Source organism: Cervus canadensis, chromosome 2, assembly GCF_019320065.1.
Source record: "Cervus canadensis isolate Bull #8, Minnesota chromosome 2, ASM1932006v1, whole genome shotgun sequence".
Taxonomy (NCBI): domain Eukaryota; kingdom Metazoa; phylum Chordata; class Mammalia; order Artiodactyla; family Cervidae; genus Cervus; species Cervus canadensis.
Window position 1 is genome coordinate 8,458,819 of NC_057387.1, and position 72,089 is coordinate 8,530,907.

A 72,089-nucleotide genomic window follows, 5' to 3' on the forward strand; every position below is an offset into this window, starting at 1 on the left:
TCATGTCAATGTATGGCAAAACCAATACAATGTTGTAAAGTAAAAAAAAAAATAAATTAAAAAAAATTTTTTTAATTATTAAAATTTTAAATAGTTTTAATAGTACTAGTTAAATCAGGAACTATGGCAACAGAAGGGGAAAAACTGTAAAAAAAAAAAGAAGAAGGAAAAGAAAAAATACAGAAGCAACTACAGAACAAGTCAAAACATAAGAATAATAAATGTTTTTCTTGAATTTCTGCTGTCAGCATCCTTTCTCTTGCTGTGAGTCACAGTCCACTTTACCTGCCTAGGGTACCCTTCGATACTGGGTTGGTCTCTATAGACTCTAGTCTGGTCCTCCTCCTGTGTGTTGTTGCCTCCAATGTCCACAGTTGTCAGAACTAGTGCATTTTCTTTTGTGGGGACTCCCATTGTCCTTTTATATATTCTAGGCAGACTGAGAGTCTGCTTAGTTGATTGTGTAGATTTAATCTGAAGCTTGTACAGCTGGTGGGAAGGTTTTAGGTCCTCTTCCTTAGCCACACAGCCCCTGGGTTTCAACTGTGGTTTTATCTCCACCTCTCCATATAAGAGATCCACAGGGGCTTGCTGCTGAGGCTGCTCTGGAAGACTTGGGTCTGCCCCAGTGAGGAACAAGTGTGGAGGTGGCACAGCTGTTTGGATTGCAGGGAACCTGGCAGCATCAGGTACTCAGGGGAGCTGGCAGCTAGGGCAGCAGGAAATATGGTGTTCTTAGGGTTTTTTCTAGCCTCTGACAACTCTGTCCCAGTGGGGTTTGAGCATGGAGGTGGCACAGTTGCTTGGATCACAGGGACCCTGACAATGTCAGCTACACAAGGGTGCTTGCAACTATTGTCACAGAAGATATGGCACTCTTAGGGCTTGTTCTAGCCTCTGGCAACTCTGCCCCAGTGAAAATTGAGTGTGAATGTGGCACAGCTGTTTGGATCATGGGGACCCAAGTGTGCCGGGACACCAACTGCCTCAGTCACAAGAGATATGGCCCTATCAGAGTCTTTCTAGCCTCTGGAAACTGGTGATCAGCAAGTCTCTTTGGCTGGTCCTTCTCTGTTGCTTGGCACGTCAGGAGCTTAAAAGGCCAGTCTCTCTGGGGTCTTTCTCTATTGTTGGTCTTTCTCTGTTGTTCAGCTGTCATTGCTGGTGTGTGGGGAGAGAGAGAGCAATGTGATGGCTGCACACCCTACATGTGACTCAGCAGTATCACCTTGCCTCCATGGTTGCCTGGTTTTCTTCCACAGCCTTTTCCCACAGTGATCTCCTCCCTCATGTCTCCTCGGGCTGTATCCCTGCCATCAAAAGCATGGGACTGCACTCCAGTCCCTATGCTTCAGCTCCCAGCTGTTGTGCTTTCTAGGGGACTCGCATCACTGTCTGGGGTACGTATGGCTGCAGTAAGGATTGTCTATGTGATTTTCATTCCATTTAGACTGTCACGGATCAGCTGCTTCACTCTCAGCCTCAAATGTTTCTCCTCTGTCCCAAACAATTGCCTTGATGTGGAGATTAGACCCCTGCTTCAGTTCCCCCACCCACCAAGGCAAGGTCCAATCCCGCTTACTCTCCTCTTTCCCCCCCTACTTCCTTCATCCTACTGAATTTTGCATGGTTCTATGTATTCTTTTCCAGTGGTCAGGTACTCCTGCCTGCTCTCAGTTGGTGTTCTGCAAGATCTTCTGTGTCTGAAGGTGAATTCCTGATGTATCCATGGAGAGAGAGGTACTCCACATCCACCTACTCCTCTGCCATCTTGAGAACTAACATCTTAACAACGTTGAATATTCCAACACATCAATAGGCATTCCTTCCCATTTATTTCTAGTCTCCAGTGCCTTTGTCAGATTTATCCTCACACTTTCATTAGATTTATCTGTAAATATTTCATGCTTTTGATCACCTCTTTACTTCAGTTTGAAGACTTTTTGTTATTTTGACATTCACTGACCCTTTCTTCGACAGTGTCTATTCTGATATTTATTAAGTCCATCAACTTAACTTTTGTTTCACATATTGTATTTTTACATTTTAGAATTTCCAGTTGGTTCTTCATTTGAGTTTTCATTTCTCTCTAGAACCAGCCCATCTTTTCAAATTTTCAACAACTTTTCCTATAAATTCTTAAAAATATTTACAATTGTTGTTTTAGTCTTTATCTATTTCCAAAAGCTGCTCATCTATAGTTTGTTTCTATTAACTGAGCTTTCTCTTGATTATGTATCATGTCTCCTTGTTTCTTAACAATTCTCATAATTTTGATTGTATTCTAATAGTTGTATAAAAATAGTATATTTTTAAATATAATACTTTTTGTTTTGGTTTACTTTTTTTCATGGAAATGCAATCCCTTCCCTCTCCCTGGCATTTTGAGTGAGAATTTGATTATTAATATTTTCCTTAGAATTAAACTGAGCTGGGATATAGTCATAGCTTTAGTTAGATTGAGTTTGCTTGCAATCAGCCTAATCCCCAACATCGTTCCCCACCCTTGCCTCTTAGATCATATCATATTTTAAGTGGAAAGGGGTTGGGCTGTAGTTTTATTATTTTTGGTTCACTTTTATATTAAAATTCCAACTATATATGTCACACAATCTGCCTTTGTTTTTCAGATCCTTGTCAATGCCACTTTCCCAGAAAAATTCTGGAGGGCATGGTAATTGTTGCAAAAAAAAAAAAAAAAAAGTTTTAGCATTGAAGGCTTTTCCAGATTCCAGCCTATCCTGCCAACCCACAGTGTCACCTAATTTTATCTAATTTGTCCTTCTCAAAGTTTCTGTCTATAGCAGTCTCTCTCTTCTAGTGGTCTGTACCCCAGACCAGATTCCTGTCCCAGATCTCAAGTTATTTGGCACTCTGCTCAACTACAAAGGGCACATCAAGGGAAGTCTCAAAAGCTAGAATCTTTTTTTTTTCCAAAGGAATCAGTCTTTTTTATTTTACTCCAGTGTTTTAGGGCATAATAAAAAGTAAAGTTTAAGCATGTTGAAATTAGTTTCAAGGCAGTAGAAATTGTCACATGGCAGAAAGAGTAATCAAATAATTGTCACTGTTCCATTATCTAGTGAATTATCCTTCCCTTTTCTTTGTTCCAGGTAATCAACAGGAGGTACCAGAAGAAAAGCAATACATAGGTATGTGACATAGGTATGTGCCTTTTGAAGAAAAAGCAAAAAAAAGGGGGTTGATAGTTGAGTTGCCATATAGTGTAGTGACTAATAAATACCATTTCTAAAATTCTTTGTCTGTATTTTAACAAGAAGATAAAAATATGCTCTTAAGATGAATATTATAGAATTTAAGAAGCCTGAAAGAAGAAAAAGTGCACTGTGAACTGAAATCAGAAAAGGCAGGTCTCTTACTGATTCTTCACTCTTGGAATCTCATTAACTATCAGATGAAACTTGATGGCTACCAGCCATTCAATATTTTCCCCACTCTAGACTGTTTAATTGCCCAAAACCACCACATACAGATTAGTTCAAAATGTACTTATTGTTCCTGCTGGAGGTGTTTTAAAAATGAACAAAAGCTAGTATCTTCTTTTTTCAATTTACTTATTTTTAATTGAAGGATAATTACTCTACTGTATTGTGTTGGTTTCTGCCAAACATCAGTATGAATCAGCCATAGGTATAATATGTCCCTTCCTTCTTGAAACTCCCACCCACCTCCCTCCCATCCCACCCCTCTAAGTTGCTACAGAGCCCTGATTTGAGTTCCTTGAGTCATGTAGCAAATTCCCATTAGCTATCTTTTTATATATGGTAATGTATGTTTCCATGTTATTCTTGCCATATCTCCCATCTTCTCCTTCCTCCTCACCACCACCTCCGTGTCCATAAGGCTGTTCTCTATGTCTGTGCATCCATTGCTGTCCTGCAAATAATTTCATCAGTATCATCTTTCTAGATTCCATATATATATATACATATATATATATATATAGAGAGAGAGAGAGAGAGGAAAGAAATAGCAACCCACTCCAATATTCTTGCCTGGAGAATTCCATGGACTGAGGAGTCTGGCAGGCTATAGTCCATGGAGTCACAGAGAGTCAGACATGACTGAGTGGCTCTCACTACACTATATATATATGTATATATACATTAGTATACAATATTTGTTTTTCTCTTTCTGACTTACTTCACTCTGTATATAGGCTTTAGGTTCACCCACCTCATTAGAACTGACTGAACTGTTTCTTTTTTATGGCTGAGTAGTATTCCATTGTATATATGTACCACAGCTTCTTTATCTATTCATCTGTTGATGGACATCTAGGTTGCTTCCATGGCCTAGCTCTTGTCAATGGTGCTGCAATGAACACTGGTGTACATGTGTCTTTTTCAGTTTTGGTTTCCTCAGGATTTGTGCCTAGTAGTGAGATTGTTGGGTCATATGGTGGTTTGTTTCTAGGTTTTAAAAGAATCTCCATACTATCTTCCATAGCGGCCATATCAATTTACATTCCTACCAACAGTGCAAGAAGGTTTCTTTTCTACACACCCTCTCCAGCTTTTATTGTTTGTACATTTTTTTGATGATGGCCATTCTGACTGGTGTGAAGTGGTATCTCATTATAGTTTTGATTTGCATTTCTCTAATTAAGGCACCGATGAAAGAAATTGAAGACAACAAACAGATGGAGAGATATTCCATATTCCTTGGTTGGAAGACTCAATATTGTGAAAATGACTATACCATCAAATGCAATCTACAGATTCAATGCAATCCCTAACAAATTACCAATGACATTTTCCACAGAACTAGAATAAAAAATTTCACAATTCATGTGGAAACACAAAAAACCCTGAACATCCAAAGCAGTCTTAAGAAAGAAGAATGGAGCTGGAGGAATCAACCTTCCTGACTTCAGACTATATTACAAAGCTACAGTCATCAAGAAAGTATGGTACTGCCACAAACACAGAAATATAGACCAATGGAACAAGATAGATAGTCCAGAGGTAAACCCATACACCTATGGGTATCTTATTTTTGACAAAGGGGCCAAGAATATACAATAGGACAAAGACAGTCACTTCAATAAGTGGTGCTGGAAAAACTGGACATTTTCGTGTAAAAGAGTGAAATTAGAACATTTCCTAACGCCACATACAAAGATAAACTCAAAATGGATTATGTATATCTAAATCTAAGGCCAGAAACTATAAAACTCTTAGAGGAAACCATAGGGAGAACACTCGATGACATAAATCACAGCAAGATCCTCTATGACCCACCTCCTAGAGTAATAGAAATAAAAACAAAAATAAACAAGTGGGACCTAATTAAACTTAAAAGCTTTTGAACAGCAAAGGAAACTATAAACAATGTGAAGAGACAACCCTCAGAATGGGTGAAAATAATGGCAAATGAAACAGCTGACAAAGGGTTAATTTTCAATATATAAAAGCACCAGTTCATACAAGTAAATACCAGAAAAAAAAACAACCCAATCAAAAGTGGGGAAAAGGCCTAAACAGACTTTTCTGCAAAGATATACAGACAGCTAATAAACACATGAAAAGATCCTCAACAAAAGCTAGTACCTTCTTAATTAAAAAAAAAAAAAAAAATACATCGCTTGTTTGACAGCTTAAGGCTGAATTACAGAGAAAAGACAGTGGTCCAAGCATAAGAGCAGATAAGTCCTTGAGTAAAACACCAACACGGGCTTCCCTGGTGGCAGTAAAGAATCCGCCTGCAATGCAGGAGCTGCAGGAGACGCGAGTTGGATCCCTGGGTCAGAAAGATCCCTTGGAGGAGGGCATGACAACCCATTCCAGTATTCTTGCCTGGAGAATCCCATGGACAGAGGTGCCTGTCAGGCTACAGTCTATAGGGTCACAAAGAGTCAAATGTGACGGAAGCTTCTTAGCACGCACGTGCAAGATACCAATACAAACGTTCTAAAGACATACACATGAGACCAAGCAAGAGTTTTAAACGCAAGAGAAGAAGGAACATTCCTTCAGGGAATAAAGAGGATACAAAGTTAGGTTTTCAGCAGCTCTTGGCAACTTCATAGTCTTTCTCCCTTCTCTGTACAACTAACACAAGATAGATGTGTGGTTGTGCAAATGTACTAATTACATATTTCAGGGAGATATGTTTGTTAAAACTGTGAAAGTAATATGGTTTAATTTTATGAAAGGATATAATTTGGAAAACTTTATTTTAATCATTCTTTGGTCCCAGCTTCCCAATTCACTATATCTCAAAAAGGCACTCAACTGTTCAACACTGAATAAGTATATATGGGAAATGATGAGAAGGATTGCTCAGAGAATGACTCCAAATGCTCAGAATCCCTGGAAATGAGCTAGCTGGTTGAGTAGTCCTTTTAGTGGGAAAGGCTACATACAGTCTTACTTCTCCAGGTCTCAGGGCCTATTTTCTCAGTTTTCCCAGCACTCCACTGGACTTCCCAGGTGGTGCTAATGGTAAAGAATCTGTCTGCCAATGCAGGAGACACAAAAGAGACTCGGGTTCAATTTCTGAGTCGGAAAGATTCCCTGGAGTAGGAAATGACAACCCACTCCAATATTCTTGCCTGGAAAATGCCATGGGCAGAGGAGCCTGATGGGCTCAGCCCACGGGGTGCAAAGTGTTGGACACAAGTGAGCAACTGGACCAGCACCACCACCCAGTGCTCCCCAAAACAGCTGGGTCCAAGTTCAAACTGCTTGGTATCTGGTCCTAAATTTTACTCCCATTACCACTCTCCATCACCCAGGCAAGGCCCTTGTTATACTTCTAACAGGGACTGGGGAGGCTTCTATAAGAGAACAGTCCTGAGTCATGTCTAGTTCAATCATAATTATACAAATTATATTATATATTATATACACTATGTATATGCATACATAGTAATACAATACACTACAATCTATCACAATTTTATAATTATATATAACCATATTATATCTGATAATATACATTATCAGATAATATCTGATATCTGATAATATCTATATATTATATATAGTTGTATATATAATTAAACTTATATATTAAACTTACATATATATAACTATATATTATTATCAGATAATACCTCCATATCTGATAATATGCATTATATTATTATTATATACATGATTATAATTATCATATAGTACAAATAATTATACAGTTATATACACTTGTATAATAAATTATACATGATTATTATTGTGTATGCTAATATTAATAATCATGCAATATTAGTTGCTCTCACTTATTAAACTCTTACAGAGTTAACACATTCTTCCCATTGCCTGATCCCTATCACCTTTCTCCTAATAATGCTAACTTACTCTTCAGATTTGGCTCAGCTTGGTCATCAGTTCCTTCAGTTCCTCCCTGACACTGTCCTAGCCTGGGTTAGATGTTCCCACTGCCCTCCTAGTTCTCCTTATTTTCTCTTTTTAAACACATATCACACTACACTGCCTGTTGATGTTGATCTCCATAACAAGAATATGAGCTCCATGAAGGGAGAGAAATCAAATTGCTCTGTTGCTCTTTACACTGCCTGTGCCAGCATAGTGCCTGGCACACAGCAGGCATTCAATAAATATTTGTTGCTAGGCACTCTATACAACAGGAAAAAACTAGTATGTCCTTCATCAGTTCACTTCCTTTTCTTCAGTGGGGCTATAAAAAGGCAAACTGAAGTGAAACTGATTCTCCACTGAAAGAATGCCATGCTGTGTGCAGAAGTTTATAGTGAAAAAGATGGCTCGTCACCACCTATGGATCTTGCTCTTTTGCCTACAAACCTGTGAGTTCTGACCCTTGCTGATACCCTCCTGATTTTCTATTAAATTTTGGAAATTGCCCTAAAGAGGCTATTGAAATGTCCTTTTGGCCTGCTTTAATAGAAACACCCTGGGTCTCAAAAGGGATCCTCCTGACTGGGAAGAGACTTAAAATCCAAACCTAAGTGTTTTTCAACTTTAGAGTTTATATATCTGAATTTTATCTGTACTCAGCCTGTAAACATCTGAGAAAAACTCTTCTGCTCAGAAGCGTCAGCTCATGGTAGATCTGCCCAGAAAACCAACAAAGGAATAGATAGTCCAAAACTTTGAAAAACTTAGAAGCAATTTTTTGGGGCATTAGAATGTGTTATACAAACTTTAACAAAGATATGACTTAATTATTTCATTGCTCCAGCAGATTAAAGTGATGCATGACTATAATTATCATTGTAAAAACTTCATCTCTTTAAGTTCCCATGATTTTCAAAGCACATTAAAAGCTATTACTCTGCTTCTGTCTTCCAAAAACTCTAAAATTAATGGAGAAGAGAGTATTATCCCTGTTTTATAAATAAATTAGTTCTCAAAAAAGAAATGGAGAAGTTAAACTAAAAATCCTGTTTTTGTTACTTAAGGCTTAATGGTAAAGTATAATGGTCAAATGAATATTGCTTGTTGTTAGTACAAAGGAAACTATATAACATTAACATAGCTTTGGGAGTGTTTTGTCATTGCATATATTATCTCAGTGAATCCGAACAATTGCCTTGTTTATGTAAAAACTGTCATTTCTAAAAATACTTATAGTGTCTCTTATCAGTTTTGGAAATGCACTAGCAAATTCCTGGCATGAGTTAGAATACAGAGAATCTAGTGGGTTAGGATTTCTGGAAAAGGTAGAATTGGTGCACTTTGGTATCTCCGATTCCCTTGACCACTTAAGGCTATGACTCCTTCAATGTGAGCTTCCTTGAGATTGTATCCACTGGGCAGGTCAAATTTTTAGAGCCTGTCCTAGTCACCCTGACAGACAAGTAGAAAATGCAAGTAGATGGGGGAAAATATTGGATAGAACCTAAGTGGAAATCTAGGGATGTCCCCAGTCTTTCAAAGAAGGGCTGACCAGGGAGGCATTTGATACAACTTAACTAACAAAGCATTCACAATTTTTATGTACACACTCTTATGTGATACACACTCAGATCACTGAAATAAGAAAGATAAATGTCTTAATTTCATTATGCAAAAAAAAAAAAAGTAGAATCTAAGACTTGAGTTAAAGAATTCACCTAAAATTTCACAGCCTGAAATTGGTAGAGCTGAAAATGGACATTTGTTCTGTTAATCCCAGGGCTCTAGTTCTTTCTGCTCCACACTTTTTTGACCTTTCACTCATTCAGTTTTCAAGTCCCTGATGCTCTTCAAAGTGCTACTGTACACTACATGAAAGGCAGCTCTAAGATACACTTGCCTCATCTGCTGCTGCTGCTGCTGGTAAGTCGCTTCAGTTGTGTCCAACTCTGTGCGACCCCATAGACGGCAGCCCACCAGGCTCCTCCGTCCATGGGATTTTCCAGGCAAGAGTACTGGAGTGGGGTGCCATTGCCTTCTCTGGCCTCATCTACTGAAATGGAAATCAAAGTTATTGAACCAGCTAGCAATGAATCATTCATCCATCAACTTTAGAACTTTGGGAAAGTTATATAAAATCCACCTGTTGTCAGAAAGGGGAATATTTCCCTCTTCCTCCTCTTGAGTTCTGTGGCTGGACTAATAACAAAACTGACATAACACCCAAATTCTGTAAAGCAGTTATCCTTCAATTAAAAAATAAATAAATTTTAAAAAACTGACACGGAATAGATTGCAGAAGAAAAGAAATTTTTTTTTTAATTTTTTCAACTTTTTATTTTATATTGGAGTATAGCTGATTAGGGACTTCCCTGGAAGCTCAGAGGTAAAGGAATCTGCCTGACAATGCAGGCGTCACCAGAGACACTGTTTTGATCCCTGAATGGGAAGATCCCCTGGAGTAGGAAATGACAACCCTTTCTTGCCTGGAAAATTCTGTGGACAGAGGAGCCTGGCAGGCTGCAGTCCATGGGGTCTCTAAGAGTCAGACATGACTGAGAATGCGTGCGTATGCACACACACAACCGCCTCCCCCCCCACACACACACACAGCCAATTAACAATGTTGTGATAGTTTCAGGTGAACGGCAAAGGGACCCAGCCATATGTATACATGTGTCCATTCTCCCCCAAACTCCCTTCCCATCCAGGCTGTCACACAACATCCCTGTGCTATACAGTAGGTCTTCGCTGGTTATCCATTTTAAATACAGCAGTGTGTACATGTCCATCCCAAACTCCCTAACTATCCTGCCCCCCCCCCCGCCCCCCGCCATCCTTCCCTCCTGGCAACCATAAGTTCGTTCTCTAAGTTTGTGAAACTGAGAAACACATTTTAATTTGTGCACACAGAGGTCTCTAGAAATGGAAACTAAGAAGTGGCCAAAACAAACAGCTTTTACTTTTTAGACGAAGAAACAATAAATTTGTGAAGAATCAACAGGACAAAGAAATTCAGGCTTTTGGTGCTCAGTTAGTGAAGAATGTAAACAGACTTGGGGCTTGAAGTGGTAGATTAAAATAACAAGGTTTGTTCTTATAAGTTTCTTGCCCCCAAATTCCCTGTCTTTGTTGATAAGGATGTCCTTATACCTCCAGATGCTGTGAGATTTATTTTCTGCTTTCAGGGGGACAGAGAAGAATCAGAGTTTTCCTCTTTCACTGACTTCTTCTCAATCAACTTTTATTCAAAATAATCAATATGGAGAGTCTCCTGGTGACCAAATAGTTATGATTCTGGGCTTTCACTGCCATGGCCTGGGTTCAATCCCTGGTCTGAGAACTGAGATTCCCACAAATGGTGCAGCCAAAAAAAGAAAAAATCATATGTCATTGTGACATATTTGGGGGCAATCCATCCTGGGCTGGGTTGGGTTCAGCCAACTGAACTGTTAGTACAATAAGATTGTTTTGAGAATCAAAATGATAACCCATGTACAACAGTTGGCACAGTATCTGAATATAGTAAGTGCTTACCAAATACTAGCTAACGCTGTCATTTCTCACACCTGCTTTTCATATGGTATTAGGAAAGGGCCAGGGCATTCTTACACAGAGATCCTGGCCAAGATTCCTCTGTTTAGGGTGATCCAAGGAACATGAGCAGGTGAAAAGATGGTAGGAATTTGAACTTAGGTGTGGGCTTTTGAAATTCCTGAAGAGAAAACCAGGGATGAAATATTCCCTTTGTCAATGGCCCATTAATGAGAGGTGGGAGTTTGTTTTTATAGCAGTAAAACCAGAAGTACTTTCATGTACCATTTGGCTTTATTGAATGGATATGTTTGCCTCTTAAAGATTATTCTACCAAAATTTCCTGAGTGCAAAAATGTACCCCAAATCCCTCTTGCTGCTATTCCTGACAAAGATGGTCCCTGATATTTAGCACTGAGCTTAGATGGCAACTCTGACTGTACTTACTTCCCTGAAATGAATTCTGAGCAATTTAAGCAGCTGAGATGCAATGGGAAAAGGGAATTAGAAATCCCATTCTTCCCTGGAAAGCACTGAAATAAGAGGAGTCTGAGTGTGCAAGCTCATGACCACTCCATGTTGGAAAAATTTTCTTGAAGAGCCAAGACTCACAGTCTTATGTTTGTGATCTCAGCTTCCTCATCATGACCTGTGAATACTGTTACTCTAACTGTGCTTCCAAGTATTCTACTAGCTGCCGACCATTTGGGGGAAAAAACAAGAGCGCACCGCTTTTGCTCCATACTCACTTTCTTCTATGTATTCTCTCTCACACTCCTTTAATTCTTCCTTTTCTTCATACATTTCTTGCTTCTCTTTCTTCAACCCCTCCCCTTGCTGCCTTCTCCTCTCTCATCAATGATAGTAATAATTAACCACTTATGGAGCAATCACTACATATCTGTCATTACTCTAAGTAGTCTGCATATGTTATTTTGTCTAATCCTCATAACACCCTTTGACATAGGTATATTAATATTACAGAAGAAAATAGAGATCATTTAGCCAAAAAGTGGAGGAAGTAGGATTTGAACTCCTGTCTATAGACTTAACCACTGAGTCAGTGCTGCCTTCACCACTTTGATGATGAAATAGAATAGCATATTATCCCTGAGACTGATGGTTATCACACTTTGGGATTTATCATGAGTGGTGATTATTCAGCAGAGACTGGGTCTATCTCTGTACCCACCTACAGAGGAGGATGGAGGTTGGTAGGCAGGCCTTTGCCAATAACAGAAGTCTAGGTGGACCAGCAAGGTAGAATATCCAAAGAAATTACCATATCGAGACAAGGTTCAAGTACCATTCACATGAGCATGGTTATAGAATGATTGGAATTTGCTTTTTCAAAACAAACAAAGATCCAGTATCAACAAGATCTCAGTGTTCTGCTGAATGTAGAGCACAGCCATGAGGCATTCCAGCAGCTGACACAAAAAATAGGGGGGAAAAAAGAATGAAAAAATAAATAAATCCAGGAAAGGTGAGTGGACCCCTCTAGATATCTGTTTATGGATAAATAGGCCCCAACCATCATCCTAGGATGTTGGAGACAAGATTTCTTGCCTGAAGAAGAGTCCTGGTAAGTGTCAATTTGCCATTAGTCCAAAGTCCTATTAGAGAGGGGCCTTCAGCTTCCTTCATAGCTCAGTTGGTAAAGAATCCACCTGCAATGCAGGAGACCTCAGTTTGATTCTTGGGTCAGGAAGATCCGCTGGAGAAGAGGTAGGCTACCCACTCCAGTATTCTTGGGCTTCCCTTGTGGCTCAGCTTGTAAAGAATCCATCTGCAATGCAGGAGACCTGGGTTTGATCCCTGGGTTGAGAAGATCGCCTGGAGAAGGGAAAGGCTACCCACTCCAGTATTCTGGCCTGGAGAATTCCATGGAGTATATAGTCAATGGAGTTGCAAAGAGTTGGACACAACTGAGCGACTTTCAGTTTCAAGATAAAGACAGAGCCTCTGTTCTAGAAAGAGATTTGAGCAGACTACTGCCATAGACCTTCCAGAATGGCTTAAAAACAAAAGCCCAGTTACAGAAATGGAAGAATATATCATATCTGGGGAACACTAGGTATCAGGACATTAGCTTTAAAATCCAGTCTCCAAGAGACACTTGAGGCTGCATCCTTGTAACAGCATGAAACTCCAGTAGGGGGATAGTGACCCCCCTCATCAATCCAAAATGCCAGAGCAGCCCTGGAGATCAGTGTGACCCCAGAGCAGCCAGAGTGCTTCCACAACAGGAGCCCAAAGGTCAATGCTAGGTCACTTGGGCTACTCGAGTAATTCCCAAATCAGACTGTTGTTCTCTTTAACTTAAGAGAAGGATGAATCTGTAGATTTGGGGGTAACTAGATTCAACTATGTGGAAGCCAGAAAAGAAACAGTTCTGAGCAGACAATTGGGTAACTGATGCTAGTGGATGTACATACCTACTACACGTTTCCTTCATTATACTCAATTTTTTATTATATGCTTAGAGTGCTCTTGTTATTGTTCAGTCACTGAGTTGTGTCTGACTCTGCGATCCCATGGACTGCCGCTCACCAGGCTTCCTGTCCTTCACTGTCTCCCAGAATTTGCTCAGATTCATGTCCATAAAGTGCTGAGTAATGATAAAATGATGAGTGACAGGATCTCATCTTTGAGAATCTATGTATGCGTGTGTGTGTGTGTGTGTGTGTGTGTGTGTTTCTTTTGCAGAAGATGATTCATGTCAACCCAAATCTTGATAAAGATTATATAAAGTAAAGGAAAAAAAATCCAGCAGAAAATAGTATGCTATTGTATGGGGGTGGTAGTTTCCTTGTTTTAAAATCCTGGTAACCAAGGAGTTTCCATTCTCATGGAGAATGACACAAAACTTCTGGCTGCTAACCCTTTGCTTCCTCCTTGTCCTTCTTTCCCTTCACTCAGAGTAACCAGTTACAACCATCTCTCTTCTGGGTGCTGCTACCTCTGGTAACTCTTCCAGACCTGCAGTACTCAGGGAAGCAGTGGATGGGAGGAGACAAGGGGAAATTTAGCTATGGCTGAAGAAATATCAAGAAATGCTGATTTATGACACCACCCTTATGGCAGAAAGTGAAAGAGGAGAGTGAAAAAGTTGGCTTAAAGCTTAACATTCGGAAAGCTAAGATCATGGCATCTGGTCCCATCACCTCATGGGAAATAGATGGGGAGACAGTGGAAACAGTGTCAGACTTTATTTTTTGGGGCTCCAAAATCACTGCAGATGGTGACTACAGCCATGAAATTAAAAGACGCTTACTCTTTGGAAGGAAAGTTATGACCAACCTAGACAGCATATTAAAAAGCAGAGACATTACTTTGCCAACAAAGGTCCATCTGGTCAAGACTATGGTTTTTCCAGTGGTCATGTATGGATGTGAGAGCTGGACTGTGAAGAAAGCTGAGCGCCGAAAAATTGATGCTTTTGAACTGTGGTGTTGGAGAAGACTCTTGAGAGTCCCTTGGACTGCAAGGAGATCCAACCAGTCCATCCTGAAGGAGATCAGTCCTGGGTGTTCATTGGAAGGACTGATGCTGAAGCTGAAACTCCAGTACTTTGGCCACCTCATGCGAAGATTTGACTCACTGGAAAAGACCCTGATGCTGGGAGGGACTGGGGGCAGGAGGAGAAGGGGACGACAGAGGATGAGATGGCTGGATGGCATCACCAACTCGATGGGCATGAGTTTGAGTAAACTCCGGGAGTTGGTGTTGGACAGGGAGGCCTGGCGTGCTGCAATTCATGGGGTCGCAAAGAGTCAGACACGACTGAGCGACTGAACAGAATTGAACTGAACTGAAAGATGTGAGGGTGTTCGAGTAGCTATTAAGCAACAATGCACACTTCCTTATTCCATTCCCATGCAAACCTTCATGCTGGCCTTTTGTAACATTTCCATAATCCTCCAGGTCTCCTTTTTTCCATAAGAGTTGTCTGGGAGTATTATTTTAATCTCTGTAACAATGTTTTCTTATTTTGCATAACAAGCACTTATGGTGCCTAGTATATGCCAAGTACTTTTCTAATAGGTTTACAAATGTTCACTCATTTAATATAACACTTCTATGAAGTGCTCCTGTTAGTCTATTTAGAAGCTGATAAAACCGAGGCACAGAGAGGTTAGCAGAGAGATTAACTTTCCCAAGGTCTCATGGTTAGAACCTGGCAGGAGCAGGATTCAAGCTCAGGCAGTCTAGGTTTTCCTCACCAAGTCATGGTGCCTGACACAGGGGCAGAAAGAGAGTGCCCCTCAGGGCAACTCCCCCTGTGGGGTTTCTAGTTTCTTCTCTATTGCTGTATATACCTGAGAGCAGTGTCACGTCAACTAATTTTCATACTTCCTCAAAAGTAGTAGAGAAATTTTATTTCGTTTACCAATAGAATCCTGTGATTTAGCAGGTAATTGGCTTAGTCATGGTCATTTAGCTAATTGGCAATAGAACCTTGGCTCAAACTTGTTTCTTGACCTTTTACTCACTATGCTATGAATCCCTAGCCTGTGGACCTATGCGAATTTCTGTTAACAATATGAGAATATTGGAGTGCAAAGAATCTACTGTTAGCCAACTGCTCTTTCTTATTAATCAGTTTACCCTCTGAACCTTCCTTACCAAGGTCCAGAGACCTATAGAGTTATTTCTTGCCCTCACTGTTTCTCTTACTCTAAGTTTTCTATCTTGCTTTTTATTGCTAGAAAAAGGGAAAGTGGGTCAGTTGCCAAAAATGTGTTTATTCTTTTAACAAATATTTAATAATCATCCACTAATTGGAAGGACTGATGCTGAAGCTGAAACTCCAGTACTTTGGCCGCCTCATGCAAAGAGCTGAGTCATTGGAAAAGACCCTGATGCTGGGAGGGATTGGGGGCAGGAGGAGAAGGGGATGACAGAGGATGAGATGGCTGGATGGCATCACCAACTCGATGGGCATGAGTTTGAGTAAACTCCGGGAGTTTGTGATGGACAGGGAGGCCTGGCGTGCTGCGATTCACGGGTTCGCAAAGAGTTGGACAGGACTGAGTGACTGAACTGAACAGAACTGAATTGTAAGGGAAATACTAGTGACCAAAACAGAAAAAGACTACATGGCAATTATATTCTCATGGGGGTTCAAGGTGGGGAAGACAATAAGTAAATATGCACATGCAATGCTTTAGTAGTCATAACTGCTGTGAAGAAAAATAAACAAGGCAAGGCAATAGGGAGTGATGGGAAAGAGACAGCTACTTAAACATGGTGAAGCTCTCTCTGAAGATATGACACTGGAACAGTTTCACAGTGAAGGAGTGCTGGAAAGGGTGTTGTAAAAAAGGATGACAGCAAATATTTAATTAAAAAAAAAAAAGGTTCTAAAGTGTTCTTACCCAATTTGAAGAATGAGAAAGTCAGTGTGGTTGGAGTGGGCAGGGGAGAGAAGGATATGAGATCATGTGGGAGGAGAGGGGTCAGAACAGATAGGATCTAGGAGACTAGGGAGTCCCTTGAAACCCCAAATGTACACTGTCTTTGTTTTCAATAGACTCTAAGGAGAACTATGAAGTTTAGGTCTAAATGCCCTCTCTGTTGCCATCAATACTTATTTTGTAATCTCTTTGGGTTTCGCCCAACTTCTCAGTAAATTTATTTCTCAGTAAGTTTCCCTTACTCAGGTCTGAAGAATTTCCTTCTAGCCAGTTAACCTCCTCCTACCCCATCAATATTTCTAACCCAGATGAAGTTTCCGATTCTTTATTATTTCCAAACACATTTCTTATTCTCATATTCTCTATTTCCTTCTTTCAATCAGTGATTTTGGGCAGTTACTTTATCATGAAATGTACATTTGTAAAGTTCACCCATTCACATGGCTTCATCCAGGGACACAGGAGTTATCTAAAACACAAAAGATATATAAGGCTGAGAAAGATGTTCAGCTTCCCTTCCAGGAGGGGAAATCCAGCTCCAGTGAATAGCCTGTCCATGGTGTTCTCTGTTCAAGCTGGTGTCATCCTGACCTTCTGGTTACCTCTTCACCATAGTTACCTAGAGATCTTGGGGAACCTATTTTTCCATCCAAGCCCACATCACGGAGTTCAAGCCTTTTCTTGCCTTTGCTTCTCTTCTAGAAGTATTGCCTTTCTCCCACCCTATCCTGCTGTGATCTGGCTATGGGAATCAGGAAATCACACTCATTCAGTTTAGTCATTCAGTCGTGTCTGACTCTTTGCAACCCCATGGACTGCAGCACACCAGGCTTCCCTATCCATCACCAACTCCTGGAGCTTGTTCAGACTCATGTCCATCGAGTCAGTGATGCCATCCAACCATCTTATCTTCTGTCGTCCCCTTCTCCTCCTGCCTTCAATCTTTCCCAGCATCAGAGTCTTTTCCAATGAGTCAGTTTGCACCAGGTAGCCAAAGTATTGGAGTTTCAGCTTCAGCATCAGTCCTTCCAATGAATATTCAGGATTGATTTCCTTTAGGACTGACTGGTTGGATTCCCTTGCAGTCCAAGGGACTCTCAAGAGTCTTCTCCAGCACCACAGTTCAAAAGCATCAATTCTTTGGCGCTCAGCTTTCTTTATAGTCCAGCTCTCACATCACGTACATAGTTTTGACTTATACGGACCTTAGTTGGCAAAGTAATGTCTCTGTTTTTCAATATGCTGTCTAGGTTGGTCATAGCTTTTCTTCCAAGGAGCAAGCATCTTTTAATTTTATGGCTGCAGTCACCATTTGCAGTGATTTGGGAGCCCAAGAAAATATAGTATCTCACTGTTTCCATTATTTCCCCATCTATTTGCCATGAAGTGATGGGACCAGAGGCAATGATCTTAGTTTTTTGAATGTTGAGTTTTAAGCCAAATTTTTCACTCTCCTCTTTCACTTTCATCAAAAAGCTCTTTAATTCTTCACTTTCTTCACACTCATTAGGAGATATTATAAATGTGGGTCACCTCTTTTTCATTGGGCCTCAAGCCTGCTCACCAGTCCCTTCATCCCCTCAGTCAACCTGTTAACTCCCTGGGGGTGTTCCCTAGAGTAACATTTCCTCAAAAATTTTACATTCATCAAAGTGATAATAGCAACTACCATTTTTATGTGCCAGGAATTTGTGCTGTATTCTTTCTTCATAATTGCATTTAATAATTACCTATATTTTAAAGGTAAGGAACCTAAGAATCAGAGAATTTCAATTGTTTTCCCCAAATAACATATCTAGGTTCAAATATACCTAGATTCAAGACCTGTGCCCCTAACTTTATACTTCTTAAGTAGTCCCACTCCTGCCTCCTCTTGCTTCCTACATTACTGAAGATATGAAGGTCATGAAGCATGACTAGCTACCATTTTATCTTCTCTAATCCAAAATGTCCACTACATATTAAGCAACATCTATGTGTCCTCCCAACAATTTCATGAGGTACACCTTAATGGCAACCCACTCCAGTGTTCTTGCCTGGAGAATCCCAGGGACAGTGGAGCCTGGTGGGCTGCCCTCCATGGGGTCACGCAGAGTCGGACATGACTGAAGCGACTTAGCAGCAGCAGCAGCTGCTAAGTAAGATAAGGGCCTCCGTAACTGTCAGGAATTGAACACAGGCCCATCTGACTCAAACCATGTGCTTCTTCCATCCTGCCAAGCAAATTTTCTTCTGTCCTTACTCCCAACAAGACCTCAAAATATCAGTATCCTTTCACTCATCCTTTCCTTTTTTCCTTCCACTTCAGGTGAAGGCATGACCCTCCTTTGACTGAAAACATATATCTTTCTCTGCACACCATTTCCCTTCCATTTTTTGTTCCACACAAGCCTTAGTGGCCTGTGTATACTTCACTGTACTTGGTGCTTGGGATTTTAAGACAAGATTCCTGAATTCAAGTGACTCAGTGTCCAGAAACAGACAGGTGGATTCATGACTACCACCCAGTGTGGCAAGTATTATGAGATAGAAACAAAAAACTCCATGTGTAGGGACATCTATTCTAGAGTAGTCATGATCAGGGAAGTCTCTATCTTCTTTTTCTCCTTAACCACACTTCGCCCCTCAATACCTTCTATTTTAAAACAAAATCAAATAAATTAGTTTTGTTTGGCCCTCTAGCTAGCTATTTGTTCTATTTTATAACCTTTCTTTCACTATGAAGCTTCTCCACTTCTTTACCACTTTTTCTATCCTCAATCCTCTACATTCTGGCTTCCATTTGAATCATCCTAACTTGAACTACATTCTCAAAGGCCATAAATAACCTCCTAATGGACAAATCTAGGGGTCATGTTCAGTCTTTAACTCACTTGAAGACTCTGGATCACTAGACGTCAGTGACAGTTACCTTCTTGAGATTCTTTCTCCTCCTGGGTTTCATGATTCTGTCTGCTATTGGTGCCTTTCTTGCCACTGTATCACTTGATCTATTCAGTTTCTTTTGATAGTGCCTCTTCTATAACTGTAAGCACTTATCACAAGGTTCAGCCTTGGACTTCAGCCTACTCTTCCTGAGTGAGCCTTTCCTTCAAGCACTTCCTCTCCATAGATGATCCCTAAACCACTTGGATTTCAGTCTGATGGCAAGTGACAGAGACTCAAAAATAAGAATTCCTTAAAGAAGAAAGAAATTTATTTCTTGTTAGTGTAAAATGGCTGGAGTTGGCAGTTCAGTTGGTAGAATAGTTCACAAGGTCATCAGGGATCCACACTTTTTGAGTCTTCCTGCTCATGACTCTCAGTACTTGGCTTCCTCTTCTTGATCCAAAATGTCCAAGATCCACTGTCATGGCATTCCAGCCTATAAGAAGCAAGGAAGAGATGAAGAAAGCAAGCGCCCTCTTCTTTTCTTTTCTTTTTTTAACTTATTTTAATTGGAGGCTAATTACTTTACAATATTGTATTGGTTTTGCCATACATTGACATGAATCCGCCACGGGTGTACATGTGTTCCCTATCCTGAACCCCCAAGTGCCCTCTTCTTAATGACATAAAAGTCAATACAGTACTTGCACTTTCGTCCCATGGACCTGAACTTCATCACATGACCAAACTGAGATTGCAGAAGGCTGGGCGATATAATCTTTATTCTGGGTGACCATACACCTTGCTAAAAATTAGGGATCCTGTTACTAAGAATGAAGCAGAAAACAGCCAGCAGATTCTGCCACAGCCCCCAAACAATGCTTTGAATACATTAACTTTTCTTATCTTCCATTCTTCTAATTTCTTGTTTAGTGGTGCACCATCATCTCACATTCGGTGTTTCTGACTCTAAACTTGTCTTCTCCTTTTGACTTCTTTCAAGCGTGAACTTCATCAAATTCCAGTAGCTATTAGTTTTCCACTCTCATGAAGTAGACACCCAATATACTGTTGAATTTTATGACGTGCCTCTTCATTCCTTGCCTTTCTTTGTGCTATCTCTCAAATTCATCCCTTCCTTTCCATTCCCATTATCTCCCCTCGATTCAGGCCCAGATGGCTACAGCAGCCTCTGAAATGGTCTTTCAAGCCCAGCTCTTCTTTCCTCTTATTCCTCCTATACATTATTACCATGTGACTCTAACCCTAAAGCATTATTAGTCTTTGTTCTCAAAAACTTTAATAGCTTCCCCTGCCTGTGGTGTAGACTTCAAACTCAGGTCTGTCCTAAATCTAAATCTCATTTATATTTCTAGCCTGATTGCTCTCTACTTTGTTAAGCAAATCTATACTTATTCAACCTACATCACACATTCTTCTCTTTCTAAACCTTTATTCAGAACATGAAGACCTGAGACACTAATCCTTCCCCTTTCTATCCAGTAACATTATTTTCACTCTTCAAGGTCCTCTTCAACTTCTATTTCCTCCAAGAAGTTTTCTCTAACCACTGCAGATCAAAGTGATCTATCCTTCTTCAAATTCCCATTGTAATTACTGTCTCTACCATTCATTTGAATTTATCATTTACCAGTTCATATTGCAAAGGTGAGTTATGAGTGTGTGTGTGTGTGTGTGTGTGTGTGTCTTATTTCCCGAACCATATATGAAATTTTAAAAAAGACAGAGAACTTGTCTTGGTCATAAACTTGCATAGGGCTTTTCGTAGTAAGTCCTTAAGGCATTTTTGTGCCACAAATTCTCTCTGAAATTGGGTTTTCTTAAGGTTGCCTCCAACATTAATATAGTGTTTCAGTCCCCTCAGCACCTAGAAAAATAAACATTAGCATTGGTTGATATGGAGATTCTTAAAACACCAAAGTCTTTAAGAGAAGACTAAAGGCCACCGAGTGCAATGGTACTGAAAACTGTCCCTCCGTGCTTTACCTGAATTAGCCCTTAATAATGGTTCTTCATACACTCTTCAGTATGGTCTTGGTGTTACCAAGGTCATCATAGAGGTGGACTAGGGAAGTCCTAAAGGACATATCCTCATTGTTAAGATGAGGATGAGAATGAGAATCAGAAATAACTAGCATTTGTTTTGCCTTGATGGTCAACAAAGAATTTCCACTTACATATGATTTTTCTGATCACTGATTAGGTAGGCAAATTTTACAGTTACTATTTCCATTCTGTGGATGAAGAAACTGAGACTGAGACAAGCCTTGTGACTTTGTTAAGGTTGACCAGCTCACATGTAGAAGTAGCAGCTATGGCTACTCATAGCACCTGTGACTTCATCCTCCCTTCTTTCCTTCATGTGCTGCTGTTTTGTGGCTGCCTCAGACCTCCATTGGGTGTTCAAGGTCATATTATGCTTGTGCAAGCCCTACACTTTTTCTCAGAAAGCCCAGGAGTCTCACCAACAGCACCACAGAACAAAATAGTAAAAGGACTTCCTCTAGCTTAGCTATCTGCCGCCCTCATTGCCTTACCCTTTGATACCCCAGCACCACTTCCTGAGTGACTCGTGAGAGGAGACAAGATATACTTCAAAAAGCAACACCACCCGCCAACCATCCTGTGACTCCACAGCTGCCCTCCTACTAAGATCTCAGCCTTAGCAAGCTGCCCACCATTTCCTGGGGTTTGATGAGAAAACACACCAGAATTATGAGTCTATGGAACCCCCACCTTTTCCATCTTCTTACACTGAACCTGAATCTAAAGAGTGAAATGGAAATTAGGCACAAGGACTTGATATCAAAAAAAAGAAAAAAAACTTGTGAGATCTGGCACCAGGGCCAGCTGTACACTTTGTGGAACCCAGTAGAATATGAAAATATAGGGTCCTTTTACAAATAATATTAAGAAGTTCATGACAACACAACAGCATTAAATCAAGTTCAGGTCTTTCTGAGCTCAAGGCTCTGTACCCTGCCCAGGTCACATGTCCAGTCGGGGACATTCAAGGATTCAGGCTGGGACACTACCAGATCTCATCAACACAGTGGCAGAGATTATCTGGGGAGAATTAATCTTCAAGGAATGGATTTTGATAAACTCTGACTCCTGCCACCAATGACAAGCTTAGTCTCTTTCTGTTCCCCCAGTAGTTGGGTTCCTATTGCTTTTACTATTTACTACTCATCATATTGTATTACTGTTCACACGTATGCACATGCATCTTATTCTCTGGGCTCTGAGTTACTCAGAGCTGCCACCATGTCCTATTCATCCCTGAGTGGCACTTGTTTAGTCATGTCCCATTCTTTCGCGATCCGGTGGACTGTAGCCCACCAGGCTCCTCTGTCCATGAGATTTCCCAGGCAAGAATACTGGAGTGGCTTGCCATTTCTTTCTCCAGGGCATCTTCCCAATCCAGGCAGATTCTTTACCACTGAGCCACCTGGGAAGCCCTAGCACCTAATAAATGTTTGTAGATAAGGGTCCTTAGTCTCCTTCTTCCCCCCAGGACCTTGTTACATTTCCATCTGTACTTAGCCCACCCCAACTAAGTCACCAGTCCTTGCCTGGGATATTCCTTCTAAGGGGATATCTTGGATGTTCTGAAAGGAAAGAAGTCCCTGAAAGTAAGCAGTCCCTGGCTTGTCCAGAAAGTACTGGGCTAGAGTGCAAGGGTGGTCATAGTGAGACAGCACCATCGGTTTAAGAAATCCTTTTGCTTTTCTGACACATCACAATGACTTGTATTCTCAGTGACCTTTATTCTTATCCTCTTTATGCCAAGCCCTGAATAAACTTTAGAGTCATGCTGACCCCACTTACGTGAAAAGTTTTGTTCTGCTCTTTGGGGCTTATATGTAGTCAGTACTCATCAGAATGGCCCTGTTAGTATTTATGACTGAAGCTCTTCTTGATTGATCATTGCTTGTGCTTATTGGTTATTAAATGTTTTGAATATCATACATGCTGGCTCAAAACACCCTCTCATACCATATAGCTCAGTGAGAATAACAGAGTAATGAAAGAATAGAAGAAAAGGGAGAAAATAACACCTTATAATTATATTGCCATTCATTTTACAAGCTATGTATTAAATCAGTTTATCTTCATAAGGTAATGGAGGAGAAGAGAACAAAATAAACTTTTTGGTTTTTTTTCTATGTTAGATTTTCATCCTTCGGTTTTATAGTGAATACTACAATCCCAAAATTATTCCTGGATTCCTAGAATGAATCAAGTCCCTTTCCTATTCTCTCTCAAAGTGCCATGACACTTATCTTATTTGTAGTTACCTTATCAAACTTGTTCTCTTCATTTAAGTTCCAGGGAACAGGAACTATGTCTATTTTTACTCACCATTGTATCCCAGTCTCCTTACATCATGCTTTAAAGAGTAGAGGCTCAACAAGTATTTGTATTATTTTCAAATTAATAAATACTCACTATGAGATCTAGAACAAAGGTGTCCTTGAATAAACATGTCCATTCATTCACAAAAGTATGAATGAATAAACAAACTTTGCTTACTTCAGAAGTTGCTCCAAAAGAGCCTAGACAACACATAACTGAATTTAATTTATTAAATCATCCCACAAATATTTGCTAAGCACTTTCTATGTGTCAGGTACTCATCTACAGACTAGGGTTATAACAGTGAGCAAAAAGAGCCCTCAAAATCACTAACTTGGGGAATATGTACTCCAGAACCTCTAAAGCACTTTCTGCCTATATCTTCTAGGAATAGAGGCATAAATGTAACTCTTTTTTTGCAAAGACCATGGCAGCCATCATAAGCTCTCATCCCCAGCTCTTTTACCACTTGGCAATATGACCTTGGGAAAGAAAATATTTAATATCTCAGACCTCAGAGGTTTAAATATGGAGATTTATGGCCTTAATCTCTCAAATTCCATCTAACTCTTAGAATCTAGGTGTCTAGATAAATATGTTTTAATGAAATGGATTGCTTAAAAATTCACTGGGAAAATTAGGTTTTGAATGAGAATCTTTTAGAAAATTTAGCCATCATAGCATGTTAAATATGTTTAAAGTAAAATAAAAAAAAAAGATGTCATCAAGAACCTGGATCAGCTGCTCCTCAGGGAGATTCAAGCCTGGAGAGAATAGAGAATTCTAAAAGGAGCAACAGTCAAATGGTTATGGTTTTTTCAAATGTTTATGGTTTTCTATTTATGTTCTCAGGTCTGGAAGCATCTGGAAGCGACACAGACATCACAGTGAATGGGATTCTGGGGGAGTCAGCTACTTTTCCCTTAAATATCCAACCATCACAGAAAGTTGCCAGCATTTCTTGGCATTCCAAAACATCTGTTGCTTTCGTAATACCAGGAAACTTCGGAGCAGAACCCACAGTTACCATAACCCACCAAAATTACCGTGAACGAATAAGTGTCTCGGGTCAGAACTATAACCTGGAGCTCAGAAATCTGAGGATTGAAGACTCAGGGGTCTACAAAGCTGACATAAATGTAGAGACCTCTAAAACGACCACCACCAGGTCCTACAACCTTCAAGTCTATCGTAAGTTGTGGAAAGAGAGAAGGCTTGTTTTTTTATTTTAACTTTGCAATTTGCTATGTAAAAACACCTTTATTTCTGACAGTAGGGTTCCCTAAATCTTTTCATACTTATAAGTAATTACATAAATGTATTGATGCTTGTGGGGAGGGTATGGCTTTGCTTGCATTTAGCAATGTACTCTTCCTGTGTACCTTGTTTTCTTTTCTATAAAATGCAAATAATCATACTATTTACTTCCCATAGTTATTGTGAGGCTCAAGTAAGATAGAGTATGCAAAGTACTTTTAAAAAACCCTTTTTATTTTGAAAGAATTATAGAGGCATAGAAAGGTGTAAAGAAATGTATATGTAGTGTCTGTGTACATTTCACCCATCTTTTCCTAATGGTAACAGCTTACATAACTAGAGTACAATGTCAAAGCCAGGAAATTGGCATTGGTTCAACCTATACAGCTTATTTAGATTTCAGCAGTTATATAGGCACTCATTTATGTGTATGTGTGAAGTTCTGTACGACTTATTTGCATTAATAGCTTCATGTAACCACTACCTAATCAACAAACAAGTGAACCAATGTCACAAGATTCCTTCATCCTTTACAGTCACTCATTACCACCCTCTTTCTCCTCCCAAACTCGTGGAAGACATTAATCCATTCTTCATATCTAGGATTATGCGACTTCACAAATGTTACATGGATAGAATCATGCAGCATGCATGCTTTTGAGATTGGCTTTTTTCATTCATCATAATTTCTTTGAGTCATCCTAATTATTGCAACTATCAATAGGTTATATATTTATTGCTGGATAGTATTTCATGGTATAGATGTGCTACTTTGTTTAACCATTCACCTACTGAGGGATATTTTAGTTGTTTCTAGTTTGGTGCTAACTCACTTCAGTCGTGTGCAACTGTTTGCAACCCCATGGGCTGTAGCCCACCAGACTTCTCTGTCTGTGGGATTCTCCAGGCAAGAATACAGGAATGGGTTGCTATTTTCTTCTCCAGAAAGCTTCCCAACCCAGGGATCAAATCTGCATCTCTTATGTCTCCTGCATTGGCATCACCTGAGAAGCTACTCTAGTTTGGGGGCAATTATAAATAAGTTGCTATGAATATTTGTGTACAAGTTTCTACACTAAATGGCTTTCTGTTTCTTTAAGATAAATGCCTAAGAATTAAATCATATGGTAGATCCATTTTTCTTTTTTTAACTTTTTATTGTGATTAAATATACATAACATTTAACATGTTAATTATTTTTAAGTGTAACACTCAGTGGCATTACATACGTTCACATTGTTGTGCAATCATCAACACTCTTCAGAACTTTGTTTTCCCCTTTTATATAGATTCTATTTTTTAGAGCAGTTCAAGGTTCATGAAAAAATTAAGTAAAAGTACAGGAGTTCCCATATGCATCCTGCCGCCAACAACATACCTAGACTCCTACATTATCTATATCTCCCATTAGAGTGCTACATTCATTACAATTAATAATGTATATTGATACATCATTATCAACCAAAGTTCATAGTTTACATTAGGGTTTGCTCTTACTGTTGTACATTCTACGGGTAATGGTAAAAGTATAATGATATTTATCCACTGTTATAGTATCATTCAGAATAGTTTCACTGCCTTGAAAACCCTCCATGTTCTGTTTATTCACCCCTCCACACCACCCCTGGCAACCACTGATCTTTTTACTGTCCCCATTGTTGTTGTTTCATCACTAAGTCATATCTGACTTTTTGCCACTGCCATGGACTGCAGCATGCCAGGCTCCTCTGTCCTTCACTGTCTCCCAGAGTTTTCTCAGATTCTTGTCTATTGAGTTGGTGATGCTATCTAACCAGCTCATCCTCTGCCACCCTCTTCCCCTTTTGCTTCAATCTTTCCCTGCATCAGGGTTTTTTCAAAGAGGAAACTGTCTCCATGGTTTTGCCTTTTTCAGAATATCTAGTTGGAATCACATAGTACGTAACCCTTTCAGGTTGGGTTCTTCCACATTATAAAATACAATTAAGTTCTCTTCATACCTTTTCATGGCTTGATAATGCTCTCCAAAACTTTTGAGTCATTTTTAGTGTTAAAAGTATTGCCAAATCATTTTGCATTCCCATAAAAAATCTATGAACGATTTGGTGTCTCTAGCATTTAATGTTGTCAGTATATTTTATTTTGGCCATTCTGATAAGTGTGTAGTAATATTTCATTTTGGTTTTTAATCTTAATTTCACCAGTAGCTAATGAAAAATGCTTTTAAGAGGTAAAATATTAGTACGGTTATTATCACTAAAATTGAAGTCACTGGCAGGTGTGTGATGTGTTATGCAGTATTATTCAAGATATGGTCTGTATGTGGCAGCATCTTATTGGAAATGCAAACTCTCAGGCCCCAATCCTTACCTTTGGTGGTGAAGCCCAGGAATCTGCATTTTAACATTCTCTCTGGACTATTCCTATGTGTGCTGCAGTTAGAAGTGTTCATCTAGAACTGCCCTGTCCCGTATGGCAGTCAGTAGCTACATGTAGCTCTTAAGTATTTGAAACATATGACTACAAATCGAGATGTGCTGTAAATGTAAAAATACACACTAGATTTTGAAAGGTTGCTGCTATAAGCCGTGAACGATACTGGGATTCTTAGCCTCTGAAGGAGAAAAATTTGATTCAGGGCCAGTGATGAGGCTTGATCGCTCAGAGCTTTTTGTGTAATACAGCTTTATTAAAGTATAAAAGATATAGAGAAAGCTTCTGACATGGATATCAGAAGCGGACAGAAAGAGTGCCCCCTTGCTGGATTTTAGCAAGGAGTTTTATACCTATTGCTGCTGCTGCTAAGTTGCTTCAGCCATGTCCAACTCTGTGCGACCCCGTAGACGGCAGCCCACCAGGCTGCCCCGTCCCTGGGATTCTCCAGGCAAGAAACTGGAGTGGGTTGCCATTTCCTTCTCCAATGCGTGAAAGTGAAATGTGAAAATGAAGTCGCTATTAGCAAGCTGCTAATTAGAGAAAGGAAATGCCTCAAAACTGAGAAAGTTGCACCAGGCACTTCACCCACAACATGCATTTTAAGATAGCATTGGCACAAGATGAGTTATCCTGGGCCATAATAAAACAATTGACATGAATCTTGAGGAAAGGCAGATTTCCAAGCAAATACATAGTTTCATTAACATAGGTTAAGAGAACATCTCCATAAGAAAAACGCATTGACTAGCTCAAGGTTTGAGAAAAGTTCAGGCGAACCAGGTGTCGTCATGGCAACACAGAATTTTAAAAGAAACCTCCTTTTAATTTTGTACAGAGGAGGAAAAAAAAATCTGACACTTACAGTTTGTTTCTTCCTGCCGCTGAAAAGAGTGAAAAAAAAGCGTCTGACACTTGCAGTCTATTTCCTCCGCTTGGGGACCCCTAACCTTCCTGCCTGTTACCCTCTCGATTTTGAAGTCTTATCATCAAAAAAGAAACCCATAAAATATCTCATTAATTATTTCTATATTGGTTCCATGTTGGATATATTGAGTTAAATAAAATATATTATTACATCACCTGTTTATTTTCATCATTAGAAAACCTTAAATGACATAAGTGAGTAACATTTTTTCAGCACTAATTTCTAGCATAGAGAATATTTGAACCATGTCTCAAGGATTTTACCATCTCCATCTGCCCCACAGTAGAAAAACACAGAAATGTGGCTAATACAATTCAGGTATATAGTTAGTCCACTAAAATTCAAGCTACATAAAGGCAGAGACTTGTATATGATGTGTATCACTATATCCCCAGCTCCCATCTTGCTGGGCATACAGTAGGTGCTGCAGAAGTACCTGTTGAATGAAAGAATGAGTTAAGCATAGTAGTTCTGGGTCCTAATACAATGTCTGGAGATTGTAAGTGCTCAGTTAATATAGCATAATTGAAAGAACCATACCCAAGTTGGACACTTCAGAAAATATCTGACTCATTCAAGACCTTTGCTTGTGAAAATAAAGAGGGCATTCAATTTTATGATATTTGTTTTCATCCCTTTATATGTTTAGTTTTACCCACTCAGTCTAGATGTTTTGCCATCTGTAGTTAAGGCAGACTGCTGTAAAATCTTAGAGAATTCCCATACAACAAAATCTGTGCTTTTGGAGTAGTGAGCTTAGAAGACAAAGAGAGAAAAACTGACATTTCCTGGACACTACTTGTCTGACATTCTACTAATTTTTAAAAATACATAAAGATTATACATATTTAGGCAACATATGCACAAAAGATAATACAGTGAAATACAACTCTCCCTTCTCAGGGGCAGTCACTGTTGCCAGGTTATTTTGCCTCTTCAATAGAAAATTAAAGTACATATAAGCATAAATAGAGTGATGGTAGATAGACAAATTGATGGATAGTAGAGTGGTCTATCTGTGTAATAACTCATTTAATCCTCTCAATCACCCTAGCTAGAGAAATTTGTTGTCCCAATGTTATAATTGAGGGAGCTGAAGCTCAGTACCACTGGATACCTTCTCCACAATTTCAAAGTTAGAGAACAGTGGAGCCTGGGTTCTGAAGCTGGTCTCCAATGGCCTCCCCACTCTTTGACTTGGAAAGATGAAGGCCTGTCAGCCATAACTCTGATCTTCACTGCCCATCAGATTTGTGTAGGATCTGTTGGGGGAGTGTGTAATTTCCTCAGTTCTGTCTCACTGCAGCAAAGGTTTGAAATGGCAGACCATGTTCAACATGGAAGCAGGCTAGAAAGACCAGAGAACTAAATGCAACCTGTGATTCTGAACTGGATTCTTTTGCTATAAAAGCCATTATTGGGGCAATTGACAAAACTTGAATAATAAAATGATTAGATAGAAGTAATATATTTGATTTACTTTTCTGATTTTGATCATCACATCGTGGCTATGCATGGAATGTCTTTGTAGGGAACAGACTCTAAAGTATTCAGGTAATAGGGCATTAGGTCAAAAACTTACAATTAAATCATTCAGGGAGAAAAAGTTTTGGTTTACTTTTTTTTAAATATAGTTCCAACTTTTCTGTAAATTTTTAATCATTTCAAAATAAAATTTGATAATTTTTATATGAAAAAAAAAAAAAGAAATGGCAGACCAGTGTTACAGCTCAGTTACAGCTCAGTTTTATTTGGCAGTCAAAGGATAGTACACCCTCAAGGTGTGAAGGTGGACTAACCCAAAAGGAGAGAGGCTCAATCTTGGCTCTTCTTTTTAAATGTTTTTTCTCCTCCCCCTGAGCCTGCTCTGTGTAGGCTAGCCAGGAATGTTGTTTGTTTCATCTGAGGTTCTCACTCCAGCCCTCAGATTTTCTTTTGTTCCATTTTTGTGGGCTTTTCCATTTCTTTGTCTTTTAGCCACCACCATTTTGGACTCCTTTTCCCTATTCTAACTACCTAACATTCCCCCCTCAAGAGGTGGGAGGCCCAATTCTTCGTGAATAGGGGTGTTGAGGTCTCTCTGGCTACTTCCTGCTGAGCTGGGACAGCAAGGGGCATTGAGCCTCCTCCTCTTGCTTACCGCAATCCTCAGAGTACTTATAGCAGTGTCCATCTAAGGGTGAGTGATATTTCCCATGATTGGGTGTAGTTTTATATATCCTTGTTGAACTGGTACTGCATGTTGTAGCTTGTTGACCTGGGCAGAGATAAAATGGGTTAGACAATTAATACACAGAGCAATCATAAGCAGCATCAAATGGTGATAACAGGGATTAGTAGGGGCATTAACGAATTCCAAATCCTCCCTCGCCAGGAGAAGGATCCCCAAGGAGAGATTGTAGCCACCCCGAGAACTCTCCATCTCATTATTTGAGGCCCTGTAGGATCTGGAATGTTTTTCTTGAAGACTGTGAGATTTTCTTTAACTTGACTGGTGGTATTTACCCAGAAACAGCACATTTCATTCAAGATGGCTCAAGTGCCTCCTTGTTCAGGGATCAGGAGATCTATCTCCTGTCTATTTTGGAGTATAACCCCTGCCAAGCTGTGTTGGCTCTTTAGAGGTGTCCTGAGAAATCTTATCCCCAGGAACTTAATTTTGGGGTGTTCATTAGAATGGCACTCATTTATAGTTCTGACTAGGTATCTGAGATCTCCCAGGGGCTCACAGGTGTATTGAGTGTCCTCTTCTGTTTTCTTTCATGGCTTGACTCATGAGTAGTGAATCCAGGAGTTGTGTCCTGGTACCTTGACTGCTATGGGGGTAGAAAGTATTACAGGGTAGGGGCCCTTCCATACGGGCTGGAGTTGAGCCTTTGGGGACCCATCTTTCCAGATGTTAATTAGGACTTGAGTCCCTGAAGTTTATAGTGGTGGCTCTTTAGAATCTTTTGGGTCCTGGTTGACACCCCACAAGCATATATCTTGTTGGAATTGCCCAATGGCCATGGAGGGTCTGAGCCTCTGGATCTAGGAAGAGGTCATTGACATAAACAAAAGTTCTCACACATAGCATCTCATAAGGACTAAGACCAACCTGTTCCATAGGGGCAAGAGAGGTGCGGAGGAGAGCTATTGGTAAAGCCTCCTTCCATCCCAGGCAGAACTCCTGGGTTGTTATCTTTGTTATCACTGGTTTTAAGAATTTGTTGACTCTTTCTACTTTTCCTGAAGACTGAGGCCTCCAGGCACAATGGAGATAATAAGTAATGCCCAATGCTTTAGAGACCCCTTGGGTGACCTTAGAAGTAAATGATGTCCCATTGTTACTTTGTGATGGCTTGGGCAGGCCAAATCTCAGAACGATTTCATGGAGCAGTTTTTTAACCATCTCCTTGGCCTTCTCAGTCTGGGTGGGAAAACCTTTAATCCATCCTGTGAATGTATCTATCATGGCTAGTAGGGTATTTATACCCTTGAGAAACTGGCATCTGGGTGAAGTCCATCTGCCAGTCCTCTCCTGGGTAGGTCCCACACCGTTGGACAGGCTGGGCCAGCTGGAGTCTTCGAGCTCCTTGGGGGTTGTTTAATTGGCAAATGGGACAAGAGGAGGCCTTTACAGTTGTCTGAAGGCCTGTTCCTCTGAAGGCTTTCTAGTAATCTTTGGAGGGCCTTCTCCCCTAAATGAGTGATGGCATGTAAGGAGTTAACCAACTTCCATTGGAGGTTCCCAGGCAGAAAAAGGAGTCCCTCCTTTTGGGACCACCCCATATGATCTTCTTGAAAGCCCTCGCTCTTAGCTTTAAGAGTCTCACCTTCAGTATATGAAGGAGTTTCTGGCAATCTAATCTAGAAATTAGTCTGTGGAACTAAGGTGGCAACCCCTATTAGGTCATGGTTCTGTAATGCTGCTCTCTTAGCTGCCTGATCAGCTGCTTGGTTCCCTCGTGCCACTTCCGTGCTCCCTTTCTGGTGTTCTTTACAGTGGGAGACTGAAACCTCAGTGGGCAGATGGACTGCCTCCAAGAGTCTAAGAATTTGATCACCATATTTGATTGGGGACCCTCGGGTGGTCAAGTGGCCCCTTTCTTTCCAAATAGCAGCACGCGCATGTAGCACCACCAGAAAGGCATACTTGGAGTCAGTGTAAATGGCTATTCTTTTTCCTTTTCCAGCTCTAAATCTCGAGTCAGGGCTATGAGCTCAGCCAATTGGGCTGAAGTACCTGTTGGAAAAGGTTTAGCCTCTATGGTCTCAAAATTGGAAACTACTGCATATCCGGCTCTTCTTTTTCCATCCAAGACAAAGCTGCTTCCATCAGTGTACCAGATTTCCTCAGGATTGGTTAGAAGATCTTCTGACAATCCCTCTCAGGGTTTTGTCCAGTAATCCAAAGTTTCCAGGCAAGAGTGAAAGGGGAGAGAGCCCTTGGGGGTAGGCAGGAGGGTAGCTTGATTAAGAACCTCACAAGGGGATATAGTCAGGCCTGGATTTTCCATCAGCAGTACTTAATATCTGAGGATCCTTTGATCAGACATCCATAAATGGCCTCTCCCATTCAGGGGCTGTTTCACTAAGTGGCTGGTAAAAGTAGTTAGTTTGCCCCCAAAAGATAGTTTTAAAAAATCTTCTTTCAGGACTGCAATAGCAGCAAGATTTCAAAGGCAGGGAGGCCAGCCTTGGGCAATTGCGTCAAGCCTCTTGGATAAGTAAGCTACAGGCTGGGGCTCAGGTCCCAACCTTTGAGTTAACACTCCCAAGGCTAGTCCTTCGTTTTCATTGACATATAGATGGAATGCTTTTTCTAGGTCTGGCAATCTCAAGGATGTTCTTGAGTTAAGGCTTGTTTTAGTGTATCCTCTGCCTCCTTTTGAGGATTTCCCCACATCAATGGAATTAAATCATCCTGTCCCTTCAAGCTTTCATATAAGGACTGGGAAATTAGACCATAATTAGGTATCCAGATTCTACAATACCCGGTTAGCCCCAGGAAAGCTCAAATTGTTTTTGAGTCGTGGGGGAGGGCAACTGGAGGATTCCTTGTACTTGATCAGAGGACAGCCTCCTGGACTCGTGTGTAATCTGAACTCTCAGGTAGGTGACCTTTGTCTCGACCATCTGTGCCTTAGCACAGGAGACTTTATATCCCCTCTCTGCCAAAAGTTTAGAATATGAATTGCATGTTGTTGGGCATTTTTCTCATCTGGAGGGCAGATAGTAGGTCATCCACATATTGTAATATTTTCCCAAAGGTCCCAGAATCAGATCTAGGAGTTCCCCGGCTCAGAGCCTGCCCAAACAGTTGAGGGCTATCTCTGAACCCCTGAGGTAATACTGTCCAAGTCATCTGTTCCTGGAGCCTCCCACTCGAAGGCAAAAAGATATTGGGATTCTTTAACCAGTGGTATGCAAAATAATGCATCCTTAAGATCCAGGACTGTAAACCACTTGGCACTGGGTGGGATTTCTCCCAAGATAACATAGGGATTGGGTACTGTGGGATGGAGGGGGACTACAGCTTCATTTATGATCCACAGATCTTGAACCATTCACCAGTTCCCATCCTTTTTCTTCACAGGGAGGATTGGGGTGTTACATGGTAAATTGGTGAGGACCAATGGCCCACAGGCAAGGAATTTTATTAGAGACTGTAGTCCTTCCCAAGCTTCTCTTCTGAGGGAGTATTATTTCCAGTTTGGAAGCCAAGTAGGATCTTAGAGGACAATGAGGACCAGTTCAGCTTGGTGGGCTTGTACAAGAGACCCCTGGTCCCAAACCTGGGGGTTAATTTTGTCCTCCCATAGTTTTTGGTCCTCCCTATTGGAGGGGATATACTGGGTTCCTCAGTAGTAACCAGAAGCTGTAGAAAAGCTTCCCGTCACAAGGGTTGCCCTGTTTAGTGAGTTTATCTCTTCCCAATAAGGAAGTAGGACACTCAGGGACCACCAGAAACTGGTGGGAAAATATTTGTCCATCCCAGCAACAAAGAAGTGCTCAGGTGAATCTTTTTGTAATTGTTTTTCCTGTAGCACCCAAAATGGTACAGGTTTGGGAGGAGAAGCCTCCGGAATAGGAGGTCAGGACAGAGTAGTTAGCCCCTGTGTCAACCAAGAAATTCTCAGACCTATCTGCCACATCCAGTTGCACCCTTGGCTCCAGCACTGTGATGATTTTCTGTGACAGGCTGGCTGGCTGGAGTGGGCCACTTCAGTCCTATTGAACCATCATGAGGGAAGGCTTGGCACTTGACCTTGAGGCTCTTGGGTCCCAAGGGCAGAGTGCCACTCAGTGTCCCAATAGATGGCATTTGTAGCAAGCCATTTAGGAGACTTGTCATGGTTTGGACACTCTTGGGCCCAATGTCCCACCTGTCTACAGATTAGGCCTTTGCCTTGTGCCTTGTCCTTCAAGGACTCAGGGTTTGCCATAATGCTTCCCTGGAGGATGGCCAGCATCTGGGTATGCCTTGTCTCTTTTCTTTTCTCCCTTTCCTCAGCCTTGGCATCCCTCTCCTGTTCTCTGTTATAAAAGGTACTGGTGGCTGTCTGGACCATCCCATCTAAAGAAGCAGAAGGGTCCTGCTGCTGTAGCAGTTGTAACTTTATCCTAATATCTGATGCACATTGGGATAGGAATTTGTCCTTTAAAATCACCTGTTTCTTGTAAGAGTCTAAGTCCAGATTGGTAAACTTTTGGAGGGCCTCTTTTCGCCTTTCCGAAAGGCAGTGGGGTTCTCATTGGACTCCTGAGTTATTGCTGAGACCCAGGCATAGTTGATTACTTTTTGCTGGGCTGCTTCTGGTCTTGCCTTTACACAGATCAGAAAGTGATCCCTTTCCCAGATGTGCTCAGGGTCATTATAATTTCAGTTAGGATCTGAGGAGGGGACTGCAGTTTCTCCCACTGGATATTTATTGCTTGACTTGTTGAAGCCCTGTAGCATACCCTCAGGCTTCCTTTATGACCCTAGCATACTCAGGGTCAGGTAAAATTTGACTCAACATGACCATGATGTCCTTCCATGTCAAGTCAAAGGTCAAGGTAATGTGTTGGAATGTATCTATATATTTGCCTGGGCCATCTGGATAGCTTCCCAGGTCTTGTTTTATCTGTCTTAGTTCCAAGTGGGAGAAGAACTTATGGACCCAGGTTGGTCCAAATTCTCCTCCAGTTTCAACTAAGGGACATACTTGAGTTGGCTTTTGTGGAGGCAGTGCTCCCGGATATGGGGGCACATTTGGATACAAGGAAAGAGCACCAGGCAATCAGGAGCCATGGGAGGTGAGCCTTCACAGGAGGCTTCCTCCTCTTGGTTGTCTGATGCCTAACACCATTTGCCTCTCAGTTTTAGGGCATACAACAATCCCATACTTAAGACAGAGTTCCTTCATATTTCTTAGATGGAAGAAAATTTGGACATAGGGGATCTCTGTCTATTTCCCTTGTCTTTGGTAGAATAAGTCTAACTGCAGGATGGTGTTGTAGTTTAAACTCCCATCCTCAGGCCAGTGTTCCTTATTCCCCAGAGGACACTGTGGCCACGCAGTGGCACAAATGAATTTTAAGCAACTCTTTCTAAGAGAATCAAACAACTTTCAGTTATCAAGGATGCATCTCAAGGGCACCTGTCAGGAAGTTGATTGGTTATTTCCCATCTGAAAGACAGTGATGACAGGGAGGAAAAGAAAAAAGGAGAAGAAACTAATAGACCTTCTTCTATTTTTATGGGTAGACTTCCTTAGGGGTGAGTCTTTCTGAAGATTAGCCTACCCAGTACTGCTGCAACCTGAGAGCCAAGGGTCAAGGTGCTCAAACCCTAGGGAGTTTGAGGCTTGACAATCTCCTAGAGATCGAATCCCCAGGCAGGTTGAGGCATGACAACCTCCCGAAGACCAGATCCCTAGGCAGGTCAAAGCAGGTCAACCTCCTGGGACCCCAGGTTGGAGTTGGGCATCCCCAAGGTCTCCAGCGTGACTAGTGCTGGGTAGGATTAAAGGGCTGTAATGTTAACTCATTGCTGGTTTTTCCACCATGGATGGGAATAGATAACATGATGTAAAGCAACCCAAGCCTGTGCCCTGAGACTGGGAACCTGGTGAAACAGCCTTAAGCCTTATCCTCTCATTGCTCTAAGGGAATGTAAGTCACTTATTTCTTCCCCTAGTCTTCCATAAGAGTAGTTTAGGGTGTCTCCAATGGTAAACATTTCATTGTCATAGGCCCACTTTAGGTAATAACAGAAGTAATGGCAAGGGAGAGGGTTATCTGGTCCTGTTAGGGGCATTAAGAGTATTTCAATAATAAGCTGGGTGGAGCAATATTGCCTACAAGGGGGCAGGGTCCTGGTTGCAGGAGTTAGTAAGTGACTTAAGAACAAATTGATAAGAGGCAACAGACCACAAAAGTGGAGTGGAGGTTTGATCCGGGGTTATGTTTGTAACTTTAGGAGAAGGGTGGTAAGGGTTTGGGCCCAAACGGCTTGCAGGGTTCACTCCCAAAGTGGCAAACATTGTCCCTGGAAGCCCAATTGCTCTTGAAGGGATGCCACCAACGTGATGGACCTCTAGCAGACATTGTGGACCTGTCCTAGCAGTTTCACTGAGAGGCGCTGTTGATACACATGTTGTAGGAAACATGGAAGATGAAGGTCTGAATATCTAGACGAATTGGATATTATATAGTACTTCCCTCCTAAGGGCCAGCTATTTTCTGGTTGTCCCTCCAGAAGATTGTAGAGGCAACATTGTGGGCCTGTAAGGAGCTCAGGAAAAGAGCATGAAACAGGAGGGAAGGGGCCAGGGCACAACTTTTGAAAAATGACAGCCCAAGGGCATAGGCATAACATAAATTGATTAAAATCAAATGGGTCCAAGATGGCAGACAAATCAAATTCAACTAGACCTTGATCCTCAATCTGCAAGCTAAATGACACACCCAGAGGCGCCATGACAGTTCCAAGGCACTATCAAAAGACCAAGGAGTGGGTGATTCCCCAATTGTTGGAATGATCCTCCCACCCATTAGCATATGACATCACCCAGCTCACAAAAACTAACCACACATTTCATGGCCAACACATTTACCCTCTGTGATGGTACACATTCTGTGGCCTGTGCTTCTCTCTGAATCCAAGCAAATCTACCTCTTACCTATCACTGTGTCTCTCACTGATTTTTTTTTTTTTTTTTTTTTGCAATGAGACATCAAGAACCTGGGCTTCATTAGGTCCTGCCATGTGGGTTTGAGTCCCAATCTTAGGTAAACAGTTTCAAACACAACTTTTTGAGATGGAAAGATGATGATCTGCCCAATATTTTGTAAACAGTGTCACAGATGGAGACAGAAGCTGAAGAATGGGAGAAAAGCAGTGGGAAAAGTGTGCCGAGGAACCCCCTTCATAGCCTGTCAGAAAAACTGCTAAATGCCTGACTTGTACCCATAGTTTTCATTGGCCTGATCCTTGGCACAAAGAAGGTTAAGGACAGAATAACCCTCACCCACTTGGGCAACAGCTACTAAGGCATAGCAGATAGTGGAGCCTTCAGGACACACTGGGAAGTAGCCCATGCCAGAGTCCCTCAACTGCACCCACTACTGCTCACCTGTTCACAGGGGGTTCAAGGAAACAAGAAACTAGAAATTGTAAAGGAATTAAGATTTGTTAGTCATATGTCCTTCCAGCCACTGGGGCGAGGACCTCTTACCTTAACTGGAGGTCTTCTGGAACCTGGGACTGAGCCGTGTGAACTTTCTGCTGAGTTTGTTTTCGCTGTCCCTGTTTTCAGCATGCTAGGCTTCTTGTTACTTCCATTGGGCTGGGTTTCCTTGACATTCAGCTTCCACCACATGAGCTTTTGCCAAGCTGGGCTTCTGCTGTGCTTGATCTCTGCCTCATTGGGGCTGAGCTGAGGTTGTTTCAGCCAGGCTACATCCAAGTTATGGCACCAGATATGGCGTCAGGGGAGTGTGTAATTTCCTCGATTCTGTCGCACTGCAGCAAAGATTTGAAATGGTGGACAAGTGTTACAGCTCGGTTACGGCTCAGTTTTATTTGGCAAACAAAAGATAGTACACCCTCGAGGTGTGAGGACAGGCTGACCCAAAAGGAGAGAGGCTCAATCTTGGCTCCTCTTTTTATATGTTTTGTCTCCTCCCCCTGAGCCTGCCCTATGTAAATTGGGCTAGCCCAGAAGGCTGTTTTTTTCACCTGAGGTTCTCAGTCTGGTCCTCAGATTTTCTTTTGTTCCATTTTTGTGGGCTTTTTCCTTTCTTTGTCTTTTAGCCACCACCATTTTGGACTTCTTTTTCCTATTCTAACTACCTAACAGTAACATCTCTTTGCCTGTTGAGAAAAATGAGATGGAATCCTATTTTCACCACTATCCACCACCTTAACATTCACACACACACACACACACAAAATTCTTTCTAAAAACAAGTGAACAACAAGCCGAGACTTAAAACACTGTTGTTAATCAAGTTTCTGAGGAAACACACAGTTTGGTTCTTTTTTCACTATGCATATCTGTATCTACCACTGTTACAAGGTAGTAACAAGGTCTTTACTCCAAATATTTAGAAGCTTTTTTGCCAAGTCATCACTAATTCTGATCTGGAATGTTCCCCTCTAAGAGACTCTTCCTGGAAGAGAGCATGGCAGCCCACTCCAGTGTTCTTACCTGGAGAGTCCCATGGACAGAGAAACCTGCTGGGCTACAGTCCACAGGGTCACAAAAAGTGCAAGCATGCACAAGAGACTTAGAACCAGAGTTTCTGATTAGGTTGGAATCAAAGCCTTTACAGCTCTTTCTTCCCATTTGGTACATCCTCACAGGTACAAACAAATGGTTTCTCTCTCTACACTGCCAAATGTATTGCTTTTACAGACTCCATGTTAATTAGAAAGTTATGTGTCAGCTCCTTCCTCTATTCCCTCCCTCACATGGCAATAGTGGAGGGGCAAACCACATCACAGCAGATTTGCCAAGAATGAACTAAACTTATAAACTCTGAATATGGTCCTTTTCTTATCTCCTGGCAAAGGAGCTTTCCTGTACTTCTTCCAGTTCCAGATTTAGTTATTGCATCAACTTATATATAATTGGGTTTTTTTAATCCTTTACACCTAAAGCTTTTATCATTTACCTTTTAATTGCTTTAGTAAAAACATTTTTTGAAATGAACTTTTAAAGAAGTTTGAACTTTTCATCATGGGCACTTTAAAACAAAATAAATGAAAAAAGAAAACACATATTCACCAGAAAACAGAGCTGAACAAAAATGTTTAAAGATTGTTTTATACAGTGGGGTGCTGATAAATTTTCAACTAGTTCTTAATGATGTGTGTGTCTGTATACACACACTATAAGCTGTATTGACATAAAGGAGATGTGGCACACAATTGTACAAGTGATAATGTACAATAGTCTTTATTGTAAATTCCATATAGCCAATTGTTCTCACAGAATGCTTTTACTGGTTTTCGCTGAGCATTTATATCCCTAGCCAACATATGGTTGCAACTGATGAATGAACCAACGTGAAAATGGATAAACACAATCAACATAAATATTGGTTGATATTTTAAGTTTACTAATAAGAAAAAGGTGATTCAGCAAAGACATATGTATTGGAACTTCATTTGTTCCTCAATGATATGAGCAACTTCTTTGCTGAACTGGATAATTGTTCTCAAATTCTGGAGGAATATTTCTGACCTTTTGTGTGCTATTCACAATGTAAAGTCTTCAATTTTGTTTGTTTGTTTAATCTGCTTTAGAACCCTTTCCTCCATTGCTTTCTTAAGTCTGGAGTGACAATCAGGAAAGCAATAAATCAAGTCCTAGTTTGTAGCATTTGCCAATTCCTTTGATGTAAATACTCCCACTATGGCTGATTTTAAGTCATGCAGAGTTGGGAAGACTTTTTACATCAATACAACAGATAAATATGATAGATATAAATAACTCCTAGAGCATAGATAAGAGTAAATTGGGACTTCTCTATTGGTCTAATGGTTAAGATTCCACACTTTTACCACAGGGGGCATGGGTTTGATCCCTGGCTGGGAAACTAAGATCCCTTATGTCACTGCCAAAAAAACAAATAAAAAAGTAAATTGTCCAAAAAAATTAGAAAGTGATAAGTTTTGAGGATTTATTAGCTTTGTTGTTAATAAAATGTATTTCACTGTAAGTTTTTAACAAACCTCATGAAAATGTCTGAAAATTTAATAGTTGACTCCCTCAGGCTGATATAGGTCATCTCCAGCTTACCACTGGCTCATGTGTTATCTCCTCACAGGTCGTCTTGGGAAGCCAAAAATTACTCAGAGTTTCATGACATCTGTGAACAGCACCTGTAACGTCACACTGACGTGCTCTGTGGATAAAGAAGAAAAGAATGTGACATACAACTGGAGTCCACGAGGGGAAGAGGGCAATGTCCTTCAAATCTTCTGGACCCCTGACAACCAAGAGGAGACTTACACGTGTACGGCATGGAACCCCGTCAGCAACAATTCTGACTCCATCTCTGCCCAGCAGCTCTGTGCAGGTAACCAAGCATCTCTGTCCATCTCTCCTGGAGTCTCAAAATTCACTCTGACCTGCTGCAAGGCCTGAATCTGGCCCCAGTTCTCCAGAGGAAGGTGCCTTCATTATGCCATGGCTGGACCCAAGGTGCTTCTCCTCCCAGTAAGCCCCAGAAAAGAGTCCAAAGCCTTTTGGGAGATGCCAGGCATTTCAGGGTATTCTGAGGCAGTTCCCACTCAGCTGCCTGTTTCAGTTTCTGATCTTGACCTTTAATAGCGGGAAGTACAGTTTTCCTTGTAGATTTGGCACTCCCCTGGAGGGCACCTAGTATGGATAGTGCTCTTGAATGTGGACAAGCTTGCCTAACCTCTCTAGCCCATCTCCTGAGAGTTAAGTCTCGTTGCATCTTCTGTTTTCAGATGTCACAATGAGCCCCCACACTCGTCGCACTGGATGGATGAGTGGGCTGGCTGTGCTTTCTCTGCTTATAATCATTCTGCCCCCAGTGGTTTTGTTCCTTTTGTGCAAGAGAAGAGAAGGTAGGATTTTCTCACAAGGTAAAATGTAGAAATGTACCTTCGTTTTTCCTGGGACTGAAGTCAGTTATCCAAGGTGGGGTGGAAATGTCCTTTGTTCCAGGGAATTAGTCTTTCTAGAATCCTCAGTGCCCCATCTTACCATCTCCTAGAAAGACGGCCCCGATTACTGTATTACATTACCCTGAATGGTCTTCCAAACATGTTTCTGGGATCAGCAGGATGCCATAGGTCCAGAACTTGAGTCCAAGTTTAAGTGAGTAAGTAACTGTTAGTCACTTAGTCGTGTCTGACTCTGTGCAATCCCATGGACTGTAGCCTGCTCCTCTGTCCATGAAATTCTCCAGGCAAGAATACTGGCGTGGGTTGCCATTTCCTTCTCCAGGTCTCCTGTAGGGGAAATTAGAATTGGACACCTCAAGTCAAAAAGAGCCCCTGGGTTCAAGTTTAGCACTGCCATTAACAAACTGTGCTCCATGGGGCACATGTATTTACCTCTCTGCCTCAGTGTTCTCACACGTGAAATAAGATTTGGACTAAGTCTCCAAGGTCACTTCCAAGTCCACCAAAACTGTGACTTTTGAAATGTCATTGAGGGACAAGCACTAGTTGTCACTAGATCCCTTTGGGTCCCTCTGGATCATTCTGTAATTGTAACCATTCTAAACTCAGAAAACCTGATCTTGGGCCCTAGGGGGCTTCACCCTCCTGTTCCTCTGTGTCCACTCAAAATCTTCCTTTCCCACCCATCATAATAGCAACCCTGGATATAGAGAGGCTCTCCCTTTGATTCCATGTTGCTGACTCTCTTTTCGGTCTGATTCCTCAGGTTCCTTCTTGAAGAAATTCAGTAAGAACCCTGGTAAGTTCTCAACCACTAGTTTCCCTGGATGACAATTGCAAGAGATGAGTTCACAGCAGAGTGACGAAGCCTAAGCTTGTACTTTGCAGACAGTCTGGGGTGAAGGTCCCAGCTTGACCATTTATCTGCTACCAATTATTTTATCACTGTCTTGGTTTTCCCAGTTGTAAAATACACATAAAACCAGGATGTGCAACATATACTTACCAAACAGATTTAATGAATTACACATATAAAATACTTGGCCCAGTGCCTGGTACATTGTGAGTACTCAGTGTTAGATACTATCAGTTGATACACCTGGGCTTGACACAGAAGGAGGCATTCTGGGGGAAGAGAGTTTGTAATGTGAACTGTAACTCAAATAGTCTCTTGATGGGGAGAAGTCACACAACCTCCTCAGGCCATAGGTGATCTTCAGGGCTCCTAAAAGAGGCATTTGTCCTCAATCCCTCACAGCCTTGTTGCAGGGAAGAAGGCCTATTTTTTCATCTGCAAATGAAATAAGAGAGAGCGCTGAATCTGGTTCACTCACCAAGTCTGAGGCAGGGACTGGGACAGAACTAAACTCTGAAACACTAGATCCCTGTAATAATAGCACTCAGCCCAGACCTGTTGTCTGCAGATATGTTGGTGCTTTGGAATGTGAAGGCCCTGAATTCTGGCTATCTGTTTTCAACTTGACCCTAAAATGTTCTGCATTAGGAGCAAAGAAAAGCAGTACAATGAGAGAAATGCCTCTATTAGTCCATGAATTCTTAAAACGTTAGTCGCTCAGTTGTGTCCGACTTTTTTCGATCCTGTGGCCTGCAGCCAGCAGGTTCTTCTGTCCATGGAATTCTTCAGGCTAGAATACTGGAGTGGGTAACCATGCCCTTCTCCAGGGGATCTTCCCAAACCAGAGACTGAACCCTGGTCTCTGGTAAAGAATCCACCTGAAATACAGGAGATTCCAGTTGTATTCCAGGGTTGGGGAAATCCCCTGGAGAAGGGATAAGCTACCCACTCCAGTATTCTTGGACTTCCCTGGTGGCTCAGATGGTAAAGAATCTGCTTGCAATGTGGGAGACTTGGGTTCAATCCCTGGGTTGGGAAGATCCCTTGGACAAGGGCATGGCAACCCACTCTGGTATTCTTGCCTGGAGAATTCCAAGGACACAGGAGCCTGGCAGGCTACAGTTCATGGGGTCACAAAGAGTCAGACACGACTAAGCCCAACACAGTTCCCACATTGCAGGCAGATTCTTTATCATCTGAGTCACTAGGTGAACCCTGAATTCTTAAAAGTAAGAATTCTTAAATTCCTCACACAGAGCTTGGCAGGTAGAGAGTTTAACAAATGTTTGACTCTGAATCAATCAGTCAAGTAACAAATGTGTGTGGAGTACCTCCTACATGTCTAACATTGAGGTGGTAAAAGAAAGATATGTACCAGAAGAAACCAACACAGTGTGCAACTAGAGAGAATCAATCTAGTTGAAAAACTAAGACCCTCACTTGAAAAGATTCTAGCCATATAAGGCAGTCAATGCTAAATGCTGGAGACACTAAGAAAGACCCTGGGTGGAAAAGCTAACTTCAGTGCCCACACAGAGATGGGGGAGAATCTCTTTATCTTAATGTGGACTGAAAATAATTCCCACTGAGCTCTGGGTGAGACCTGAGCCAAGTGTCTCCTGTACCACAAGGCATCCCTAAGAAAGAGGCAAGCAAGGATTCAAACATCCATCTCAAGAGGACAGGAGTCATTTAACCTCTTGGGGTTTCATTTCTTCATTTGGAAAAAAGAGAACATTAGAGTAAATCGTCTCGAAAAATTCATCCACATTTTCATGTACTGTGGTTCTATGCTTGTTTATGACTCAGATGCTTCCTCAAAGAAAACAATATACACATACATCACAGTGTCAAGAAACACCCAGCCAGCAGAGTCCAGGATCTATGATGAGATCCCCCCATGCAAGGTAAGGTGGTGCTACCCACAGGTCTCCACCACCATGCCCAGGACCGGGAATCACGGGCAGCAGCCACAACCAAGAGGCTGGGGGTGCGGGATCCGACCAAGAAATACCATGTCAGGGAAATGGTCCTTGGAGTCTTTCCATGGGGACAAGAAAGTGGCCAAGTGTCGCCCCCTGGCAGCCTCCTGGACTTGAGACCTCATGCCTGGCTTCAGGTTAGATGTCAGGACTAAGACTTAAGCACTTTCTATAGGGGACTCATACCAGGGGAGCCTCTGATATGAGGTGAGAGCTTTTATGTGGCCACTGACCGGTAAACAAGTTGCTAAGGGGATTTCAAGGGCACAAAACTGAGAGAGCTCCACTTGAACTCGACTTCTTGGTCTGGCTGCAGCAGCAGCTTATTTCTCCACGGGCTGATTCACTCTGTCCCACAGCCTGCCCTCCCACCTTCCTTTTACCTGCCTGCCCATCCCTCACCTCCACCCGGAACCAGGCTTCCTCATGGTATCACCTTCCTCTGTGCTTCTACCAGCCAGCTCTCCTGAAGTCTTCAAGGAGAGAAAGGGAAATAGAGGTCTGCCTGGTCAATCCAGCCCTGCACTTGGACCAATAGTTCAGCTGGGTTTTGTAGAGCCCATGGAAAGCTAAAATTCTGACTAAGCAAGACTCAGTCTGAACCACCAGACTGTTCTTCTTGGCTTCTGAGGTTCTTGTCCAGTTGCTACCTATACCCACCCCAACTTGACCCTGATCCTCTCCACAGCTGGATGGAACCAAAGGTAAAGCTGGGAGAGGAGACCACTTAGCAAAAGTGGGACCAGGGAGGGCTGATGGGCAGAGGCAGTAGCAAGAGATTTGCCTGGGCTCCCTCACTCAGGGCAAGATGCATGTTTTACAGGTGCTCCCCACCAAGGAGGAGCCAGTGAACACAATTTACTCCCTAATGCAATACTCTGATAAGGTAAAGTCTTTCTGATTTTTATCACTGTTGTCCTGTCTGTTCCAACTTTTCTTTGGCATCTTATCTAACCAAACAGGAATAAACTGGTTCCCTTGGGACTCTGTGTTTCCTAGGATTAATTGCTGAGAGCCTTGGTCTCCTTCCACACATGCACACAGCTCTGCTTCCCAGGTCCAAGGCCATTTACAAGCTGGCTTCCTTGATTGCTTTTCCCAGCCTTTCTATGAAGGAGCACCTAGGTCTCTGAACTGCAGTGTGGAAACTCCAGTCTCTAATAACATCCAGGGCCATTGCTAGCTCACAGTGTATAAACTAGAAAGCAGGTCTGCCATGCCATGCCCCAGGCAGACACAGGGCGACACCAGATGCACAGATGGGCAAGTAGAACACAGGTTGAATCGCAGTTCCCACTGGTCCCCTCAGCAGACCTTCACCGTATGCCACTGGTACAAGCATTAGTAGTGCTCTAGTGGCACTCATGTTCCCTGTGCCCCAGCATCCTCCTTTCAAATATGCAAAGAGGGAAGGTAAGTCCTGACCTTTGACAGGACTTTCAGTTTGGGAAACCTGGTTTGGTGTTGTTACTATCTGAAAATCCCTGTTTCCACCACAGTCAGGACAGCTTTAGGGTCTCTGGGTGAATCAAATATTTTGGAAGTGTTTCTGTCTAATAGCTGAGCTAGTAGGCAGGAAGATAACCATGAAAGGTAAATTTGAACCCAGCTGTCTGGGGGGAAAGGGATGATAATGATAACAAGTCAAGAGTGGGAGGAAATATCAGGATGTCAAAATGGAATGCAAATGAATTCATGAATAAGAATTAAAAGCTGGTTCTATGAGTCATCTGTAAGCTGGACAAGTAAGAAGGTCATAAGGGAACTCAATGCACAGGTCAGTTTGAACGTCAAGATAAACCAAGTGCCCTGGAGAATAAGACAGAAGGACTTTGACTTCCTCAAGGACCAAAGATGGAAGGAGAGAGAAGAAAAGGAAGAAAATGAGTGAGGAAAGAGGAGGAGGAGGAAAGGGGAAGGAGAAGCAAGTGAGAAGCAGGGCTCCAGCATATCTGCACCAGGATTAGAAGGAGAGTGGAAGATACACTGGGACGCAGTAGGTTTGAGGGATTAATCAGGGACTCCTGGATTGAGACATCTCATAGTAAACTCTCTAGACAAGTTGGTTGGCAATTACTAGTTTGGTTAGTATGTAATTTAAAACCTAGGACTCCATGAGCCAGTGTAAGAGTTGTCTGCAGTATTCTACGTAACTACAGCATATGACACCAGTGAAAGTGACTCACCACTACATATAAGCCAAGGTGAAGTTAATGGGGTAAAGAAGAAATGAAGGCTTAACTAGGAACAAGGAAGGCAGGTCACACGAGCCTGAATGTCGCTTCAAGCCTATAATCAAAATCAATGCAGATACCCACATTCCCATCTGCTGTTTTTTCTAAGTTAAGAGGGCTTCCTAATGGAGTGACTGGAACAGAGGTGAGGGACTCAGCAAAGGGCAAGATCCCGCTACCCCAGATTACCCCAGAACCAGGGAAATCTAAGGTGTCTCTCCAAAGGCTCCCTGTGGGACTGGAATTCCCGAGCAGTGCCTTTAAGTCAGCATTTCCCCCTTCTCCCTTTTGTACAGATGGAGAAAACCAGCACTAAGGACAGCAAACCTCTTGGGACTTCAAGCTATGAAATTGTGATCTAGGCTCCCAGATGAAATTCTCCCCATGGAAACTGAGATGCAACCACACATACTGGCAGATGATCCAGACCTAGACTTGCTCTGCCCAGATCTTACCCAGAGATTACAAATCACCAGATTCCAACATCTAAGCAAAGAAGGAGACACTCTGTTGCTGGGCGTAACTTGTACTGAAATAGACAAATGGATCATGCCCTTTCTAAGATGGCTCACTTCCTGAAAAATAACAAGGCAGATCCCTTGGAACAGTGCTTCCTATCCTTCTTCACACCGTAGCACATGGAGAAAATAATTTTTATGATACAATGGAATAAGCAATCAAGATTGCTCATGGCTGGAGGCTGTATATGACTGGAGGGGATGACTCTTCCCAGTAACCCCATATGGGGAGGATCAATATTTACACACCTGTAACCTGCCATGACACACCACTTAAGAGCCTCTGTTCACACTCAATGTATGGGCGAAGCCCTGGTGCATTGCCTCACCCAGTGCCCCTGCACCTTGGGCAGGTAAGCCTCTCACTCAAGTGCATGGCTTGATATATAGAGTGTGGACTGCATTTCAGGCTGTCTGTCCCTTTGCCTGGGAACGTTTGTCCAGGGTGTACCTGGCTGGACCAGCCCAACCCTATATCACTCTGTGGCATGGAAAGATGTCAGAGATGTGGGTCTCAGCTGTGCAGACACACTCTTCCAATGGAGTGTTGGAACACATTCTTTCTGTAGGGACTAGACTTCTGGGGCATTTTTCCTCTGACTCCACTTCAGAAACCTCATAATATTTTTTTCTGTCTAAGTTTTTCTTCTGTATCCCTGTGTAATGGTTCATTTTGTGTGTCAACTTGATTAAACATTATTCAGGGTGTGAGTGTGAAGGATCAGATAGGCATTTGAACTGATAGACCTTGTAAAGCAGATTAATCCTCCCCTCCATGTGGGTGGGCATCACCAAATCAATTGAAAATCTGAATAGGAAAAAAGGCAGAGTAAGAGAGAATCTCTTCTCTCTCACTGCCTGACTGTCTTTGAGTTGAGACATTAGTCTTCTGCCTTGCATTTGGACTGGAACTTCCACCATCAGCTTTCCTGGTTCTCAGGCCTTTCAACTCAGACCTCTTCAGCTTGCTTACAGATCTCAGAATTTCTCAATCGCTGTAATCACATGTGTCAATTCCTTTATAGCTATTTCCTATAGTTCTGTTTCTCTACAAAACCAACCACCACACACTCCAAACTGCCTCATCATGAAAAAGAAGGCATCTCCAATAAAACCATTCTCCAAAAGGAACTCAGTTCAGTTCAGTCACTCAGTCATGTCTGACTCTTCATGACCCCATGGGCCACAGCACGCCAGGCCTCCCTGTCCATCACCAACTTCCAGAGTTTACTCAAACTCATCTCCACTGAGTTGGTGATGTCATCCAACCATCTCATTTTCTGTCATCCCCTTCTCCTCTTGCCTTCAATCTTTCCCAGCATCAGGGTCTTTTCAAATGAGTCAGCTCTTCACATCAGGTGGCCAAAGTATTGGAGTTTCAGCTTCAATGTCAGTCCTTCCAATGAACACTCAGGACTGATCTTTAGGATGGACTGGTTGGATCTCCTTGCAGTCCAAGGGACTCTCAAGAGTCTTCTCCAACACCACAGTTCAAAAGCATCAATTCTTCAGCGCTCAGCTTTCTTTATAGTCCAATTCTCCCATCCATACATGACTACTGGAAAAACCATAGCCTTGACTAGATGGACCTTTGTTGGCAAAGTAATATCTCTGCTTTTTAATATGCTGTCTAGGTTGGTCATAACTTTCCTTCCAAGGAGTAAGTGTCTTTTAATTTCATGGCTGCAATCACCATCTGCAGTGATTTTGGAGCCCCAAAAAATAAAGTCAGCCACTGTTTCCCCATCTATTTGCCATGAAGTGATGGGACCGGATGCCATGATCTTAGTTTTCTGAATGTTGAGCTTTAAGCCAACTTTTTCACTCTCCTCTTTCACTTTCATCAAGAGGCTCTTTAGTTCTCCTTCTAACTACTCAGCTATATTTCTGGCATTTTAGGGAAACCCAAACATCAAAGCAAAACACATTGAAGGAAGCAGTCATTCTCCAGAGGGAACTTGGGAGATGATGATATACATCATGAAACTGTGTCCACCAAGTTACTAAGGTTTAGCCCAGAGAGTGGTGGAGTTCAAGCTATGGTTAGTGACCCTCCCTCTTCCCCTAAGTGGAACTTTCAGGTAAGCATTTGAAAAATTGTTTCCCTCATGTATTAACAAGCATAACCAGCTAAATCCTAAACCACCATGAACAATCCCAGTCTCAATAGCAGAAATGAACTGCTTTTAGGCAGAATGACGGTGTTAGTCCCCATTAATGGGTCCATAGACTTATCTAGCCCTGACTATCATTATCACTGTGTTGGGAGCTTCAAGATCTCCAATGTATAAGATGAACAAGATGTCTGACTTGGTCTAACTACAGCACAAACACTACAGTTAAATCTTGAACTACATGCTACAGGGAGGGGCATGACCTAACACATCAGAAGAGACCTCACAGAGGAAGTGAAGCTGAGGTTGGACCTCAAGGTGTGGATGGGATTTGGCAGAGAATGAAGAAGACAGAAGGCATCCAAGTGAGGAAGGCGTAGAGAAAGAAAACAATAGGATCTGTGTCATGTGTTTTGGGTACCTCCCCAGATACACCATGCATGATCACAGTCCCTTGCCTCTGTGTGGCATAGTGCTCAGCTGGAATGTATGGCCCCATCCCTTGTTCATTTATACATCTTTCAATACCCAGCTCAAATATCACCTTATCTATGATGCTTTCCCTGGTCAAATTAACTATGGTTCTTTTTGCACTGCTTTCCCCACCCCTATGGTCTTTCTGTCACTAAAACTCATTTCATTCTACCTTACAGTATAGATAATTGTTTGTTTCCTTATGTATTGTTCATTACTTAAAGGCAAGACCCATGACTTTATGATCATGAAGAGGTGATCACAAGACGTATTAGCTTCATTCATCTCTGCATCTACCATCAGCCAACATGGTGCCTTGTACCTTGCTTTTTGAGCTATAAATGCTGTTGAATAGAATTGAAAGTGATCAGCTAGCTTGAAAAAAAGGGTATATATTGGAAGTACTGATGGATAGAAGCCAATAAGCATAGTGGAATCAAATTACAGCAAGCAGTAAATATCAGCATGAAAATATCAGAGGCTATTCCCAGTACAGGGGCATTTGGAAGGAAAAGATTTTCAGAGGTAGACAGATCTTCTAAGACATCAAGTAAAGCAATGAACCAGGTGTAAGGCAGTCACCCTAGGGAAGGGTATAGAAGAAGAAATAAGAGACGTAGTCCTAAAGGATGGAGAAGTTCCAAAGTCATACTGAATAAGATGTTTTTCCTAAAACTTATGTACTTCTTTATGTGAGTTGAGAGATCACTCATGGACATATTCATTCTGTAGCTGCTGCCCCTGCCTCTCCCTGGCGTGCTTACTCAGTCATGTTCTTAGTATTCTAGTGCCCCAGCAGAAAGTAGGGGTTGGGGGAGAAAGGAAAGAAGGAAGGGGAAAGAAAGGAAGAAAGAAAGATGAAGGAAGAAAGGAAGGAAGAAATGAAAGAACTAGAAGTAAAAGTTCCTTAGGACTTCCCAGGAGAACAAACCTGGGGTGCAGCCAGTGCACAGAAATTCTTCACATGACTTTTGGGACTCAGGAACACTGTGTTTGATTCTTTCCTATGAATCTTCTGATTTATGAAGGCATAAGCTACTCACCCCATTCCCAATCAGTTCTCAGATTATCCTTCTGAAATATGAATGTGATCTTATTTTCCCCTTCACATCTTTCCACATAAGCTATATTGTGACCAACAAGTCTATAAAATCAAAGTATTCTTTCAGTGGAACAGAATCTTTACTTTTTAATTGATAGGCAATTGCTTTACAATGTTGTTTAGGTTTCTGCCATGCAGCAACACGAATCAGTCATAATTATATATATCCCTTCCCTTTTAAGCCTCCCTCCCCTCTACCCATCCCACTCCTCCAGGTCATCATAGAGCTCCAACTGGGATCCCTGTGTTATAGGGCTGCTGCTGCTGAGTCGCTCAGTCATGTCCGACTCTGTGCGACCCCATAGACGGCAGCCCACCAGGCTCCCTCGTCCCTGGGTTTCTCCAGGCAACAACACTGGAGTGGGTTGCCATTTCCTTCTCCAACGCATGAAAGTGAAAAGTGAAAGTGAAGTCGCTCAGTCGTGTCCGACTCTTCGCGACCCCATGGACTGCAACCTACCAGGCTCCTCTGTCCATGGGATTTTCCAGGCAAGAGTACTGGAGTGGGGCGCCATTGCCTTCTCCTGTTCTACGGCTACTTCTCACTAATTATCTCTTTTACGTACGATAGTGTATATATGTCAATGCTACTTTCTCAATCCGTCCCACCCTCACCTTCCCTCAGTATGCCCACAAGTCCATTCTCTGCTGGGTTCATCAGTACCCCTTTTCTAGATTCCGGATATACGTGTTAATATAAGGTATTTGTATCAGGTACTTGTATCAGACCAAGATGTGCCCGCTTTTTTTAGTGTGCTCTGAAATGGAAATCTCAGGGGCAGAGGCCTCTAGTGGAAAGCAGTGGTAAGACAAGACATTCCCTCTCAAGTCACCATGGGCTTTTTACCCGGGAGAGAAAGGGAAAAATGCTGCAGATTTTTCTGCATGCCTCTCAGAAAAAGAGAGCGAAGCTGATTTTAAATGAGATTTTTTTTAAAAAGCTATAGAATATTATTAACTGCACAGCCCACAGGAGAAGAGTTTTACTGGGCCACTTCTGGAAAGTGGGCATAGGAAGGAGCCTGGCTGGTCCAGGCTATGTCAACAGAGACCACTTCTCTTGTTCCTCCTGGAAAACAGAAATGACTGGACTATATTTTCTTCAAGATACATTTCTTTCCTTCTATTTGGCTTTTCCCTTGATCTGTAAAAATTTTCTCTCATGTAACTTCTGACTGTAAAATGAAGCTTAAGGACATAATAGGAAGAAGTATAATGAGTGGTCACAAATGTGGGCTCTGATGCTAGAGTACCTGGGTTTGAATTCTGGTTTCTTATTTTAACCTCTCTGTGCCTCAGTTTGCCTGTCTATAAAACTGGGATAATACTGGCTCTTACTGTGTAGGATTGATGTGAGGATTAAATGAAGTATTCCATACCCACACACAGTAAAGCCCTGGATCATTATATTATCTGTTATTATAGGCCTGAAACCGTTATAAGATGCTAAAACCAAAGTTATAAAAATAAAGATCCATGCAACGGAAATGTATCTGATATTGTGCTAAATTAACTTTGTATATCAAACTTTTAACTCTTAACCCTCCTAGATCAAGATCTGCTCCTATTATTTCATTTACCACACTACATCCTAATTACCTGATAGTATACCTGTCTCCTCAACTAGTGAGAGAACAGGGGCTATGTCTGAATAACAGTGAAGGAAATAAAGGGCTACTTGAGGGCAGGGAGCCTATAATATCTAATTGACAGCTTACTTTGTATAGCAGCTGCTACACTAGATGCTGTAAAGTGGAAATTAATTCTTCTAGTTTACATGAAAGCTAAGGGAATAAAAATCTTAGCAAGGATTGGAACTTAGGACTTCTTGTCACCAAGAGCCCTGCTGGAAGCTACCATGAGAGTGAGCAGAGTCCATACTTGGCCTCTACCATGCTGCCTGCTCTGGATTGCCAACGCCTGACAGTTTGCCTCAGGTGTAGCCCACACCTGGCACATAATAGGTGACCCACAAATATTTGTTGAATGAGTATGTACATATAATGATATTTTAGAGATACTAAAACTGCAGCTCCAGGTAAATGTGTTCACATATTAATTCTGTTGTTCTCTGGATAACCACTCAATTTCATTTGGGAAACACCCACTAAAGAAACTTGGATAAAAACCCTACCTGCATTTTGGGCAGATCTGGTTTCCTAGAAAACAAGGAATTCAGGTGTTAAGCATTTCTGATGAGTTGTTGCAAAATGAGAGAGGTACAGTGTACGTTTGCACTATTCATGCCACAAGAAAAACAGAAACAAAAGAGGTCAGAATTAGGGAGTTGTGCTACACTATTTCAATATTACACTATTTCTCAAGCTACACACCTTGAGATTTTAATGATCTGCAGTCCAAGTGTGGGGAGCCCTCGATGGTTGCTCAAATCAGGTTAAAGTGTAAATACATTTTGACAAAGACCATTAGTAAAAGTCTTGAAGTTCTGATTTGCGGAAGCAGAGTAATGACTAGTACCTCTCTAGAGACTTGTAGACTTTGAGAAATTTATTAAGAAGAATGCATAAACAGAACCACTCTCTCTTTGAATGATAATTACTATCACCACTCTTGCTGGCTGCTTGTCCAGTCAGTTTTGAATAGCCTTGCACAAGGTTCTGGGTTTGGATGAATAAACTCTGGGAACTGAAAATGGTCATATCTTTGCAACTGAGAAATTTTTCTTATGAGATCTTATTGTAGACAAATAATTGCATAAATTATCTGTCAAGGAATTTTTTTCAAATACACATAATCACAATGATTAATTTATAACCTATATTTCCAACTATTTATGGATCATTTCTGCATGGATGTCAGAAATCATCTTAAATTCAGTGTGCCCCAAATTGAACTCACAGATCTTTCCTCAGCCTCCCCAATTTGTTTTCAGTCTCTTTTCCCTGTGCTAGTTAATGACCTACCAAAATCATAATAGCTGACAATTATTGAGTGCTTACTATGTGCTATTCCCACCCTGATGTTTTATATATATTCACTTATTTAAAGCCCATAAGAAATATTAAAACGTATCTACCCCAAAGAAAATGCAGTCATCCTCCATTTTGCAAATTATGAAACTGAGTCACAGAAAGGCTAAGTAATTCAGACAAGCAAATATTAAAACTTAGGAATCAATTCCTAGCCTTCCAACTCCAAGGGCTGTGTCCTGAATTGCTGTTCTTCACTGCTCCACCCATCAGCAGCTGCCAAAAGCAGAGAACTTTTTTATGCTTGTCTTCTTTCTTTCCTCCTGTCACCTCGACTTCCCTGCTGTATCTAATCAGCTGTTAGGTTCTGTCAGTTCCAGCCCCTTTCTACGGCTCCTCTCAACCATGTCCCCTCAATATGTCTGATTCTCAAACACACTCTGTCTCTCCATCCCAGGCTCTCAGCTCATTCCTTTTACAGTCATTACCTGGGCTGCTATCACATAAAGAGCAATCTTTCTATTGTAAAACATGGAACTTATCACTTCATTTTCCTGTGGGACCGCACTCCTTAGCAATCTGACCCATCAAGAGTTTCCAGGCCCCTCCCCTGCCTCTTCTCTAACTCCAGCCACACAGAAATATCATGGATCCATGAACATATCAAATCCTTTCCCACCCCCATGCCTTTGCCCATGCTGTGTCCTCCACTTGAAATGCCTTTCTTCTCCCTTCCATCTCTGGCTCTTTCATAATTCAAGGGTCAGACCAAGTATCCTCTCTTTGTGTAGCCTTCTAAAACTTCCCATGCATGCATGCTAAGTCGTTCAGTCATGTGCAACTCTTCGCAACCCCATGGACTGTAGCCTGCCAGGCTTCTCTGTCCATGGGATTTTCCAGGCAAGAATATAGGAGTGTTGCCATTTCCTTCTCCACTAAAACCTCCCACCCAAAGCTAAATATGTAGCTTCCTGTTTACACTCCTATAACATTTAGTACATAAGTGCATAAAGGTAACATTTATCATATTCTGTGATAATTATACAGCTGTGGCACTTTCTCAACTATGTCCCCTGCTGGCCAAGAAGTTGTTTTGGCTCAGAAAACTTTCTTCTCTTCCTTGTGTCTGCAGTACCTAATTAGCCTTGGATCCTTTAAAAAAAAACTAGATAAGTTAATTAATTAATACAAACGCGAAGATTATGCTCACTAGTGCTGTCCTCATTAGTATAGTGGTGAGTATCCCCACTTGTCATAAGGGAGACCAGAGTTCAATTCCCCGGTGGGGGGGCAACACACCCTTTGGGGCTTCCCTGGTGGCTCAGACGGTAAAGAATCCACCTTCTTTACCTGGGAGACCTGGGTTCGATCCCTGGGTTGGGAAGATCCCCTGGAGGAGGGCATGGCAACCCACCCCAGTATTCTTGCCTGGAGAATCCCATGGACAGAGGAGCCTGGTGGGCTATAGTCCATGGGGTCGCAGAGTCAGACACGACTGAGTGACTAAGCGCAGCACACGTGCTCACTAGCAGTAAATGCTACCTAAACCTATTTCAGAAGCTAGACGCCCTGATTGTAACCGGGTATCTTATCTTTTCTCCATGTCATCTTTTATTACTTGCATTTGTAACTTTCTATTAATAAAATTATTTACACATTGTAAGTGCCTAAGAAATGAGACCACAGGCTTCATTTCAACAAGTAAACAGAAAAAGTATGTGGTGATGCTTCTATTCTTTCATTATCTTTGTTTTTCACAAGAACAGAAGAGATAAGGTAAGTAGCTAAAGCAGCAAATGCTCTATTAACAATATGACAAAGGCTCTGTGCAGCTGAGAACTCAGACCCTGAGTAGACATAAAGGCACCTTAGGCTCAGGTGAATTCAGAAAGAGAATGGCAAGACTTCAGTCTGATGTAAGAGACATGACCAGGATCCTGAGACAGGATGCAAAATCTAGAGACAGGGTACGAGAAACAAGAAACTGGAGTGCAGCAGAGCCACAGGGTTAGAGACAGAGCAGGGAGTGCTGCCTTGATCATCCTAGAAACAGAGAAATTGGGCACTTAGTCATATGTTTTGGGCCCATCGCCCTCCAGGACGAGAGTACGTCTTATTCATCTTTCCACTAACAGCACTCATCACAGAAGCCATTGCCCAGGAGAGCTTAATAAATATGTGTTGAACTGAACTCAGATTGGGACCCACATATCAAGAGTAGAAAAGAAGTCCTGGACACCACTTTCAGAGTCTGTTTCTAGGGAACTGGAGAGTAGGATTGTCTGGATCACCCACAGTGCCACCTTTTTCGATGAGGTCACTAGGTGTGGCTCCCTCAGAACTATGGGTGAAGGGCCTCAGGATGTTTTGCAAAATTTTGAGGGAGAAGTGACTTGTTAAAAAGTGATACGTGAAATAGCAAATGGAAGCTTCTAGATATGAAACCACATCCTTTAGTATAACTTATTAAAGAAGCTTCACATCCTCTGCTCTGAGCAATTCTTTGCAAATATACTTAGGCTCCCACAGATAAATCTCTTTATCCTTTTCTTGTTGGACTGAAATTGAACCACTACCCGAAGAATTTCAGAATCCCTGTGTAGCAACTCTATAAACAGATACAGATAATCTTGAGAAGACTTTAAAATTTTTTGTGGTGTTTTTCTAGTACCCTCTGAAGTTCTGGAAGATTTCATTTCATTTCATCTAAACATTAGCCTTAAGCCTCTCCCTCTGTCTGAAATGTTTATCATCCACTCCTTACCCTCACTGCTTCTAATACACAACTTCGCTTTCTTAATGCCCACTCATTCCTCAGGGCTCAACTCAAATGTCCCTTCCTTGGGGAAGTCTTCCTACTTCTCAGACCATGTCTGATGCCTGTTTTTACTCTGATTGTTCTAGATCTCTTTCTATAACAGCAGTTTTCAAATTTTGTCTTTAAATATCTCTCCTCATGATTATTTGATTAGTTTCTCTCTTTCCTCACTGGACTGTAAGCTCCATCAGGAGGCAGATCACGTCTGCTTTTGCTCATCATTTGTATCCACAATGTCTGATCCTGCACAAGTTACAGAGGAAGTCCTCAATGTATAATATCTTGATTAATTAGTGAAGATGCAACAGTTTGTTCAGCCTTTAACTGCCTTACCTTACCTGGAATGTGACAATCCTTTGGCACAAGTCTCAATGAGAAAGCTATTTATTCCTAAGTCATATTCCCTTAATAAGTTTCCAACCTTTGGATGGATACACAGTAGAAAAATACTGACTTTACTTCCTCTGCAGAAAGCATGGTCAAGGATTAGGAAACACAGAAAATAGTTAACCTTAACAATATAGACTTAAGGCAACTATCCTTTGAAAGGTGTACTTACAAGGTTGACTCTTAGCTAGTGTCTAGGAACTTGGTTTTAGGGAGATTCTACCATTTCCTAAGAGCAATTCACTGAACTTAAACTGTTTATACAAACAATTTGCTTTGTGCTGAACACCTGCTTTCCTTTTTGGATTCTGAAATTTTGTACATGCTAGGAAGACAGTGACTACTGATAAAAACCCTAGAATCCTAGGCTCAGGCAAACTTCCCTAGCAGAAAACATAGTGATGACACATGTGCTGTCATCACATGTCACTTGAGGAATTAAGGACATCCCATGCGACTCCACTAGGGGGAAGACTTTTGAAAGCTTGTATTTTGATTTCTCCTGGATATCATTCTTTGTACCATCACTGATTTTACTTTGTATCTATTCACTGTAATTTCTCATAGCCATGAGTATAACCATACGCTGAATCCTCCACATCCTCATAGTGAACCGTTGAACGTGGAAGTAGTCATGAAAATCCCTAAATTACCTCCTTGAATGTTTTTATAATCCATCCAACTTTTCTTCTTTCATCCACTAGTAGCTACAGTAGTCAAGCCACTATCATCTCTTTCCTGGACAACAGCTCTTTACCTCCTGTAGTCACACTTGCCTTGATCCAACACATTCTCTACACCAGGGGTCCCCAACCTCCAGGACCTAATGTCTGCTGATTTGAGGTGGAGATGATGTAATAATAGAAACAAAGTGCGCAATAAATGTAATGAGCTTGAATTATCCTGAAGCCATCCCACCCTCACCCCGACTCCTGCCAACCCTACCAGTCTATGGAAAAGCTGTCTTCCACAAAACCCATCCTGGGTGTCAAAAGGACTGGTCACCCCTGCTCTACACCATAGCCAGAGTGATCTTTCCAAAACACAGATGTGACAATGCCATCTGGTGGCAAGAAGAACCAATAAATTGCTCTGGTATACACCTTTCCATCCACAGTAGTTCATAAGCTCGAAGTTTATAACCAGAACTTCTTTAATCAGAGAAAGAGATGGAAAAGATATTGTCATCTAACACCTCAAAAGGCACCGAGCCTAGAAGGTCTTGTGAACCAGTTCTACCGCCATCAATGAAAGGATAATTTCTATGTAATTTTAACTGTTTTAAAGCAAAGAAAATACTGGAAAGCTTCAAAATTCACTGAGCACTATTAGAATAACTTTGATTCCAAACTACAACAGGATGATTCCCTGAAAAGAAAAATATGGACCAGAAATCAGCAAACTGCATCCTATGGACAAATCGAGCCTATTAAGCACTTTTATATAGCTTATAGGTTAAGAATAGTTTTTACAGCTTTTAGAAATCGGAAGAATTCAAAAGAATAACAATATTTGGTAACATACAAAAATTATATGAAATTCAAAATTCAGTGTTAATAAAATTTTACTAGAACACTCCCAATACTCATTCATTTTTGTATTGACTGTGACCGCTTTCATGCTACAAGAGCAAAGTTGAGTAGTTGCAACAGAGACCCAATAGCCCCAAGTCTAAAATACTATCTTAACTTTTACAGAAAAAAATCTGTCATCTGTTAACTCGTTATATAGATCAGTCTTACTTGTAAATATAAATATTAAAAATCTTAATTTAAATTTTATTAAATTGAACCAAGCAAGGAATTAAAGGGAAAAAAGTAGAATCAAGTAGATGTTCTCTGCAAAATGCAGAAATGGTTTATCTGTAAGAAATCTTTTTGCAATATAGTTGATTTACAATGTTGTGCCAATCTCGGCTATACGGCAGTGATTCAGTTAGACACATATGTACATTGTGCTTTTATATTCTTTCCCATCGTGGTTTATCTCAGGATAGTGATTAGAGTTCCTTGTGCTGTACTCTAGGACCGTGTTGTTCATCCATTCTAAATGTAATAATTTGCAGCTATCAACCCCAAACTCCCAGTCCACCCCTCTCCCTCCCCACCTTCCCCTTGGCAACCACGAGTCTGTTCTCTATGTCTGAGTCTGTTTCTGTTTTTGTAGATGGCTTCATTTGTGCTATATTTTAGATTCCTCATGTAAGTGACACCACATGGTATTTATCTTCCTTTTTATGACTTATTTAGCATGATAATCTCTACTTGCATCCATGTTGCTGCAAATGGCATTATTTCATTCTTTTTATACCTGAGTACGGTTCTATTGTATATACGTACCATGTCTTTATCCATTCATCTGTCAATGGACATGTAGGTTATTTCCACGTTTTGGCTATTGTGAATAGTGCATGTATTCACATGTGTCTTTTTGAATTATAGTTTTGCCTTGGTATATTTCCAGGAGTGGAAATGCTGAATCATATGGTAACTCTGTTTTTACCTTTCTGAGGAACCTCCATACTGTTTTCCATAGTGGCTGTAACAACTTCCATTCCCCCCAACAGTGTAGGAGGGTTCCCTTTTCTCCACACCCTCCTCAGAATTTGTTATTTGTAGACTTTTAATGATAGCCATTCTGACTGGTGTGAGGTGGTACCTTATTGTAGTTTTGATTGCATTTCTCTAATAATTAATAATGTTAAGTATAGTTTCATGTGCCTATTGGCCATCTATGTGTCTTCTTTGGAGAAATGTCTATATAAGTTCTTCTGTGTGTGTTAGATGGAATTTGACTCTGAGGCCGCCCTGGTCCTGAACCTTTGTTTGAAGAAAGTTTTTTTTTATTAAAGATTCTGCTTCACATCTAGTGATCAGTGTGTTCAAATTATATATTGTTTATTCAATTTTGAAGAGGTGTATGTTTCTATACTAGGAGCTGACTGTGGCTCAAATCATGAACTCCTTATTGCAAAATTCAGACTTAAATTGAAGAAAGTAGGGAAAACCACTAGACCACTCAGGTATGACCTAAATAAATTCCTTATAGATTATACAGTGGAAGTGAGAAATAGATTCAAGGGATTAGATCTGATAGACAGAGTGCCTGAAGAACTATGGACAGAGGTTCATGACATGGCACAAGAAGCAGTGATCAAGACCATCCCCAAGAAAAAGAAATGCAAAAAAGGCAAAATGGTTGTCTGAGGAGGCCTTACAAATAGCTGAGTAAATAAGAGAAGCTAAAGGCAAAGGAGAAAAGACAAGATATACCCATTTGAATGCAGAGTTCTAAAGAATAGCAAGGAGAGATTGTGAAAGCCTTCCTAAGTGATCAATGCAAAGAAATAGAGGAAAACAATAGAACTGGAAAGACCAGACATCTCTTCAAGAAAATTAGAGATACCAAGGGAACATCTCATGCAAAGATAGCACAATAAAGGACAGAAATGATATGGACATAACAGAAGCAGGAGAAATTAAGAAGTGGTGTCAAGAATACACAGGAGAACTACACACAAAAAGATCTTAATGACCCAGATAACCACGATAGTATGATCACTCAACTAGAGCCAGACATTTTGGAGTATGACGTCAAGTCGGCCTTAGGAAGCATCACTATGAACAAAGTTAGTGGAGGTGATGGAATTCCAGCTGAATTCTTTCAAATCCTAAAAGATGATGATGTGAAAGTGCTGCACTCAGTATGCCATCAAATTTGGAAAACTCAGCAGTAGCCACTGGACTGGAAAAGGTCAGTTTTCATTTCAATCCCAAAGAAAGGCAATGCCAAAGAATGTTCAAACTATTGCATAATCACACTCATCTCACATGCTGGCAAAGTGATGGTCAAAATTCTCCAACGTAGACTTCAACAGTACATGAACTGAGAAGTTCCAGATGATCTAGCTGGATTTGGAGAAGACAGAGGAACCAGAGATTAAATTGCCAACATCCATTGAGTCATAGAAAAAGCAAGAGAGTTCCAGAAAAATATCTACTTCTTCTTTATTGACTATGCCAAATCCATTGACTGTGTGGATCACAAAAAACTGGAAAATTCTTCAAGAGATGTGAATACCAGACCACCTGAGAAATCTGTATGCTGGTCAAGAAGCAACAGTTAGAACTGGACATGGAACAACAGACTGGTTCCAAATTGGGAAATAAGTAGGTCCAGGCTGTATATTGTCACCCTGATTATTTAACCTATACGCAGAGTACACCACACGAAATGCTGGGCTGGATGAAGCACAAGCTTGAATCAAGATTGCCGGAAGAAATATAAATAACCTCAGATATGCAGATGACACCACCTTTATGGCAGAAAGTGAAGAAGAACTAAAAAGCCTCTTGATGAAAGTGAAAGAGGAGAGTGAAAAAGCTGGCTTAAAAGTCAACATTCAAAGAACTAAGAACATGGCATCCGGTCCCATCACTTCAAGGCAAATAGATGGGGGAACAATGGAAACAGTGACAGACTTTGTTTTCTCGGGTTCCGAAATCATTTCAGATAGAGACTGCAGCCATGAAATTAAAACACGCTTGTTCCTTGGGAAAAAAGCTATGACCAACCTAGACAGCATATTAAAAAGCAGAGGCATTATTTTGCCAACAAATTTCTGTATAGTCAAGGGTATGATTTTTCCAGTAGTCATGTATGGATGTGAGAGTTGACTCATAAAGCTGAGTGCCGAAGAATGGATGCTTTTGACCTGCGACGTTGGAGAAGACTCTTGTAAGTTCCCTGTACTGCAAGGAGATCCACCTAGTGCATCCTAAAGGAAATCAGTATTGAATATTCATTGGAAGGACTGATGCTGAAGCTGAAGCTCTAATATTTTGGCCACCTGATGCGAAGACCTGACTCAATGGAAAAGACCCTGGTGCTGGGAAAGATTGAAGGCGGGAGGAGAAGGGGACGACAGAGGATGAGATGGTTGGATGGCATCACCGACTCAGTGGAGATGAGTTTGAGTAAACTCTGGGAGTTGGTGATGGACAGCGAGGCCTGGTGTGCTGCAATCCATGTGGTCACAAAGAGTGGGACATGACTGAGCGACTCTACTGAGCTGATGTTTCTAGAAAGTTGTCCATTTCTTCTAGGTTGTCAAATATTTTTATATATAATTGTTTATAGTATTCTCTTATTTCTGTGGTTATCAGTCAGATTTGGGTTCTTTCTCTTTTCTTCTTGGTGAACCTGGCCAGGAGGTTGTCAGTTTTTTTACCCTTTCAAAGAACCAGTTCTTGGTTTTGTTGATTTTTTTCTCTCATTTTTAACATCTATTATATTTATTTCCCCCCTGATATTTATTATTTCCTTCCTTCTGCTAAGTTTAAGTTTTGCTGTTCTTCTTTTTTCCAATTATTTTTGGTAGTAGGTTAGGTTTTTTACTTGATATTTTTCTTGTTTTTTGTTTGTTTTTGTTTTATTAAAACCCATATCATTATGAACTTCCCTCTAAGAATTTCCTTTGCTGCATCTCATATAATTTTGTAGGTTGTGTTTTCATTGTCATTTGTCTCAAAGTATTTTTAACTACTTTTTTGGATTCCTCATTAACCCATTGCTTTTTTTAGTATATATTATTTAGTCTTCATATATTCATTTTTTCTCATTTCTTTTCCTGTGATTGATTTCTAGTTTCACGCCTTTCTGGTCAGAGATGCTTAAAATAATTTCTCTACTCTTAATTTGATTGAGGTTAGTTTTGTGCTCTAAGATGAGGTCAGTCCTGGAGAACGTTTCATGTGAACTTGGAAAAAATGTATATTCTGGCTTTTTTTTGGATGTAGTGTCCTGAAAACATCAATTAAGTCTAAATGTTCTGTTGTATCATTTAGGACCTCTGTTGCCTTATTGATTCTTGTCTGAAAGATCTGTCTTTTGATGTGAGTGGGGTGTTGAAGTCTCCTACTATTATTGTATTCCATCAGTTTCTCCCTTTATGTCTGTTAGCATTTGTATTTGCTTAGTTGCTAAGTCATGTCCAACTCTTTGTGAACCTATGAACTGTAGCTTGCCAGGCTCCTCTGTCCACGGGATTCTCTGGGCAAGAATATTGGAGTGAGTAGCCATTCCCTTCTTCAGGGTATCTTCCTGACCCAGGGATCGAACCTACATCTCCCGCATTGCTGGTAGATTCTTTACCAGCTGAGCCACGAGGGAAGCCCACTTCTATATTAGATGCATATATATTGATAAGTGTAAAATCTTCTTTTTGTATTGATCATTTTATAATTATGTAGTATCCTTCTTTATTTTTGTTCATAGCTTTTTCTTTAACATCTGTTTTGTCTAGTATTAGTATTGCAATTTCTCTTTTCTTGTCATTTCTGTTCTCATGAAATATCTTTTTCCAGCTCCTCACTTGAAATCCATACATGTCCCTTGCCCTAAAGTGGGTCTCTTGCAGGCAGGACTTTATAGGCTCTTATTTTTTACCCAATCTGTCACTCTATGTCTTTTGATTGGAGCATTTAGTCCATTGACATTTAAGGTAGCAACCCAATCCAGTATTCTTGCCTAGAGAATTCTACGGACAGAGGAACCTGGTGGACTATATAGTCCATGGTGTCACAAGAGTTGGACACAACTAAGTGACTAACACTTTCACTTTCACTGATACATATATATTTATTGTCATTTCAAACCTTGTTTCTCAGTTGATTCTTTGTTTCATCTTTGTTCCTTTCTTTTTTTTTTCTGCTTTTCTTTTTGTGGCTTGAAATTTTTCCTTTAATTTTATGCTTGTGCTCTCTTCGGTTTTTTGTGAATTTATTGTATATTTTTCATTTGTGGTTGCCCTGTTTCTCAACTATGTTAACCCCTTCCTATATGTGCTTGCTTTAGACTAATAGTCATATAGGCTCAAGCACATTCTAAAAAAAAGAAAAAGAATCTGCATTTTGTTATTCTTCTTCCTCACTTTTTATAATTTTGATGTTCCCTTTTACATCTTCAAGTTTATTCTTTTGCCATTCCTTGTGTTTATCATTGCTTTCACAAATAGTTTTTCCTCTTTTTGATCTGTATACTGGTTAATTTAAGTGATTTACTTTTCAATTTCTTCCTTCCTATTCCTTCTTGATTCTTTTCTATTCCGAGATGACCTTTCAATACTTCTCTTAGAAGTATTGTTTTAGTTTTTGTTTGTCTTAGAAATTCTTTATTTCTTCTCCTATTCTAAGTGATAATATTATTAAGTAGAGTATTCTAGGTTGCAGATTTCTCTCTTTCAAGATTTTGAATATATTTTGTTAGAGAAATATTTTATTGCAGTGTTTTGTTAATACATATTAAAGGAGAGAAAAGAAACAATCATCTTGATAGATTCAAAAAAATGTATTTGAATAAATTTAATCCTGAATGACCAAACAATTTTGAAAAAGAACAAAGCTGAAGGACTCACACTTTCTGATTTCAAAACTTACTACAAAGCTACAATAATCAAAATAGTGTGGCAGGGGCATACGATAGACATAGAGACCTGTGGAATAAAACAGATAGACCAGATAAAACCCTCAAATATATGGACAAATGACTTTTAACAAGGCTGCCAAGAACATGCAATAGGGGAAGAACAGTCTTTTCAACAAATGGTGCTGGGAAAGCTAGATATCCATATGCAAAAGAATGAAGGTGAATCTTGCCTTAAACAATATACAATAGTCAATTCAAATGTATCAAAGATATAAATATCAAAGCTAAGAATATAAAACTCTTAGAAGAAAACAGAGGGGAAAGCCTTCATAATGTTGGATTTGGCAATGATTTCTTGAATATGACACCAAAAGCATAGGCAACGAAAGGAAAAAAAAAATAGGTAAATCAATTTTCATTTGAACTAAAAACTTTCATACATCAAATGATACTACAGCATGGAAGCATATACACTATTTGTAAAATATATAACTGATGGGAGTTTGCTACTTGACTCAAGGAACTAAAACCGGGGCTCTGTAACAACCTAGAGGGTGGGAAGAGGCGGGAGGTGGGAGGGAAGTTAGAGAAAGAAGACACATGTATACCTGTGACTGACTCATGTTGATGTGTGGCCAAGGCCAACACAGTATTGTGAAGCAATTTTCCTTCAATTAAAAATAAATAAGTAAATTAAAGATACTATTAAGTAACACAACTCCAAAATGGAAGAAAATATTTACAGATTATATATCTGGTAAGTGATTAAGATCTAAAATACATAAAGAGCTCTTAAAGAAATAAAATAAAATACATAAAGAACTCTTATAACTCAATAACAACAAAAAATTTAAGGCTTGAATAGACAAAATACTTGAATAGACATTTCTCCAAAGAAAAATTACTGATGGCTAATAAGCACATGGAAAGATGTTCAACATCACTAATCATTAAAGAAATGCAAATCAAAACGACAATGAGATATTACTTAACATCCATTAGGATTGGCTATCATCAAAAAAAAAGAAAGAACAAACTTTGGCAAGGATGTGGAGAAATTGAAACTCTTGCATATTGCTGGTGTGGATGTAGAATGGTGTACAAAACACCATGGGAAACAGTTAAGGAAAAAAGCTAAACATAGAATTATTGTGTGAAAGGAAACACTCAAACAGACACTTATGCTCCAATCTTCACTGTAGCATTATTCACAATACAGATTTCCCCTGGCTATGCAAAACTAGAGTGTCCCTATGAAACCTTTTGTAAGCAGAGAGAGCATAAAGCAAAGAAGCAATTGCTTTAGGAAACATCTTATTAACAAAATAAATCAAGATAAATCACAGAAACCCACAGGCACAGCTCAAAGTTACAGCAGCTTGATGCTGATATGCCAAGTAGTTCCAGGGGAAGAAGCTTGGTGGCGTCACTCTCAATGCACAGGGTGTATATCGCGTCTGTAAAAGTTCTTGCAAAACAAATGTTCAATACTATTTTTGCTTTTTGCCTTTATTCACAAATGCAAAAATCATCTTTGAATTTCTTTCAGTTAGCGAAAACAGGTACTAATGTAGGTCTTTCACAGAAACAAAGTGAATCTTTCAAAAGCAGGGGATATGAAAAAATGTCCATAAGCAGATGAATAAATGAAAAAATGTAGGTAAATCAATTTTCATTTGAACTAAAAACTTTCATACATCAAATGATACTACAGCATGGAAGCATATACACTATTTGTAAAATATATAACTGATGGGAATTTGCTACTTGACTCAAGGAACTAAAACCGGGGCTCTGTAACAACCTAGAGGGTGGGAAGAGGCGGGAGGTGGGAGGGAAGTTAGAGAGAGAAGACACATGTATACCTGACTGACTCATGTTGATGTGTGGCCAAGGCCAACACAGTATTGTGAAGCAATTTTCCTTCAATTAAAAATAAATAAGTAAATTAAAGATACTATTAAGTAACACAACTCCAAAATGGAAGAAAATATTTACAGATTATATATCTGGTAAGTGATTAAGATCTAAAATACATAAAGAGCTCTTAAAGAAATAAAATAAAATACATAAAGAACTCTTATAACTCAATAACAACAAAAAATTTAAGGCTTGAATAGACAAAATACTTGAATAGACATTTCTCCAAAGAAAAATTACTAATGGCTAATAAGCACATGGAAAGATGTTCAACATCACTAATCATTAAAGAAATGCAAATCAAAACAACAATGAGATATTACTTAACATCCATTAGGATTGGCTATCATCAAAAAAAAAGAAAGAACAAACTTTGGCAAGGATGTGGAGAAATTGAAACTCTTGCATATTGCTGGTGTGAATGTAGAATGGTGTATAAAACACCATGGGAAACAGTTAAGGAAAAAAGCTAAACATAGAATTATTGTATGAAAGGAAACACTCAAACAGACACTTATGCTCCAGTCTTCACTGTAGCATTATTCACAATACAGATTTCCCCTGGCTATGCAAAACTAGAGTGTCCCTATGAAACCTTTTGTAAGCAGAGAGAGCATAAAGCAAAGAAGCAATTGCTTTAGGAAACATCTTATTAACAAAATAAATCAAGATAAATCACAGAAACCCACAGGCACAGCTCAAAGTTACAGCAGCTTGATGCTGATATGCCAAGTAGTTCCAGGGGAAGAAGCTTGGTGGCGTCACTCTCAATGCACAGGGTGTATATCGCGTCTGTAAAAGTTCTTGCAAAACAAATGTTCAATACTATTTTTGCTTTTTGCCTTTATTCACAAATGCAAAAATCATCTTTGAATTTCTTTCAGTTAGCGAAAACAGGTACTAATGTAGGTCTTTCACAGAAACAAAGTGGATCTTTCAAAAGCAGGGGATATGAAAAAATGTCCATAAGCAGATGAATAAATGAAAAAATGTAGTATATATGTTACAGGGAAGAATGGACTCCATGTTGGATCTGTTTGTTTTTTTTCTTTGTTTTGCTTTGTTTTCCATTGCTTTTGTTCACTGAAAGGATACTGTCCATTCAGAATGACCTGTCTCAGAGAACCCTGCCCCTCTGCTTGAATGTCAAACCAAAATGTCTATGTTCAGGACCCTGTCCACCTGTGGATGGCTACAGGAAGGAAGAAATTAACACACCTCCTCCCAAGGCTAGCCATTCCAGGAAATATCTGTAAGATTAATGGCCTTTTTAATTTTATCTCCTCACCTCTCCCACTCTCTGATCTATAAAAAAGCCTGGCATCCAGACCCCAATAAAATGGCTATTTTGAGACTTTAGTCTGCCCCTCTCTCATTCAGCTGGCTTTCCAAATAAAGTTGTATTCCTTGTTTCAACATCTTGTCTCTTGATTAATTGACCTGTTGTTTGACAAGTAGAGTGATAGAATACTATTCAGCCATTAAAAAAAAGAATAAAATTCTGATACATGCTCCAACATGAATGAATCTTAAAGTCTTAAAATCTTAATCTATGCAAGAAAGAAAATTCATAGAAATGGAACATAGATTAGAGGTTGGTAGAGGTTGAAGGACAAGGTAAGCAAGGAGTCATTGCTTAATGGTTCCAGAGATTCAGTCTGGAGTAACGAAATATTCTGCACCCAGTTCCAATGTTGATGGGGCAGGGGTTGGGGGGAGGGTTCACACCAATAAGGAATTCTCCCATACTAATGGTGAGTGGTGAGCAGCCGAGAGGAGATACCCCATGTCCAAGGTCAGAGAAACCCCAGTAAGATGGTAGGCCCTGGGAGAGGGCATCAGAGGGCAGACAGACTGAAACTACAGTCACAGAAAAGTAACAAATCTAAACACATGAACAAGAACCTTGTCTAACTCAATGAAACTAAGAGCCATGCAGTGTAGGGCACCCATGACGGACGGGTCATGGTAGAGAGTTCTGACAAAATGAGATCCACTGGAGAGAGGAATGGCAAACCACTTCAGTATTTTTGCCTTGAGAACCCCATGAACAGTATGAAAAGGCAAAAAGATAGGACACTGAAAGATGAACTTCCCAGGTCAGTAGGTGCCCAACATGCTACTGAAGATCAGTGGAGAAAAAACTCCAGAGAGAATGAGGAGACAGAGCCAAAGCAAAAACAACACTCAGTTGTGGATGTGACTAGAGATGGAAGCAAAGTCCAATGCTGTAAAGAGCAATATTGCATAGGAACCTGGAATGTTAGGTCCTTGAATCAAGACAAATTGGAAGTGGTCAAACACTTCCACTTCCATCTCCAGTGGAGATGGCAAGAAATCGATATTTTAGGAATCAGTGAACTATAATGGGCTGGAGTGAGTGAATTTAACTCAGATTACCATTATATCTACTACTGTGGGCAAAAATCCCTTAGAAGAAATGGAGTAGCCATCATAGTCAACAAAAGGGTCTGAAATGCAGTACTTGGATGCAATCTCAAAAATGACAGAATAGGCTGATTCATATCAATGTATGACAAAACCCACTGTAATGTTGCGAAGTAATTAGCCTCCAACTAATAAAAATAATTGAAAAAAAAAAAGAAAAAAAAATGACAGAATGATCTCTGTTTGTTTTCAAGGCAAACCATTCAATATCATGGTAATCCAAGTATATTACCTGCCCAGTAATACTGAAGAAGATGAAGTTGAACAGTTCTAAGAAGACCTACAAGGCCTTTTAGAACTAACACACAACAAAGATGTCCTTTTCATTATAGGGGACTGGAATGCAAAAGTAGGAAGTCAAGAAACACCTTGAGTAACAGGCAAATTTGGCCTTGGAGTACGGAATGAAGCAGGGCAAAGGCCAGGAGAACACACTGGTCATAGCAAACACCCTCTTCCAACAACACAAGAGAAGACTCTACACGTGGACATCACCAGATGGTCAACACCAAAATCAGATTGATTATATTCTTTGCAGCCAAAGATGGGGAAACTCTATACAATCAGCAAAAACAAGACTGGGACTGACTGTGGCTCAGATCATGAACTCCTTATTACCAAATTCAGACTTAAATGGAAGAAAGTGGGAAAACCACTAGACCATTCAGGTGTGACCTAAATCAAATCCCTTACAATCATACAGTGGAAGTGAAAAATAGATTTAAGGGACTAGATCTGATAGACAGAGTGCTTGATGAACTATGGACAGAGGTTCATGACATTGTACAGGAGACAGGGATCAAGACCATCCCCAAGAAAAAGAAAAGCAAAAAAGCAAAATGGCTGTCTGAGGAGGCCTTACAAATAGCTGTGAAAAGAAGAGAAGCGAAAAGCAAAGGAGAAAAGGAAAGATATTCCTATTTGAATGCAGAGATCCAAAGAATAGCAAGGAGAGATAAGAAAGCCTTCCTCAGTGATCAGTGTAAAGAAATAGAGGAAAACAATAGAATGGGAAAGACTAGAGATCTCTTCAAGAAAATTAGAGATACCAAGGGAACATTTCATGCAAAGATGGGCACAATAAAGGACAGAAATAGTATGGATCTAACAGAAACAGAAGATATTAAGAAGAGGGGGCAAAAATACACAGAAGAACTGTACAAAAAAGATCTTCAAGACCCAGATAATCACAATGGTGTGATCACTCCCACTCACCTAGAGCCAGACATCCTGGAATGTGAAGTCAAGTGGGTCTTAGAAAGCATCACTATGAACAAAGCTAGTGGAGGTGATGGAATTCCAGTTGAGCTACTTCAAATCCTGAAAGATGATGCTGTGAAGGTGCTGCACTCAATATGCCAGCAAATTTGGAAAATTCAGCAGTGGCCACAGGACTGGAAAAGGTCAATTTTCATCCCAATCCCAAAGAAAGTCAATGCCAAAGAATGCTCAAACTACCACACAATTGCACTCATCTCACACACTAGTAAATTAATGCTCAAAATTCTCCAAGCCAGGCTTCAACAATATGTGAACCGTGAAATTCCAGAAGTTCAAGCTGGTTTTAGAAAAGGCAGAGGAACCAGAGATCAAATTGCCAACATCTGATGGATCATTAAAAAAGCAATAGAGTTCCAGAAAAATATCTATTTCTGCTTTATTGACTATGCCAAAGCCTTTGACTGTGTGGATCACAACGAACTGTGGAAAATTCTTTAAGAGATGGGAATACCAGACCACCTGACCTGCCTCTTGAGAAATCTGTATGCAGATCAAGAAGCAATAGTTAGAACTGGACATGGAACAATAGACTGGTTCCAAATAGGAAAAGGAGTACTTCAAGGCTGTATATTGTTACCATGCTTATTTAACTTATATGCAGAGTACATCATGAGAAACAGTGGACTGGATGAAGCACAAGCTGGAAAAAAGTTCCAGTTCAGACATCATAAGAGATCTTCTAGAAGAAGAAGAAGCCTGGGAAGCATCACATAAAAATGATCTTCAGGACACAGAAATAAGCCCCAGACAGAATCGTCGCACAAGGTCAGCTGAAAGTGTTGAGCTTGAGCCAAGAAATAAGCGAAACAGAAATTAGTGTGGGTTTGCCGACTTTGCCAGTGCAATCATCAGAAGATGGTGTTTTGTTGCCGTGTAGATTCATATTCATAAATTTCCCAAGTGAAGATGTTACATTCTAAATGTTATGTTTAACTGATTTTCAGTCTTTTCTGCCTTTCCAGGAAAACAAAAATCTTACACAGCATCCTTACTTAGTCAGTTACCCACTGCCCCTAAAACATCTCACTCTAAAAACACTGGCATCCACATGTTCACCAGCTTTGCAGAAGACACAGACTTGTTTTTGTTTCTAAGTTTCAGGGTGTATTAACATTTAAGCCATTCTTCTGTCTCTTTCATGGAGAAGCCAAGTTCAGAAAAGGATCCTTCAGTCCCTCTACCACAGGGACCAGTTGAGGTGTCCAGAGCCACTGCGTTTCTGGAAAGGCAAGCAGGGTGTCCTAACTCACGAGGCCTGGAGGCCAGCACCCATGTCACAGCTGTTACAGGATTGTTTGTTGCCCAGGTTTCATGTGGTCCTTAGTTAGACCCATGTCTCACACTTGACTGGAAGTAGGACGTTGGTACTGTAATCTAAAGGCACAGAACAATAAAATACTGGGCATATTCTTCAGAAAATAGCTCTTATGATGATTTCTTGATCTTTTTTTTCACTTGAGTGAATCGAATCTTTAACACTTTGAATTCCAGCTATGAAATGGAGAGAATGCAATAAATGGCTTTGGTAACTGAACAGACTCTATATCAATTTAAAATAAAGTCCTTGAAACAGTCAAAAAAAAAAAAAATTTAAAAAAAAAAAGATTGCCGGGAGAAATATCAATAACCTCAGATATGCAGATGATACCACCCTTATGGCAGAAAGTGAAGAAGAACTAAAGAGCCTCTTGATGAAAGTGAAAGAGAAGAGTGAAAAAGTTGGCTTAAAGCTCAACATTCAGAAAACTAAGATCGTGGCATCCAGTCCCATCACTTCTTGGCAAATAGATGGGGAAACAGTGGCAGACTTTATTTTGGGGGGCTCCAATGTCACTGCAGATGGTGACTGCAGCCATGAAATTAAAAGACGCTTACTCCTTGGAAGGAAAGTTATGATCAACCTAGACAGCATATTAAAAAGCAGAGACATTACTTTGCCAACAAAGATCCATCTAGTCAAGGTTTTTCCAGCAGTCATATATTGATGTGAGAGTTGGGCTATAAAGAAAGCTGAGCGCCGAAGAATTGATGCTTTTGAACTATGATGTTGGAGAAGACTTTTGTGAGTCCCCTGGACTGCAAGGAGATCCAACCAGTTCATCCTAAAAGAAATCAGTCCTGGGTGTTCATTGGAAGGACTGATGTTGAAGCTGAAACTCCAATACTTTGGCCACCAGGTTGGAAGATCTGACTCACTGGAAAAGACCCTGATGCTGGGAAAGATTGAAGGTGGAGGAGAAGGGGATGATAGACGATGAGACAGTTGGGTGGCATCACTGACTCAGTGGAGTTGAGTTTGAGTAAACTCCGGGAGTTGGTGATGGACAGT

At 40.7% G+C, this 72,089-nt stretch overlaps 1 protein-coding gene across 4 annotated transcripts; it reads left to right on the top strand.

The window, feature by feature from the left end:
- The first annotated feature begins 7,647 nt into the window (after positions 1-7,647).
- Positions 7,648-47,567, top strand: CD84 (CD84 molecule). Of its 4 annotated transcripts, XM_043451675.1 has the most exons (8): positions 7,648-7,789; positions 24,395-24,733; positions 40,443-40,694; positions 41,092-41,211; positions 42,038-42,070; positions 43,937-44,034; positions 44,933-44,995; positions 46,640-47,567. In XM_043451675.1, the coding sequence occupies exons 1-8, from the start codon at positions 7,708-7,710 to the stop codon at positions 46,703-46,705; spliced, it is 1,053 nt and encodes a 350-aa protein (XP_043307610.1). In that variant the 5' UTR covers positions 7,648-7,707; the 3' UTR covers positions 46,706-47,567. The 4 variants fall into 4 exon arrangements, with proteins under 4 accessions (XP_043307610.1, XP_043307617.1, XP_043307623.1 ...); XM_043451682.1 differs by lacking the exon at positions 44,933-44,995; XM_043451688.1 differs by lacking the exon at positions 43,937-44,034.
- The last annotated feature ends 24,522 nt before the right edge of the window (positions 47,568-72,089 follow it).

Bases quoted from the DNA above. Each gene is read 5' to 3' on its own strand.
- CD84 (XM_043451675.1), top strand. From the start codon at position 7,708: ATGCCATGCTGTGTGCAGAAGTTTATAGTGAAAAAGATGGCTCGTCAC. The intron at 7,790-24,394 runs GTGAGTTCTGAC...TTATGTTCTCAG, and splicing joins GCTCTTTTGCCTACAAACCT to GTCTGGAAGCATCTGGAAGC. The intron at 40,695-41,091 runs GTAACCAAGCAT...TTCTGTTTTCAG, and splicing joins TGCCCAGCAGCTCTGTGCAG to ATGTCACAATGAGCCCCCAC.